The 60948-nt window shown below is 44.1% G+C and overlaps 3 protein-coding genes across 3 annotated transcripts in view; 2 read left to right on the top strand and 1 right to left on the bottom strand.

The window, feature by feature from the left end:
• The first annotated feature begins 2364 nt into the window (after positions 1-2364).
• On the top strand, positions 2365-27240 carry ephb4a (eph receptor B4a). Its single transcript, XM_068744473.1, has 17 exons — positions 2365-2443; positions 15700-15770; positions 17520-17801; positions 18196-18586; positions 20045-20197; positions 21512-21847; positions 21936-22060; positions 22692-22857; positions 23136-23235; positions 24371-24435; positions 24594-24707; positions 25039-25286; positions 25366-25581; positions 25716-25865; positions 26114-26307; positions 26760-26918; positions 27132-27240. The coding sequence occupies exons 1-17, from the start codon at positions 2365-2367 to the stop codon at positions 27238-27240; spliced, it is 2958 nt and encodes a 985-aa protein (XP_068600574.1).
• A 13281-nt stretch (positions 27241-40521) lies between these two features.
• On the top strand, positions 40522-53908 carry LOC137899988 (voltage-gated potassium channel subunit beta-3). Its single transcript, XM_068744025.1, has 14 exons — positions 40522-40799; positions 48038-48081; positions 48162-48199; positions 48429-48508; positions 48700-48744; positions 49106-49150; positions 49251-49294; positions 52246-52332; positions 52433-52518; positions 52598-52718; positions 52809-52903; positions 53038-53158; positions 53646-53734; positions 53819-53908. The coding sequence occupies exons 1-14, from the start codon at positions 40522-40524 to the stop codon at positions 53906-53908; spliced, it is 1263 nt and encodes a 420-aa protein (XP_068600126.1).
• Positions 53909-59628: 5720 nt separating this feature from the next.
• Positions 59629-60948, bottom strand: part of neu3.1 (sialidase 3 (membrane sialidase), tandem duplicate 1) — a 1345-nt gene continuing 25 nt past the window's right edge. Inside the window, exons 1-2 of the mRNA XM_068744629.1 lie at positions 60737-60948; positions 59629-60636 (exon numbers count right to left, since the gene is read on the bottom strand). The exon at positions 60737-60948 is cut by the window's right edge and continues 25 nt beyond it. Of these exons, the coding sequence (XP_068600730.1) occupies positions 59629-60636; positions 60737-60948 (1220 nt within the window). The remainder of the gene's footprint in view (positions 60637-60736) is intronic.

The raw sequence follows: 60948 nt of genomic DNA, 5'->3' as shown, positions 1-60948 counted from the left end.
TTGCATTCAAGTATTCAAGACAGAGTTTTCATAAAATACGCATGATGTCTAATTTCTAATGCTAGCCATGCAAGTTATGCAAAAATGCATATTTTCTCGTCAGATTGCAAGAAAGACTCTGATCTATTGAAAGGCAAACGCAGCAGGGGTTGCATCATAGTCAGGTAATGCACTAAGTGGTTTTATCTGCATTTTGCAGACTTCAGCTTCAGAATTGGAAACCAAATTCTATTTGCACTGAAATCCCCAGTGACAAAAGTTATCAGCGCTGCTCAGGTGTCCTTGAAGCTCCTTCAGTGGTGCTGCTGTGTGGCCTCATGAATGTGGAGGCATTGCATATTATATCAAACATATTTCAGTACATGTGTACTTGTTGTTGTTTTTGTTTTTTTTACAATATAATAAATGCACCTTTCCTCACCAACTTGGTGTGGATTGGCCCCATGTTTGGACAGGAAACATGCAGCACTGGGAGTGGTCTATTGATCCCATCAACTCAGGCAGGGTTTCTGTCAATGGCCAGTTTAATTGAAACAGCATGCCAGAACATGTCTATAAAGCAGACTTGATTGTTTTATTGGAGTCATCTGTTTAAATTGCACAGGAAGTTGTATGAAATTACATATCAAAATAAAAGCATGTAGCTTTTCTTTTCCAGCAGTGTTTCAACCTGAATTGTCCTCTATGTATAATTGGAACAGGACAACAGAAAAACACATGAATCTGAAGGGTAATACACAAGTGTATGTTGACTTAGTTTGGTGCAATGTTAAATTAAACATAATACCTTTCATTTTGTTAGTGTGCATTGTTTACATATAGTATTTCACCTCATCTTGATGATTTGATGATTTCTCTCTCTCTCTCTCTCTCACGCTGTGTGTGTGTATTTGTGTGTTTGTGTTTTTTTTTTTTTGTCTGTGACTGCATTACAACCCCATTTCTTTTGGTTTAATCAATATGTTCTGCCGATATTGATTTTCCCAGTTTTCACTGTTGTCATTATATTATGAACACTCTGTTTTTGGTTATGTTTGCTTTTCAGTTGACAGCATAAAGATGGAGGGAGGGAGTGGATTCAGTGAAGGGTGTGAAGGACAGTAGAGGTGGAGCAACCCCCCCGTCACGACGCTGGGTCAGCTGTTGAATGACCACAATCGCTGAGTGGACTCCACAATGACCAAATCTGTATTTTCAGAGTTATTACCAAATATATTTACAATTGTTTTCTTTGTGTAATGTTTCTCTGATTTTGAAATTGCAAGCTATTTTCATACTACAACCCAGAAAGCAAATTTGAAAATAAACAGTGGTGTTTTGTCAATCCCTTCAAGTGTACAAGACCTACAGAATTCTGTTTTAATTGTGCTTACTCTACTAAATCAACATTTTCAGACTGAAACAGTTGTCATCTCAAATCATTCGTTCGACTTGGTAGTCCCGTCTCAAAGTGTTGGCTTGTGTGGACTTTATTTTGAAGGCGCTCGCCGGAAACTCTTAACCCATCGCGTTCTCTGGCTTCCGCTGTTATGGGGGGGGGGGGGGGGGGGGGGGGGACCCGAGTGGGCGGAGCCAAGCTCGTGCCATTCCGAGTCTGTGTTTGATGCTGTGAAGAAGTCCTCGGTGACCGGTTTATTGTCGTCCAAGCAGCTGCTTCGACGCTCAACTTTAATTTTACCGCCGTTACGTCTTCTGACTTCTTCATTTCCTCTCCATCTCCAGTCCATTTTGTCAGACTGAGCGGAGCTCAGGCTCGACGCGTCGCGCAACATCCCCGCAGCAGCTTCTGAGGATTTATTTTTCCTTTTTTTTTTTCTTTTTCACCCGCATCTGAGTAGTCTGGGAGAGAAGAGTGGAACTAATAACTGCCGATGTGAGGACCGAGAGGTGACGGGGATAATCAATTAACAGCGAGGCAGCGAAGGTGAGCTGTGGTTGCGGGATCCATCGGGTTGGGGGGGGGGGGGCGGGGGGGTCTAAGTTTGGACCACGAGTCTCCTGCTGACAGGACTGAGGTGGGAGGACATTTGTGTCGCTATTTATTTATTTTTTTTATTAATTTTTTTTTACTTTTACCTTTTGCTGGATTTTCACTTCAACCTAAATTGGACAATTAAGTTTCCAGGCTTAAAAAAAAAAAAAAAAATCCTTCAGATCTATATCTATAATCACGTGATTGCCGTCTCTTATGCTAAAGTATGCTTTTCTGCTGCTGTGTTTTGACCACAGTGTTTTTTTAGCCTCTCAGAACTGAAGCCCCACTTTTGATGCCGACTGATCTGCGGTCAGCAAGTGCACATCCTTGCTGCCAGTGCCACTAGAAACCAGGACCGGCTTTGCTTATTACCGTTTACCAACAGCATTATGGAGCTGACATGCTGGCGCATTGTCCTGCTGGGGAGCATCTTCCTGGACCGGGTCCTTCTGGCTGCTGCAGAGGAAGGTACGTCTTGAGTTTTTCCCTATACAAACGCTGATTTCCCTGAGGTTTGCACTGCTGAGTAGTTTTTATATCCTGTTCCTGACCAAAAGGAAGGGCAGTAAAAACCACAGAGTAATCTTTAAAGCATATGCAGTCCTAAGATCACACACTAATATAACCTAAATCTAATTAAAAACATACCAGGTCGACTGTCCAGACCTAGCATTCATCAAAATTCATCATGAAATTCTGCTTTTTGTTCTTCGTCTGCTGTTTTTTTAAGATCGTATTGAAGGAGAAGTAATAATTGTCTTCCTGTCGTCTGCAAGAAAACAACGTCTAAGACCTGAACTAGCTGATATTACTTTTCACTTTTAAGTCAAGGAAAGCTTCCCAGGCTGCACCCCGGGACCCTTAAACCAACCCCCCCCCCCCCCCCCCCAATGATATTGTTTATATTGTTATTTCTTATATAACGCATGCCTGCATGGAGGCGAGTACGAGGCTGGTGTGATTTATTTAGGAGGGTGGGTATGTGTGAGGTGTTTTCCTTTCGTTTTAGTAAGACTGAGTGTTGATTCGTTTTTTAATCTCCGCGTGTGCCGTCAAAGGAGAAGTTTCAGTCCTGTAGAGAGAGAAAAAAAAACAATTTCAAAATGTTGCGTTTCTGTGAACCTTTTTGAAATGTTCCACAAAGTAATGGGTCTCGTGCTTTTCTGACAGCCAAACGACGACTGCCTGCTTTCTGTTTGAGCCTCGAGACGGCAGCGAAGGCCGCGTCGTGTTCCTGTGTCGATAATGTGCCGAAACCAGCCGTCGCCAAGTCATTTTCCCCCCTCACCTGTTGGAATCGGAATGAGCCGTGCAGCATGAAAAACAAGAGAGAGAGAGAGAGAGAGAGAGAGAGAGCATGCACTTTAACCTGAATCAGAGACACAGCAATCTGGCGAAGATAATGAAATAAGCTTTGAAAACATTTGTTCTCGCCAATCTTTAGCTAATGTAAATGGGAATACCGTGAAACGAGCGTGACCGAACTTCCTCTGCGGCAGGAATACGAATCTGTGGTCTGAGGCTGGGGGCCGCATCCGCCAGTGACGGATGCCCTTTCTCGCAGGAGCGTACTCACAGCGTGGCTCTTTCTGTATAAACACAGTATGTGGATGCGATTTAATGTTCTACTCATGCACAGGCGCTCACAGGATGCTCCGTGTCTGCAGCTCCTCATTTACTCTGCATTTCCACAGGAAGTTTGGGATTTTTTTTTTTTTACCCGACATTTGACATTTTTCTCAGCGTTTTCATGCAATTCAGGGATTGTGAGTTTGCCGCATGCTTGTTCTCCAGGGTGGGACCGATACCTGACTCGATCTCGCCTCACAGCTGTCTGTCTTTTTCCCTGGGAGGGCAGATGAAGCTCAGAGCTGCCAACGAGAGGATAAATGACTCGCTTGCACCCTCCACTTGCCTTCTGTCTCAAGGAAGAATAAAACACAAACCTCTTGATCAGATAATGACTCTGGCTGGATTTAATAGCACGCTTTGGGGTGGAAACTAGTAACGAGGATTTACGCACACGCACAGCAGAATCCGACGTTCCTTCTTGGCGTGTAAAAAGTGTGTCGTGCACAATAAAGTATGACCAAGGAGCGAGCGTTTTATCCAGTATTAATAATCCCTGCTAATGTAGCGCTACCATGGTTTTAAAATATGTTTGGTGATAAATGGTGCTTGCCCACCCAAGGACCATTTATCATAAGGAGCCAGTCTCCTGTTGCATCTGTTCATGCGTCTCCATCGCTAAGTCGGAACGGAGAAGTCGCTGCCGTCGCTGCATGATCGTCTCCCAAAGGTTGTTTGTTTTTTGCATGCGGCGCTTGTGCTTGACACTCGTCCTTTTTACAGCATTGTAAATCCCCACACATATTGCCAATGTGGACAATATTGTCTGCAGGAGGGGGTACATGGCTGCAACTGCTATTTTCAAATCATCTTTGCACATAGTGTGCAACAAGACGGCGCAGCTGTCGGTGTCGTTTGTTTATCTGAAGGTTTTCTAGCCCGTCCTGTGTTTGCAGATTTAACGCGCGTCACCCCAATGGAATCTTATCCGAAATGTTTACGTTCAAATCTATTCCTTTTTTTTTTTTACGTATTTGATGACACGGGTGTCTAAACAGCAACAAGTTGATGCATCAAGGCCCGATTTAGACCGATAACCCAAATGAAATCCACATTTCCATTAAGCCTACATTATTTAATATGTTTTCAGAAATAGCAAAAAGAAATCCCCATTCACGTTTTGATTTGGAAATAATCCGAAGCTGATACATCACCCAGCCTTAATGTGAGTGGGCTGACAATGATGCCGACGGCTTCCCGCCAGCTGAGGCTGTCTTGCAGCTGATTGGTGATGGTTGATGTATTTTCCACAAACGTTGCTCAGATCCACTCAACATAAGATCTTTCTACATCCTTCTTTGTATTGAATCCAACAAAAACATCGGTTGATGAACGGCTCTCGGGTGAGAGGCTAAATTAACATTCTTTCACATTTTTCACCAGTTCTGGTCATTCTTTCACCTCCTGGCATCTGAAACACAACCTGCGGGATGAATAGAATAATGCCTCGCAAATCTACACTACAATGCTCTTAAGTGTGTGAAATGCAGAGAAGATGTTTTTATCTCAGAGGGCTTGCTGGATCCCCCCCCCCCCCCCCCCAACCCCTTCTTTCTCAGACATGTAGCCCTTTCTTTTGCTACTCTTGCCACGTCCTCTGGCTCCTTGATGTTTGACTGGCGCTATGCCGTTTCCTCTTGCTGACTGTCTCCCCCCGCCGTGGCAATGCGGTTTGTTTCCAGAAATCCTTTTAAATGGAACCGATTTTTATAAGAAAGGGATTTGCATTTAAAGCAACCTCCCCCCCCCCCCCCCCCCCCCCCTCTGAGAGCCTGTAGCCCATCATCCTCACTACCTCAATCCGATGATTAGCTTCCTCAAGAGTTAAACAGGCATCCGAGTGTTCCGAGTGCTCTCAGTCCGTGTTTCTCTCCTGTTCCCTTTCCCCATCTTGCTGAGAAGGATGCATATGGCAGCAGGGATGATGGTTTAGCTCGCTGAGTGGGTACCCCCCCCCCCCCCCCTCAGCCTATGCATACATGTCAGGCATTCAGTTTGGAGAGCCGGTCTGTCCTCCACCCACACGCCTCTCACTGGGAGTGGGACACAATGGGGACAGGCTGCAGCAGAGAGGGAATGAGGCCACAGCCGATCAGCCATAAGCACCAAGGAGAATGGCACTTTTACAGGGACGGGGTTTCTCTTTGAAGCGAGTCAAGGAAAGATGGGGAGACCGGCCTAAGTCGACGAAATAAAGAGAGTTGCAGCGAGGGCAAGGAGGGTGCGAGTGTGAGCGCATCACACCACTTAACCGTCAAAGTAGATGTATTGCCTATTTGCATTCCATAATCAAACACACCTGGGGCTACGTGTGAAATATAGGTGAAGGGGTTTATAATAAAGGGATCACGAAGGTCTTCATTTAGAAGACAACAGCTGAGGGAGATATTTATCTCAGGTCCATCTCATTAATCTTTCACTCTAATGAGTCTAATAACAGCTGGCGTCTGTAGCATTGTGTGAGGAAAAATATTTGGTATTTCTACATGCCGTTGTCGTCTTTGTGTCTCACAGGTCTTTTTTTTTGTTTTGGTTTTTTACTGCATTCAAAAATAGAATAAAATCTTGCAGGAGGAAAAGGAAACGCGAGGCTGGCGAGTCACCCAAAAGTGGATGTACGAGAATTGGAAAAATAACAACCTTGATTCAAAAAGGGGAAAGTCCTGGGCTTGAAGCGCCATTGATTTGGTTTGAGCCTGGAAATTTTGCCCTCTCCGACATAGGTTGGCTTCGGTTTGATATGCCTGCTCCGAGTTGAGATGCAATTCGCTCAGTCCTGCATCCACCGGGAGAGCATGTGTGTAGGTTTGCTTCTGCCTTCACGCTTGTACGCGGCCTTGGTGCGTCTCCCAAGGCCTGCTTTCATGTAGCGCCATGAACCTAGCGGGCCGCTCTGCTTTATGCAGCATAACAGAGACATTCCTGTGCCGGACTCCTGCAGCTTGCACGCTGCTAAGAGCTTTAAGAAGGAGCCATGCTCCTTAAAGGAGTGGGTCAGCTCAGTTAAAGCAGTAAAGCAGCTTGAACATGTCTTTTTTTTTTTGTCAACTTGCCAACTTGCCATCTTATTTTTGGCGCGTTGTACTCAAAATATTTGTTCCCACATCTTCTGTCTCTGCTGAACCCCATCCAGCCATGGAGGGGAGGGTCTTTTGTTTAACGTCGGGCTACGGCGTAGTGTTGATATTCAGTTTGGAGACTACTGTTTCACCCCTGTCTAGAAGCATAATGAGGCTGCTCGCCCGAGGATGGAGACTCGTGCTTTTTGTACTCTAACGAATGACCTCTCGTGCAAAGAAGAGTTCACCCTCGTTCTAGATATTTCGGTCGCCGCCACGCAGGCGCCCCAGTTGCAGGCTTGTTTTCAGCAGTGCGTGCTCTGATGAAGAGAATTCTGTTGTCATTTGAATGTGAAAATATGTGGTGGAATAAAAAAAAAAAGAGAGAACATCCTTGGAGAAAGCTGGTTCTCTGGTATCTCAACTTAGACCTGTCAATCCTTATGGTTTATTTAGCTGGAGTGTGTTGGTTTCAAGCTGTCCACCTCCCACAGCAGATTAGTCACTGAACGCTGTGTGCATGCATTTTTTTCCCCCCTCAGCAGGAGGAATTGTAGATTCTGCTTTAGTCAAGGCTGTAATAAAAACCATTTGAAGTACAGCAATAGCCGCTTTTGGGATTCATTGAGGGGTCATTAGATGCGTTGCAGCAGCAGCAGATGACGCTGCGTGTGCTTTTCCATCAGACCAGTGTGTGAGGGAGGTCACCTGTCCAATATCTCTTCATAAAACGGAACATTTGCATGCTTTTTATGCTCCAACAACTGGGATTCGATTTTGCGGCTGTAACTCTATAACATAATACATCATTCCTGGCCTGTAGGCAGACAGACACATTACAACACATTGGAATGGATTCCAGTCGCTTTCTGTAATGGATCCCAGTCTTTCCTTTTCATGATACGAGACACGACATGACACTTACTCTTTAAGTCACCCTGCTGGTGAGCGATCTGGATTAATTATTGGAGGACACGCAAACACATGGTTGGAAAAGCTTTCCTGCCGGTTCGGAGGATCATGTTAAAGGCAGGGGCGCCGATAATGTGTGTGAGCCTGCCCTGAGGGATCCCTGTGAACAACAGAAGATGGGGGCAGTGGGTGTAAATTTCAAGGACTGACAAAGTGGACATACGCTGCACTTTCCCATGATGCCTCTGCTGCGATGACACACTGCTCAGCTTCCTGGCTTCGCTGATGATCAGCAGACTTCACGCATTCTATAAAGGAGATAGCAGCCTGAGGCTAGTTGGTGTCTAGTGGGGTTGTGACCTCAGAAAGATGATGTATAATAGCTCGCAGGTACGGAGCAGGGAGATGATTGCAAGAAGTTGTCAGACTGGAATTTGGTTCGTGAGGATCTTGATGGAGTGCTTAAAAAACAAACTGCCACTCGTCTGTCTTTACTTTGTGTCTTTTTCATTCCGAGATGATTGAGTACGTTTTCCACATGCCATTACACACTAATAATTTGTGGCATTTCTTAATTTGACCGTGGGATTTATACGACTTGTACCGACATGGGCTGCCTCGTCTATAAGAAAAGAATCATGTCCCCATGTAAAATGTCGATTTTCTGAGTAGCGCGGCTTTCTCCAGGTTACAATAGAATGATAAAGCCGTAAAAAAAACAAAAACGATCGCACACACGCACATCGTCTTCAACATTATTCCAATGCAGCACGGCTTTTAGAATTAATAAGTTGAAATGCACACCCACCCCAATATAATTTGCTTTAAAAAAAAAACTTTTTAATTTCGCCTTTACAATTCCCCTCACAGGTCTTTGAACCGCGAGCCACCAGGGACTCTGTTTAGCCTTGAACAGTCCTCCTAAGAAGCCTTTCAGTTTTTTCAAAGAGTTGAGTTAATTTGGCGAGGGCTCCAGAAAGAGGTCCTCGTAAATGGAAGCGGTGAAAGGGGAATTTACTCAGCGACGGATCAATATTCCTACAAAGCTGAAATATAGCAGCAGTAAAACCAGACGGTTTAATCTATCATACTCTACAAGAGACAACATGTTTCTAAGATATACTGTTTAAATTAACGTCTGTAGAATCAAATGACCATTTTAAGTTCATCTTTGCTAATACGAGCCACCTCTTCTTGTACACAAAAGTCCAAGAGCAAACACAGCCATTAATATCACTTTAACTACTGTCATGTGTGTCACAGTTGTTATCCTTTCGTGTCTTTTGGGAGACCATTGACTTTTACAGCTACATGAACTTTGCTTATCTGAAGGAAAGACGGCTGATACCGCCAAAGAAACTGTTCTGTTGAGTCATCAAATTCTCACGCCAAAGCTCTTTATTTGAACGAGGTGATGTAATAAGGCCTTGAACCGAGTCGATGCTTCACATCCTCTTAACCTTAACCTTAACCTATCATTCAGTGTACGGTGCCAGGCTTGTTATACCACCGTGATTAAAATACTCACTTTGAAATTTTATCACAATTATTTTAAAGGGAACGGAAATGAGGCTTAGAAGCATCTCTTTCGATCGTTTGTTTTGCGTCTTAGAGACACCATTTCTCGCATTCGGAATCTTTTACGTTTATGATACACGGATGAATTTACATTTAAGGCTGAGCATGGATTAGAAAAGATTAAAAAAGGTGTATTGCCCTGAGGATCAGGACAAATAAGAACTGGAAATCAAAATGTTTTCAGTGTTGCAGAGAATTTATCCTGGGAGAGAGAAACACATATAATGTGATTAATTTCTTTAGTCTGTCCTAGCATTTCAATGCTGACCGGAAAATAACAATTTTCAAACCGTTTGGCAGCTTCTGTGTCTTGCATTTTTTTGTACACGTCAAGATTCTCTTTTAGGAGAACAAAGCATGGAAATAAGAAACATTTATATTTCTTAATCTACACATTTCTATTTTTAGCAGGTTATGTCTTTTAAATTTGTATTCAAAGACTAAAAGAAACATTTTTATTTGTTTAGCCAGAAGCAGCAGCAGCTTCTAAGAAGAAGAAAATCCTCTGAAAAAAATGTCTCCAAATGGAGGAGACAGGATGTGAAGTCTGGATCCCCTTAAACCTCCCCCAAAAAAGATCAGAAGGGATTTACCTCACAGAGAAGGCAAATGATAGTAAGCACCAAATTAACACGGGAAAACAAGTGCTGCTTAACGCACATGCGTATCATCACACTTGACACCAACACTGTTGTGTCATGTATCACAAGTTTTTGCTTGCAGAATTCTGGCATTCAAAGCAGCATCGAGCAGCCATGGGCTTAAGTCTCCAGAAGGAAACATGTTTGCACAGCAAAGATTCTATCAGAAATCACTTCAGTTTTATTGACAGCAAAGGTTATTTGGGGGCCTGGAAACAAAAGATCAATGGCCACATCATTCCACCAAAGGTACAGTACAGTCTCTAGTTTTTTTTTGTGAAATTTGCCTTCTTGCAACTATTTAAAGTTGTTCTCAGTTTAGCGTTGTTGGACTGCGGTTTTGAAGGCCAGAAGTATCCGTATTGTGTTATATTTAATCCTCAGTGCTTTGGGTTGGTCGGTTTCGCTTGCAGTAATGCATCTTTGGTTTCCCTCCACTAACTGGGTTACATCCTGTCCTGGGAGGAGAGACCAACCCCAAAATGCATTGATATGCGTCCCAGCAGACGAGGAAGATAAAAGTGTCAAAGATTAACGCCTATTCCTCATTTTACCTTTGCCGTTTTTCATCTCACTTCGCCATAGAATACACTTAAAAGTACCTGAGCTCATCTCCGCGTGCCACAGGAGGCTTTTGTTATGCTGCAAGTAGTGCGTCTCGCTCATCTGGTGTGATTGTGAATCCCACCGGCTGTGAAGACAGGAAGTTGACAGGAATTTCAGGAGGAGTCGGGTCTAATCTCAGTGGATCTGACTCTGCCACACGCTGCCCTAACCTACACTAGCACACGCCACACTGGAAACCTGACCCTCATTTGCATTCTTCCCGTGCTCTGTTGTAGATGACCTGAGTGCCAAGGACATCCAAAATGAACAAAAAATATTACAGTTATGTAAAAAATAAGCAGGTGAATAGATGCTTTTTGTAGTATAGGTGCCAGAGGTCTTTTTAAACATGGCTGTGGAGCTTACCTCCCATTCTGAGATATCTAGACAGTATATCTTCCCCAGTTATAACTTGATTTTCCGTGGAAAGGGTTAAAAGTGTTTACAGGTATATCCCAGTTCATGTCCGAAAATTCATGACATGAACTGGGAAGCATTCTGAATTCAATATTTCTGGAAGGAATTATTCGAAGCCTAGTCCAGGTGTCACTGACGTCTTTAGCGGGAGCTGCAATCCATCAAGCTAGTGTTCATCCAATCACCTTATTGATTGAACTAATACGAGGCAGACATCTCATTGCCTTTTCTACGAACCATCTGCTAATGCTAATATGCCAGAATGATGAAGCTTTTCAGCAGTTACACAAGAGGTTAAGCAATAAGAGAATGACATTCTAATTTCTGCATGACTACGAAGCTGCTGCCAGCATAAAGTTAGCATAGCATAGCATAATGGCTAGACGAGTTTCACACTCAGACTCAGGCTAGCGTTGCTCTCCTGTCTGGTCTTTGTGCAAAGTTAAACAGCACAGATGTTAGAATGGCATCTTCTTGACTAGCTCTTAAAAAATAAAGTGGATTTCTGTATTTCCCTGCAGCTGCTTCCTTGCATTAAATATCAATAACGAGTGTATTGAGTCACCGGCGCATTTCATCGCTGATTTCATGGTAACGGCCTTACAGCATGCGTTCGAGCTATCCTCTGCAACGCATGGGGTTTGGGGTTATGCTCTTAGGACAATAACTCTCCTATCTAGAAATTACTTGTCTGGCTCCAAGAATCAGGGCAAACATTCATATGGAGCATGAACCCAAGGAGCCATGAGTCCCAAACCACCAAGCAAATATTATGCAGGCAGATGTTATTCCTTTGCTTAGCGATTCATGATCTATTGCATTTGTATATCTTGTATCTGTAGCGGTGGAAAAATACAGATAAATTCAAGTGGGTTTTAGACAGTTGATCATCGTGTGTAGACCCGGCCCCAACCCTGGCATTTCCTTCTTTGATTCTTCTGTTTCATTATCCCCGTTCAGCCGCTCTGCCTCCATTTCTCTAGGTGTGTGAGGGTAATTGGCACTGTTTCTTTAATTAAAATTAGGGCTAATTGTAGCGGAGCAGGGCAAATGTTCATCGGCCTATAATTTCCCCATCACACTCCAGAGCCTCAAAGAAAGGGGAAAATTGGGGGGGAACGAGCACACAAGAACGAAATGACCACAAAATGGAAGAATTGTGGACGCGATCAGCCGCAAATGTTTTCTGCTCTTGAATTTGAGGTCAGTTGTGTAAAGCCTGAAGGCGGCTGTATAGAAAATAAGGGTGGGATGTTTGCCGTACGACCCATTTGTGAAAGTACAGGATCGAGTTTTTCATTTCAAAAGGAACCCTTGTACAACACCCTCTATTGTTGCCTCCCTTAGACGGAAGACTTAACACCTTCCCGTTGCCCCCGTTTTCTGGCTCGGTCTTAAAATAAAAACTAACCCATCACTAATACTAATCTCAACCATCGTACTTTAGAAGTGCATGTCAGGGTAACAATGATTAATGATGTTTATTTATAATATCTCATTACATTTAATGTAATATTTTCCTTATTTTAAACAGAGTTTCTCCCACCTAGTATCTGTATAGTCTTCCCTAGTGTCTCCTAATCTGGACGATTCTACTGTAATTGCTGTACAATTGTTTATTTAGAGTGTTAAATGCAGCCAGATGACGAGTTCTCATTGTTGTTACACTTTTTTTTTTATCATGGGGGCAATTTCCCGGGCAGTGGGTGGCCTTTGCTGTAGGAAGAATGTAGAGGAAACGGCAGCTTCCTCTAACAGGGCCTAAGTCTGAGTCTACTTCAGCAACAGGCAAGGCCATGCATGCACGCAGTCGACACACTCGCACATCCTGTCTCGTAAACCTTAATGATAGAGCACGATAAACAGTGATTACCATGCTGGAGTGGGCTCGCTCCCTAAAGATCATCTCCATATGAAACAAGAGGCAGGTGTGCATATGAAAGAGTGAGACGGGGCAGTCTCCAAACTGAAGCCCGGGTGTTAGGAAGGTGTTTTTCTCAATTGTGCTGGAGTGAACTCGAGACAGACTAAATGCGGGGAAAGCACCTTCGTGAATTTTGTCATCCAATTATCCTTCTCATCCACCTCTCTCCTCTTTTTCCCTGCTCCCGGCAGACGGTCCTTTGTTCCTCTTCATCTTCTCCCATTGCTGTTATTAAGCCGGTGAGACTCTGCAGTTTTGAATTTGTGGAGGCTGAGATGTTGCCTGTACAGGGCTGAGGGGTCTCTAATTAGAAGTCTCTTTACTTCTTTACTTCTCTGTGGGCTGGCGCGGTGAACCTGCCGTGTGTGTGCAGCACGGACAGTTAGCCACGTCTAATCATTTCTTTCATTCGGACTGCATCTGACGGAATGCAAAATGACTGAGGTGGAATTCATTAAGATTTTGATGTATGGCATTGGTGTGTGTGTGCTGAGGAAATTAATTCAATTAGCAGGAGTATGATTGGGCGATCATTGAAATCGTTATGGGAAAATGAGATAAAGAATCAGATATGTATAGATGACAGCAGCTGTTTTAAGAGGCTTGTTCTATGGATTGTTCAATGTTTTGTATTAAAACGTGCAGCAGTTAATCATGTTTCTAATCTAGGGGGGGGGGGGGGGGGGGCAATGGGAACAGATATTTACACTTATCAAAGCATTTTCATGTTAATTCCTCCTCTTAATATTTCCTAGTAGAATGTGGGATGTTAATTTATTACAAATGAGGCAGAATTAAAACGTTTATATCTCCATCAGGCACAAGAGCAACACTGATAACATACACAATGTGCATAGTGTGGCCTAGCATCCATTTGTGTTCCATTTTAGGGGTCAAGTGCTGCGCAGAGCTATGTCAGAACTAAAGTCACGTTTGCTTGAGCTGACCCGACGGCACCGTATCCTGAGCAGTTAGACGGCCATTAGCGGCATCCGCCCGTTAAAGGCTGCAACTCCAGCTTGTCATCTCTGGAGGAAGCGCGAGGCAGAATGTGCCTTATATCGCACCGGTTTATATGTGCCTCGAGGTGTATTTCATTGGCGTGTGGGCTGGTGTTAAATATGATTGCCTCACACCTTATAGAGGATCACACAGATTAATAACTTTAGGTGTTGCATTTATTTCTCTGAAGTACTACCGGTGTTGGCGTCGCGCAAAATGTGTTCACAGAGCAAAAGGGGAGACCCCGACAGGTGTCGTATCGATACAATGTTTTGTGTATAGCTTTGTGTGCCGGGTACAGATGTGTGTGCGTGTGCGTGTGTCCCATGAAGAAAAGTTTAAACAACAATAGCAGAACTTCCCTTATAACTGCCAGCCAGCTCTTCAGAAGCCAAAGAAATTCCTCTTAGAACAATATAAGACAAAAGGGCATCAGGAAGATCTCACATATACTAAACTACAGTAACAGATGTTTAGAGGTTCCTTTTTAAAATGTCTAAAACCCACAACGCCGTTGCTATATGTTTTGTTTTATGTGTTTTGTATGTACTGGCGTTAGCTGTAGCATTAACTTAGCTGCTCAACAAACGTAAATGATTTCAAATTTAAAACCTTAAATCACATGTAAAAATCGGAAATCTGTTTAATTCTTGGGACAGAATTGTCCATAATCCCTCGCCATGAAGGCATTTCTTCTATTTATTTAGCATGAGTTTATTGAATCAAAATTAAGAACAGTCATTATGCATTTAACTTAAAGGGTTCTTGACGTTACGGATGTTAGGAGACATGCATGATATAGAGCATTTCTTTTTAATGTAAACATATAAAGCAAGTATTATTTCAAATTGACATTTAAGTTAAGGCAGAATCCTGCAAAAAAAGTTATTTTATATTTGAGACAGATTTAAAACCAGTTTGTCTCTTTTCAGATTTTCAGCAATGCCGTAGGCTTTAGCACATTTTGCTCTGTTTAAAATATTTCAAGAAATGTTTTAATGAATTCCAGACAGTTTTCACAAATAAATTTTAACAGAAAAACAAAAGCACGTAATAATCGTTAATTGTGAAAAAGAATTATACAGAGAAGGATGCAGTTTTATGCTTATGTGCTTGCTCGCAGTTTATATGAATAGGGTTATAGGATGCTGGTCTTTACTGTTGAGTCATATACCAGAAGCCTAATTCAACAAAACCTCTTAATAACCTTGGTGATAGACTCACACTGAAACTCCCATTTCCCCCAGAATCCATTTTCATGCAGGTGCTCTCCTTGATCATGGCACTCAGGAGAGCTGCATTAAATCCTGTTTATTGGTGAAACCAACCTGCCTTAGCCTTGAGATGAGCTTCTGCAGGAAGCAAATAGGGCTCAAGCCGATCTGTGACGGAAACCTCATCCCGTCAGTATAAACACTGGATCATCAGAGACAGCGGCGGGGGGGGGAAGACGTCCTCGCATGAAAAGAAGTCTCTTCACCCTGAGCTAACACTGGAGCAGGGGACATGCAGTTCAGGCCCCGCATCGTATTGAGACGCTGAATCGTAGCAGAGCAGCTCAGAGACGAGCTCTGGCAGCCTGCCTCTCCGAAGATTACAAAAAAATAAGAAATCAATTGTCTTGTAATCGCAGGCTTCACGTGGAGGATCTGAAGCGTTATGCATGCGCGTCAGAGTCAGGGTTTCTATGCAAGCCTGCCTTGTTCGGTCTGACCGCAGGCATGATGTGTCTCTGGGAACACGAGCGGCACGGTCGAGGGGATTAAAAACAAACTTGTAAGGAACAGTTTCAGGCTGGTGGGAACGTTTCTGCCGAGGTGCTGGCTGGCGAGCCCCGCCGTCTGCCCGGAGCCCAGCCTGATCCGTGGCTTATTCACGTCTGCGTTCTCTGGAGGTCTCAGACGTGTCATTTTCTGCTTTCAAGTGATTTCAGTGTCTTTTATATTTTCCTCACAGAGGTATTGATGAACACTAAGACAGAGACGGCTGATCTCAAATGGACTGTCTTCCCAAATACCATGCCTGAGGTGAGTAACCGCAGCTTCACACGTCATCTTTATTACAAACACGGACCCGGTGATGACTGGGGATCTTCGGCCTCCAGCTGTTCCTTTGTTACGTGGGATTTAAAGGAGCTTCCTTATACGGAAGGCAACTGACAGAATAATGGGAACTGCAGGGGGGATGTCGGATTCAAAATATATTGGAAGCAGATGCTTTGATGCATCCCATCAGCCTTGGAGCTGAAGTCACTGGCAGCCCACAAATACTGCTGCCAAAAAATGACATGTTTGTAATTTGATCGGCTGAGGGGTGGTTGCTAGGGTATTTTTGCAATTGACCAAACTACTCAACCTGCAAATGTCTCCGATGGAAGGTGGTTGCTGGGAAAGAGATCCTCCGAACTGGAGGGAAATATGCTTTGCTGTTCGGCCACCTGTCAGGAAGTTTGAGCAGTTTATCGAAAACAGCAGTTCAGAACAGTAATCTGGTTAACAGTTGTGTGCAGACGCAGGGAGAGCTTCCTGCATCAAAAAAAGACGCTTATAAAACGCTCCGCATGCAGCTATATATCTCCAGCATTAAAGGATTATGGCAGATATTTTCGGCAGCTTCCAAACCTGCCATTTTTAAATAGTGGCGTGTAATTTTCACACGCCGTTGCTCAGGGTTAGCTGTTGCAAGTTTTTAGAAGAAGACCAAATAAACCTCACTGTAGAGATAAATAATGTTATTATTTTGCTGCTGAGATTATTGTGTTTAAAGAGTCATGATTATGCCTCTTGTATGTTTTCACACACGTGGATTGTGAGTCTCACATTGTGTATGTGTGTGTTTGAATGTCATCAGTCTCATCTACGTCAGCAGACCTCTTGTTTGGTTTTACAGACAAACATATGTCAGACGCGGCAATAGACCTTTTCAGGAGGCAGCAATTTGGGCATGAAACAGTGGGAGTAACACGGCGATGCTAAAGATGCTAAGGCTCTGCTAACCTTAAGCACCGAACATTAATCCATTTAAAGCTGGATGCTTGCTATTTCATGTTATTTTTATAACAATTTTAAGAGATTAAATGTGTCCATGTAATTCAGACAAGTGTCCTCAACACATCATCATCATCAGCAGCTCCGTTTTAAAGATTTACACATTTACATAACTGAGTATGAGCGCCTTGACTTCAGTGAATCCCCCGAGTTCTCCTCTGAATATTAATTTGTCTGCTTCTTCTCGCTTTTGGGAACGCGGCGATGTGAACATGTGTGCTTTTCACTCAGAAGTCAAACACTTAGGTGTTTTTCTTTTACCATAGTCTCCTCTACAAATGTAGATTTTTTTTTTTCCAGATGTGTTCCACTATCATACATTTCTCCTATGTCCCCTCTGTATTCCCATATTTTTGTATAAAAGCATGCTTGAAGGTGAGCGCTGTGTCTGTCCCAGATGCTGCGTGAAGTAGCGTGCTCTGTTTGACGGCTGACTTGTATTCCCATGAGCTAGTTTGCAGCTCGGCAGGAAGAATGATTTATCAACCCAGATTCCAATTTGGGCTGGATAAAATCCACTGCAGGCCACATCTGTCCCAGGGGGGCCACGGAGAGGTGCACTACGGTGGAGGGCAAACAAAGACTCGTAACATTCTCATGATGAATGGGACTTTTAAGATGGGCCCCGGTAGCTTTTACAGTAGAATTCAATTCACTAAAGGATCACGAGAAAGTTCTTTTAGCTCAAATATCATTTTAACAATCGTCTGTCTCCTCTTCTGCTCTCAGTGGGAGGAAGTTAGCGGATTAGATGAGGAGAAGAACAGCGTAAGGATTTATCAAATCTGCCAGATCAACAGTTCAGCCAGCCATTGGCTGCGCAGCGGCTTCATCCTGCGACAAGGAGCATCGCAGGTTTACGTGGAATTGCGATTCACCATGATGGAGTGTTCATCCAGGAGCACCCAGCACCGCAACTGTAAGGAGACGTTCAACCTCTACTACTACCAGGCAGACTCCAACGAGGCTACGACCAGTTACCCGCCCTGGATGGAGAACCCGTACACAAAGGTACGTTCAGTAGGGTCCTGGTTTGCAGCACACGACATCCAGGAGGTAAAGTGCAAATGTCCATGCATCACATGTTACAGCGATCCATAAAACGTTTCGGTGCCGTTAAGTCTACTTCTATTAAAAATCGGACACATGGGTTTGTAAAGATTCCGAACTGCAGTTTAAAAAAAAAAAAAAAATTCCATTTGTATTATCTGTGCCTGGAGATTTGTCTTCTGAGAGCTGAAGCTTGGGAAAATGTTCAATAATGTAAAACACATGTAATGTGTGGTTGATGGGCTAAAATGCCTAAAGCATGCAAAGCCACAAGTCCAGAGCCTTTTTAGAGTCAATCCCATGTGTTGGAATGTGGCTACTACACGACAGGCTTTCTCTTTCGTCCTGCCCGTAGGTGGACACAGTTGCTGCCGACTTTCTCATGCAGAAGAACAGAGAAGGGAAGTTTAACGTGAAGACCCTGAGACTCGGCCCGCTCTCCAAGAGAGGCTTCTACTTGGCTTTTCAGGCTCAGAGCGCCTGCATGGCCTTGCTGTCCGTCAGGGTGTTCTTCAAGAAGTGCTCTCCACTGGTCAGCGCTCTTTCCTCCTTTCCTGAAACTGTTCCCCGTACACTGGTGCAAGAGGCCCAGGGTGAGTGTGTGGAGCACGCCGCCCGACAAGGGCCCCGACCCCGGCCGCCTAAGCTCTTCTGCGGGGAAGACGGCCAGTGGGTGGGCCAGCCAACGACCTCCTGCGCCTGCCTGCCTGGATTTGAGCCCACCGAGGGATACACAAGGTGTACAGGTAGGAAGGTGCCTCCAAGCTACTAGCATTTCTATAAACCACACCCACACGGACGACGGAGCAGGCAGACTAAACAAGAAAACAACGGTAAGACGAGGGCATGGTTCTGTGAGGGTGGAAGTGCTGGAGGGGAAGTGTAAGGCAGAGGAAGTTAACGAAGCAAGGGGACAGGGAGTGGTCAGGAAGAGCAGGGTCAAAAGGTCACTGCTGCAGCAAGCCAAGCGTCATCTAACATGGCAGGAGTATAGGACTGGGGGGGGGGGGGGGGGCGCTGGAGGTAAAGATCACATCACTAAAAACTTCAAAGCAAAGAAGACCAAAAAAAAACAAGATAGGAGCAGGATGATTCTCTCAGGAGCTTCGCAGCAGCTCTGCCTAATGAGTCCAATTAACGAGCCTCATGCATGAGCTCTCCCCGTGCACTCTCACTCTCACACACACACACACACCACACACACACACACACACAGCCCTACAAACAAAGAAGCACGAGAAATTATGCATTTTTCTCAAGAATATTTTTGGTCCCGTCAGTCTGAGCTCCGTGGGAGGTATAATGATTTCTCAAAACACAAATTCATTTCCGTTCCATTTCGCTCCTGGTGAGGTGAAGTTGACATTTCCAGTTTTCTGTCACTGTCGAGAGCGGTGAGGAAAGCGCATTCACCCGACCATAAAGGGGAATAGCCTTTATAGAAAGATTGAACTGTTAATTAGCTTGGAACGCCGGTCATTCCAGAAAATAAAATTGACATCTGGTTGAATGACTGTGGATGTTCCTTGATCTTTCTATAATATTTGTCAGCTATTCTTGTATTGCAGTTTTAGCTCTGTGTCCAATATCCTCGTTATACTTTCTTCGATATAATATATATATATATAATATTACATTTTAACATTGAAAACTCCATTTACGTATTCAAAAATCAGTTAAAAATACACATCAACACCGATTCACTTTTACTTTTCATGGTTGGTGTATAAAGAACAATTTAGAACCTTTTGATGATGATCCAGATCACCATGTCGACGGTGTAAATCCAATTAGGAGGGGAATGAGCTGCTCGGCGGAGGTCTGCGCTCAGTTAGTCAACCCATATAGAATCGGTTCACGGCTTTCTTACCTCCGGAGTGCCCCAGTATGTTTTTTTAAGAGCAATATTTGGATCAATAAGCAAAGTGGTCCCACATGCTTTCTACCGTTCTGGCCAATGATAAGCGGCGTGTCAATGACAGACAGGCTTCCTCCTCAAATTGGCTATTATCAAATTCATTACTGTGATCATCTTCACTTTATAGTCTTAATTACATGGTTATGTCTGTCAATCTGAAACCATCTGGCAACTAAGTACCCCCCCCCCCCCCCCCCCCCCCCAAAAAAAAAGTAAACCTATTTGTAAATTCAGTTGAACCCGTGCCTGGCTGGGATGTACTAGTCTGGTTTATTTGCCTCTTCAGCCTGTCCCGTGGGTCAATTCAAGTCGAGCACAGAGGGGCAGTGCACAGGCTGTCCAGGGTTCAGCCACGCTGCCGTCAGAGGGTCGTCGGTTTGTCTGTGTAATCCTGGATCCCTGCGTGCAGAAACGGATTCTCCAGACATCCCGTGCACAAGTAAGTACGCATGAATCCATGTGTGAAGTTGCACAATCATCTGCTCACTTGCTATTTGTTGCTGTTTCCATTTTACTCTAAGCCAATCTCCTCTCATCTGTGTGTCCATTATCCCACGTTGAGATGAGGGACTGTGACAGGTTGCTGGGGGGGGGGGGGGCTGAGCTCTCCCTCCAGGCATTGATGGTCTTAAATGACACTTAATTCCATTCAGGGCCATGTTGGTTGTGTGAATGCGTGAAACTCTTTGATTGGGCTTTACCTTTTGACACGCCGATAAAGAGGCTGTGAAACGTTCTGAACGGCTTTGGGCTGCTAGTAATGCGTGTTTTTGTACAGGTGTCCAACCAGCACCGGATAGGTTTGACCAGTCAATGAATTTTAATTGCAAACACTATCTTAATTATTAGTCATTGAATTTGGCCATTCCCATTACATTCTCCTTTAATTTACTTGATTGGTGGTGCAATTGTGGACGTCACTTGTATTTTCAATTTGTTTGCAAAATTACAAGCCGGCCTTGCCATTCGTAAAATCGTTGCGACCTTTACCCCTGAAAACGAGCGTTTCACGTTGCTATCGCGCTATTGGTCGGTGTAATTAAGTGGATTCTGAGTGATAACTCATTAAATGCGTTGCCTCTAAATATACCCATTCCAAAAAGTTGAATTCAGCAGCCATTTTGCGTGTGATGTCGCCCCACTTGGGTTACCAATGAGAACACTATTAGCTCTTAAGTTCGCTGCAGGCTCGGGGACAAAGCTTCATCTCCTTGGCGGGAACAGAAACTCATTCGCGGTGGCTGAGTGGGATCGCTGTTTAGTTATGCTTGGCTTGAGGCACTCGCTGTCTTCTTACAATCATTATCATCCAGTTTTTAGACAAATGCAGTCGCACCTTTTAAATTCTGCCGACACATATGCTGCTGCTGTGATGCAAAGCCTCTGCAAGAGCGTTGCTCTGCGTCGTGACTGAATAAAATGTCAAATATAAATGGGGTGTCTGGGCCATGGAACGCTAAAGCAGCAGTAAAGAAATTACACGGCAGACATTATGTGAGTCGATAGAGAAATATTGATCGCATCAATGGATGCCAACATATTGAATATGACATTTTGACCGAATAATGTGTCTATAACATAACTTCTGTCATTTAAATCCTCAGGTAATGCTTTTACGGGAAATCCGTTAGAATCACTTTGGCTTGTTCAGAAAATAGCCACACCTGACAGAAATGCTGCTTTTCAACATTTAAAGGGTAACACCGTATCAGTTTAACCATAGCCCTTTTTTTTTTTTTTTTTGCGCCTGTAGGACCTCCTTCAGCCCCTCGCCGCGTCGTCTCCCAGATCAACGGCACGGCGCTCGGCCTGGAGTGGAGCGAGCCCCTGGATAACGGCGGCAGGAAAGACCTGAGCTACTCAGTCCAGTGCTCCGTGTGCAGGTCACCTCAGGGCCCGTGCGCGTCCTGCGGAGATAGCGTCAGCTACCGGCCCGCGCAGCAAGGCCTGCTGGGTCGTAGGTTGGAGGTGTGGGGCATGCTGCCTCACACCACGTACATCTTCGCAATCCAGGCGCTCAACGGGGTGTCTCGGCTCAGTGGCAAGGAACCCGCCAGCGAAAGTGTCAACATTACCACCAGTCGTGACGGTAAGAGGCCGGGCCGGCGAGGGTAGACCGGTATGAATACTCCAGATATTATCCTATGGTATTTATAATTCTTCTGCCGTCTGTGCAGTGCCATCGCTGGTTTCCGTGATCCGGAAGAGTGACTCCACAGAGAGCAGCCTGACTCTGCATTGGTCAGTCGCAGATCAGCCACACTACACAATCACGCAGTACCAGATTCGCTACTGTGAGAAGGTGAGCGCTCCCTGATAACGTCCCTCAACTCTCTGCCATGAAGGTTCATATTTCACGATGATTCAGTATTATTAAACTCACAGTAAGACACGTAAACACCAGCAGCGCAGAGTAGTGCAGGTGAGACAAGCTGATGCCTGCAGGTTCCCACCCAACAATTATGCCTCACATGTTCCACAATATAAAAGGACTTGTAGCAGAATGTATTTTTAAGACGTGGCCTGCATCTGAGAACTTGTTCGGCAGCGTTGTATGTGACAACTGTCCGGGCGGCGTACACAGCACGCGGGTTTGCGCTCGACACTTCTGTGGTAAGGCGTGTGTTTTTGCTCCGAACAGAACACGCAGGTAAAACCTGACTTAAAGTCAACATAGACGCGAAACGCTTTCCTTTGAACAAAAAGAAATTTCAAAGCCGTATTAGTCATCTTATGTCTGAATCAGATTGCTCAACCGGTTTTAATGTAGCAGAATTTTATATGCAACCCTAAGTCTGAGATATTTGAAACCCTACGAATGTGCCTTTAGTGGCTTCACAGCCGTCACTTTGAGAGTGATCTTTGTCTCCGCCTGATATTTTCCTGTTTTACTTTCACTTCCAGTCCTGTTAACTCTTGCTTTCCTACGGCAGGAGCGGCGTGGCGAGGATCAGTGCTACTTCTCAGAGAGCAACAGAAAGCAGGCTGTGCTGACAGACCTCCGCAGGGCAACGCAGTACGAGGTGCAGGTCAGGGCGCGCACCAAAGCTGGTTATGGCAACTTCAGTCCTGCAGCTGTCTTCCGTACACTTCCTGATGGTAAGAGAAGGCCCCATGTATAGTCCGTTTGATCTCTATCTTGTTAGATGTACTTTTCTTTTTTTTACATTTCCATGTTTTTCACATCCTGGACAGCTTCTTGCCCTGAATTCATTTCCTGTGTCCTTGCGTTGAGACTATTTCATGTTTTTAATATAATGTTCCTGCTCATGCGTCTTCTTTTCTGTCCTATACCTTTAAGCACATTGATTTCTGTCCTTACTTTACTCTGTCTCGTTTGTCTTTCATCTTTTTTTTTTTTTGGTCGCCTCTCGCAGGACAAGACTCCGCCTCCCAGTTCTTGTTACCTGGCATCTTTATCGCTGTCGGGATGGTGCTGCTTGTCATTTTGGTCGTCGTGGCGGCCTACTGCATACGGTGAGAACAGGGGAAAGGGAAAGGAGGCAAGCGAACGAGACGTGGAGGGCAAGGAAGCTGACAGAATAACAGGAAATGGGAAAGAAAGCGGGAAATCGAAAACCAATAACAAATGTAACCCTAATTTTTACACTTTTGCACCACTTTGTTCTTCTGTTTATATAAATCATATCTTATCAACAGTGGGTTTGTACTCTGTTACTCACACTGGTTTTGTTTGTTTGAGGCAGTTAAGAAACAAAGCCATGCTCGCAAGGTTTTTTGCTTACACAGCTAAAAGTTATCCTGCTCATTAGAACGTTTTCCTGGAGCTTCATTGTTTGAGTAAATAGTGTATCATCAGAACAAGAAGGGCTTAGAGATGGGGGGAGAGAGAGAGAGAGAGATGATAGAGGGCAGGGAGAGACAGGATGCAGGCATCCCAACCCTGTTTCCACAGGACAGAAGAACAATAGCTGTGACACACACACACACACACACACACACACACCAGTGCCACTAAGCAAGGGTGGTGCATTACTGCTATTTTAGACTCATGAGGTGGGAAACGTAGAAAAGGAGAAGAAGGCAGGGACCAGTAGCTACGGGGTTGTAACAGTCTGGCTTCAGCAGAATTATACTGGAGCTGCTTGCGTCAAAGAGCACAGCCAAGGAGGCGTTCTCAGGCTCCCGCTATTATTACAACAAGCCATTGTGATTCCTGAGAGACTATTGCGGCTCAAAAAGTCTGAGGTTTTTTTTATTATTATTTTTTTATCTTTCTCTCCTTTGGCCTGTAGCTGAACTGACCTCTCGGTGCAGGGGGTCAACCAAAAACAGTCGAGAGCGCCCTAATAAATCCTCAACAAATAACGACCAAATTATTCCTGCTTTGATCGTAGCCGCGCAATGTGTGACTTTCAGCTAACTTAAGTTATTTTAGAGTTTATATTTTAGTCACAGGCGCCTTTGTTATTGTCCCGTTAATGCATCTGGACTGTCACTTTGTGAGACCATCGATTTGCATCACTTAAAGCTAATAAAGCATTCAGAGCACTTGCAGGGAAAAAACAAATCCAACATCCATTCTTGAGATAAGTACACTGCCATCCTAATCTCATTCTATTTATCCTGATCTCTTCCGCTCTGCCTGCAGCAAACAAAGCCGAATAAAGGATCCGGAATTGAGTGACAAAACCAGCCAGTACCTCGTTGGCCAAGGTAGCAGATCACAAACATTTGTGCTTAACCTCAGCTTTTATTTATATCTCATTCACTTCAAGAATGTTTTTTTTTTTTTTGACTGTGGGCAGACTCCTGGCGGTTGGCGGCACATTTCTGCGTTTCCTTTCCCATGACTCTTTATCGTTCTCCTTCAGGGGTCAAGGTTTACATCGACCCCTTCACCTATGAGGACCCTAACGAGGCAGTGAGAGAATTTGCCAAGGAAATTGATGTTTCCTTTGTCAAGATTGAGGAGGTTATCGGCGCTGGTAAGCCCATGTTTGTTTTTTCCCATCATTCCCAAATCCCCAAGAACCAACAGCTCTCAGATTGGATTTTTATTTACTGTTGTCTTTCAACATGACATAATTAAAAATGCTCAATACTAAGTTTAATTGATTCTGTGACATTTAAAGAAACTGCCCGTAATCAGAATTCATTATTGCTCTGTAAATTAAGCAATCAATTGATAAATAACTTATTTCCTGCACTAATTGAAACTAAATATCACCGATAGCTGCTAGCGAACTTTAGTTTCCGCGGAAAACAAGACATTTGACATCTCATCTCATTTGCGTTTGGCGTGACTGCGTACCGCAGGAGAGTTCGGAGAGGTGTGTCGAGGACGGCTGAAGGCTCCGGGGAAAAAAGAAAACTACGTAGCGATTAAAACGCTGAAGGGAGGCTACACTGATAAGCAGAGGCGTGACTTCCTGTCTGAAGCGTCCATCATGGGCCAGTTCCAGCACCCCAACATCATCCACCTGGAGGGGATCATCACAGCCAGCTGCCCAGTCATGATCCTCACAGAGTTCATGGAGAACGGCGCGCTGGATTCTTTCCTGCGGGTAAGCATCACGCGGACCAACGCCGAAATCCTCCGCCGCTCCTCTCGTTCTCCAACGGAACGATTTCCCTCCTCTGCAGCTGAATGACAGCCAGTTCACGCCCATCCAGCTGGTGGGTATGCTGCGTGGCATCGCCTCCGGCATGAAGTACCTGGCAGAGATGAGCTACGTCCACCGAGACCTGGCGGCTCGCAACATCCTGATCAACAGCAACCTCGTGTGCAAAGTGTCCGACTTCGGCTTGTCGCGGTTCCTGCAGGAGAATTCCTCGGACCCGACCTACACCAGCTCTCTGGTGAGACGCCGGTCCTCTTTAAAATCACTCGTTGCTGCGGTTATTGAGAAATCCTTCAAAGACCTCTTTGCGATACGTCGGGCTGTGTGTATGCGACGCTTTCGGAGAGCTCACTGATCTCTCTTCTGTTGCAGGGAGGCAAGATCCCAATCCGCTGGACGGCACCGGAGGCAATAGCCTTCAGAAAGTTTACCTCGGCCTCGGATGTGTGGAGCTACGGCATTGTCATGTGGGAAGTCATGTCTTTCGGAGACCGGCCGTACTGGGACATGAGCAACCAGGATGTAGGTTGAAAGGAAGAAAGAAAAAAACACATCAGTGTGCTGAGCAGAGTCTCTGTACAAAATACAATCTTTAAAATGTGCATTCTGTGAAAGGAACGGCTTCAACTTCTCAGGGAATCGATGATGTGTTTGAGCAGGAGCATTTAAGTTCAGGATGTCATGGCGCCTTCCTCTTCTATAATGTTCTCCTGTTTTTGTTCAAGCGCCTGTGAATGAATCTCGAGAATGATTTTTTTTCTTCCTGTCAGGTAATCAATGCCATTGAGCAGGACTACCGGCTGCCCCCGCCCCCTGACTGTCCCACCCACCTGCACCAGCTCATGCTGGACTGCTGGCAGAAGGACCGCTCGGCGCGACATCGCTTCGCGGAACTCGTCAGCGCTCTGGACAAACTGATCCGCAACCCTGCGTCATTGAAAATAGTGGCGCAAGCAGGAGCGGGGTGAGACGTTACGTTTGTTTGATTGATTGACGGGAGGCCTGCCCAATTGGGTCACAATGGTAGTGAATGTACAGTCTGAGAATGAAGAGGAATGAATGAGGCTTTTCTGTCTTGATAAATTCCTTTTCTCCACGGATTGTAACCTTTACAGCACAGGTATGACCTGTCTTATGTACCAACTTCACGTCCTGCTGTGACCTGTCGACCTCTTGCTGTTCCCATTTCCCTTCTTCCACATTGCGCCTGTCAGACGGTCACTCACAGGAGAGGATGCTCCGCCCCTGATTAGCGCCATTGTTTGTCCCTGTCAATCACTTTAGCCTCAGATTATACCTCAGCTGGTCGACTGGAATGTAGCTGCAGGACGTATGTTGAGTGGCCTTACTGGTTTTTTCACGACAGTGTATGTAAGTTATTCCTTTGTTTCTGCCCCCCCCCTCCCCTACCCCCAGGCTGTCCTACCCCCTGCTGGACCAGCGTGCACCTTTAGCCCTCTCCTTGTGTGCGTCGGTGGGGGAATGGCTGAGGGCTATCAAGATGGAGCGCTACGAGGACAGTTTCCTGCAAGCTGGACTCAACTCGGTGGACCAGTTGGCGCAGATCACCACACAGTCAGTTCCTGTATTCATTATTCTCGTCTGAAATGATCTTTATTTCTGGAGGAATACTTTCACTCGTCAGTTCACGACCCTCGGGAGGTGTACGGATTAATTAAAGTGCTCCACGATAGGCTTGAATCCCAAACATTCAGTAGCCATCATTTTAATTTCCCATTTCTCCTCTTCCTGTCTAATTAGTATTTTTTTTTTCTGTCCATATTTCAGGGATCTGCTACACATGGGAGTGACTCTCGCCGGGCATCAGAGGAAAATTCTTTCCAGCATTCAGACAATGAACTTTCGGAACAACGGCACTGCCACTGTGCCCTTCTAGCTCACCGGTCTCTTTGCCTACATTTGAACACCAGCTTATAGTTTCTGCCACCTCTCCTTGACCGACTTTGAGGATGGACGCCATGAGAGATTGACAATATTTCTTTATGTTCAGAAGAAAACGAGACAAAAAAAAAAAACTGGCTGAAGATGACTTTTTCATCAGGGAGAGAGACTCGTCCAGAGATTGGCATCCACTGACAGTGACCATGAGAAAGATTAGACGGTCTGATTTCGAGACATTTTGCGGTCAGCGTTTTTATATTCCGGTGTTAGGACCCTATAAATGGGCTAAATGAAGAGCAGAGACAGAGCCATCCGGGTTTACAACGTTTCTCTAGAAGCATATCATTTTCAAAACTGGCAGTTCACTGGTTTTGCTGTTGCAGTAAAAAATAAAAAAATAAAACCTCACCAAAGGAGACAAAAAAAAAAGCCAGTGCCAAGCCGAGGATTTCAGTTTTCATATCATTGCGTTATTATGAATGAGGACTGCTCTCATCCTGTGTCTCGCATTAAATCCATCCGGATTTCAGACACTTTTCAACATTTCAATTGCTGGATTTTTTTTTTTATTCATATTACCTCCTCTTTACTCAGGTGTGATGTGTAAATGCAGACTTTTGCGGGAGCTGCACGCAACCTAATCAGACTTCACATCTTCCTCACTCTGGCTCTCCTCTCACCAGTTCCAGTGAGGAGAAGGGAGACACCGCAGAGACTTGTCAGCACTTCGGTCATTTCAGAGTGAATTATAATCTTCAGTAGCTCCGTCTGTTCTTGTGCAGTGCGGTTAGTTACTTCTACTTCCTGTGTTTCTGCTGGCAGCTCAGTTTTGATGCTGTCAAACTAAACACGAACCAAGTCAGAGACCAGACAGCACTGTACGATTGGTTGTCTTGTAGAAAGTTTTGCAAAGACGCTATCTGGTCTTAAAATAGTTTTTCTTGACATAACTGATGCATTTAATTTATCTTTTTTTATTATTATTATTCTCTATCTACCAGTGTCATTCAGTTATTATTGTGGATTCAAATGGCAATTTTTTATAAAAGCTGTAATCTCCAGAGCAATTTTCATTTGAATGTACCTTAAAGGGTTACTTTGACATTTTGAAACGAATTGATTTTCTTCATCAGATGCTGCTTTTGTAGTCTTCAAATTGCTTTTGAATGAAAGCTGCTCAGAAATCTTCCCCCTGATATTACCAGTGAGAATTAAAAATGTTTATTGAAATGCATGTGTGGCTGCCAGCTATGCACGCAGGTTAGCGTTCCACTAGCGGTATATCCATTGGTTTTGCAATGGAATGCTAACAAGCTAACAACACTGTTGAGATGCCGTTGGAGTAGAAGAGCAGATCCCCTTCAATGTTCATGTTATGGCGGGGTTTTATTTCATCGGCTGCCGGCTATGCAGCCCCACCCCCCCCTGTGTTTTCTTCAACAAGCTATCAGGCCATCTTGTAGCCACTGCTATCCATTGTTTTCAGAGTAGAATATTAAAAATACTTTTGATTCTGCTTTTTTTTTTTTTTTTAACTAATATATTTCCCCCTCCATCTCGATTTTTTTTTTGCAGCCACACGACTTTGTTTAAAAAAAAATAAAACCTCCATCCACACCTAACCGCATACGTGCGTTGTTAAACACTTTCACAAACATGCCAAACCAATCGGCGGTCCCTAATTAGATCCCTAATTCCTATCCAATCAGAACGCTCCGTCTCTCGTCGTCCCTTTCACAAAGCATGAACGACGTCAGGCTCGTTCTTGTGGACCGGTAAGGAGGCAGAATTACTCCTAAACGTAGTTTTGGAATATAAAGTCAACATGTCAGCAATTAGTGGTAAGCTTTGAAGGCATCCGTGCTGATGATGTCACTGACACTGGTCCGTCGTGCTTTGATCAGCAGAGTACTCGCCACACATTATCACTCAGTGCTTGTGGAAGAGGAATAACAAATTGGGAGTTCAAAATGTCAAAGTATTGCTTAAAGACTTGAGCTTGAAGGATTATACTCAGCCTTTTTGACATATAGGTTGTGCATAATCTTACCTGGGTTGCCTGCGGACCTGCAATGAATCAGGTGAATGAAGCTTAAGCAGCTACTGTCACCGGCTCAAACCGCTAAGTTCAACACAAAGAGCATCGCAGTGTCTTTGTCTAAATGGAGCTGCCTCTATGAAAGAATTTCTTATTTGGCGTTCTTCTCGGTGGACCGGTCGGTTTTTCCCTGTCGTTTTCTACGGGTTGCAAAATGTTTAAATTGCAGTTTTATTGCATTCAAAATAATTTTACTTGTGATTAAGGCTAACACACAGTTCATCCGTGTCTGCTTTACGTGACTAAAGGTGGTGATTGTAGTTGTAAAGTGAGTTTCAGTGGTTGAGCTTTCACCTCAAGAGGTTGGAGGAGACCTTTAAGGTTTTCAGGCCTTAATCAACATTACTGGTTTTGTTGAGATTTGTTTTAAGGATTGTGTGAAACGTGGTCTTCATATTGAAGACCCCCCCCCCCCCCCCCCTCAAACAAAACAAAAAATTAATAAAAGTTTGAGATACTTAATAAATAAGTATGTTTTCATTCCTGTACTGTATGTAGGCTAATCTGTATTCAGTATTCATAATAAAGATGCACACCAGTGTTCACCATCAAGCACTCGTTCTTCAGCTCATTAACATAACGGTCTCATTAAAGTCATTCTCACTTTGAATGGAGTTTGAAAACTGCACTAAATGTATAGATATCGCTTTATGTGTGTCAAAGGAAAGCCCTATCTTTATATATATATATATATATATATATAATTCTTAATCCACTTCTGTCCAGAATTCTAAGCCAATCAGTGCTAAACAAAAGCTGCTCTTCCTGTCCTAAAACCGGTTGATGTGCTTCGGATGTTTAATTTCAATGTTTGCAGACGTGACGTAAATAAACTGTTCTTGGTTGTCTCTGCCTTCCCGTCTTCGGTTGGATAACACCCGCCTCAGCTTTCTGTGGTCATAACAGAAATATGCAGATGCAACGTCCACGGGGGTGTGTATTTGTGTCTCTGTTGCTCTTGTTGCAGACGTTCCCCTCAGCTATTCGTCACCCCCCACCCCCCCCCTTTTTTTTTCTTTTATAATGAGAGAAACGGGAGGACTGCGAGGGCCAGAATTAAATCCCGCTCCCCAAACGTTTCCCAGCTTTGCTTTTTAGCAGTCCTTTCCTCTCGCCGTCTGTTTCTCCGGAGCTTTTCACCCTCGAGGGCTCGGAGCTTGTCCTCTCCTACGGTTTCCCTTTCCTGGTCCTCAGCCCTTTTAATCGTGAAGAGATGTTCTTTTCTTCTCCTGTGCCTCGGGCTGAGAGCAGCTTATAGTGCAGCATAAGCTTAACTACTCTCTCACACACACACACACACACACAAGTTTTTTTTTTCTTTTCAAAGCTGCTCGGGCTTCAAGGAGTGTTTAGGTTCATTGATTAATGCACTTTGATTATCTTTGTGTTAGTGGCTCATTGCTCTTGTTCCACTGCTCTCACGTGTCCCATTAAGCACAAACTTGCACGAGTGCAGCTTCCGTGCAGCGACGATGAATAACGAGTGACTCGTGAACATCTTTTCTGCCCGGAATGAATCTGCATCTGAGCCGTGTCTGGAAGAGAGTCGGGCTTTCATCTCTGGTTTCTACTTCCGTCGGTGCTTTGGATGACCCTTGACCCCGCCGTATAGAACGCAACCAGCCCCGGCTTTATCTGTGCCTGAATGGCCATTCATTAGGGCTGCTGTCCGAGCGAGGCTGACAACCAGACCTCAGCATTTGGTGGATTGTGTCATTCCTCTCGCATTCCTTTGTGCATTCAAGTGTGTGCGTGGGTGGCTGGGGGTTAACTCCTGGGACAGGTACATGCATGTTTGCAAGTAGAGGGGGCAGGGAGGCCGAAACAGGGCAATGTGAAGTGGTTTCGTCCCGTCTGCAGACGGCACAAAAGCTAAATGTGATCAAATAAACTCATGCACGTAAACGCAAGCTGTTTGGTTTGCAACCAGGTGAGATGGATTGAAGCCTCACACATCATGAACTTTGTCTTGCAGTACGGCTAAGCGCTGCGCACGATCACCAACATGCAGGTCAGTCTCTTCCCTCGTCTTTCAAACGGCACAACTCCAGTTTGCAGCGTCGACTTTCTGTTGAACACTCAGTCGTGAGTTTCATCCGACTCAACAGACGGATCAATAACCCCCACGACATCGCTGCAGGGTTACGTTTGGACAAGCTGCCGCTGAAACTCCAGCTAAATCTGTCTGTGAAGTACTTTTCAGATGGTCAATCAGTACCTAACCCCCACCTCCCACACACACACACACACACACAATGTTCTGACTTCTCGGGCCTTTCGGGCCTGAATTTTCTTTTTTTTTTTCCAGTGATTGGCTTGTGTGTGTCAGAGTGGCGAGAGCAGAACTTCCCTCTCAAGCTGTGTTTCTTTATTTATTTTATTCTCTACATGAAATGAGTGCAACACTGAAAAGCCTCCACCGTTATCCCCATATTTAAATCATGTCCAGCCCTCGATCCTCTCGATGGCGCGTGGCCGTTCAGCCGTCATTCAACTGCGACCAACTTGCAAACATGCTGCTTCCTCCGCATCATCCAAACTAGTGTATTTTAAAATACTCACACTTTAATTCAAACTGATAGAATGGCCGTTTATCATGCCAAACTCTAGACTGCTCTATTTCACTTTCCATCACTTTTTTTTGTTTTTTGATCTGCGACAGTTGCGTTGATTCCTCAACAGCAGAGCCTTGCAGATGGAAAGTTAGAGTTTGATTGGGTGGAAAGGCAAGTCGCTCGGCAGAACGCCTCCGCTCTGTTTTTGTATTCGATCTGATCGCTGGAACGTTGCAGCTCCCCGCTGTTCTGCAGCATATCTGTTGACTTTGAGGGAACTCGTGCCAGGCCATCGCTCTGGATAAGAGTTTGTTCTCAGCTGACCCACCTGGTGAAATAAAAGTACGAATTTAATTATACGTCCAGACTGCAGTGAGGTTTGATATGGGATTATCTTTGTGCTTTTCATCATCGCTTAATCCAGTTAGTCAATATAAGCCTTTAGAGTTCTGCGTCTTCATTGTTATTATTGTTCGTTGTTGAACAAAGAACAATAGGCTGCCACCTTCAGAAATAATTCATGTTTTAATCTCAATTTATTTTGGGTTTCTGAATTGCTAATTAAAAATGCTCTTTTGTCCCATCCTGCTCAAACAAACTCCTCGTTCTTAAAGCCAAACAGTTTCAAACTGACTCCAAAACAACCGTCGCAGCTGGCGTCGTTTCTCCTTCACTGTTCACTCCTTCATGTTTTCCATGGAGGTGTCATTTGCACCTTCAGGACGGGCATCCAGCCCCTCCGAAGGTTCCCTGCAGGTTCCTGCCCAGGTCTCGGCTTTCAGTCTTCACACAGCAGCCGTCCGTCTCCCGCCGGTGACACCCTTTTGTCTTCTGTCGCACTAAGACGTGCTTACGTCTCCTCTGTGAGGACATAAAAGGAGTGTGACCTTCCCTGCTTTTTATCTTCTCAGTGTGATTCTCCCCATATTCTGAAACTCGATCCACAGGCATCGAGGACCACTGTGTGATGGGCTTCAATAGGAGGAGGTATCAACTCGCTCTAAAATCATGCCGCTTTAAAGATGTTTCCCATCAGCGTGATGAACGTTCTTCTTGAACCCAGATCGATCAGCTCACCCCTTGGTGGCTAAACCCCCCCACAAAGGCCTCGCCTTCAACGCAACCCAACTCCTCCACACCTCTGAACCCTGCAAGTATAAATCTGTACCCTCGGCGGGAAAAAAAAAACCCACCTAAAGCCGCCTCATCACAAACCCAGTTTTCATTTAATCAGCCTGTAAAGTCCATTTTAAAAACCGGAGGGTTGCTCCCATTGTGTTGTTTTGTTGTTGTTGTGTGTTTACAATTACCTTGAAGTTTGAAACCTTGTATATTTTCAAACACGTTTACAGAGCAAATGAACAGTAAATACTGAATATTCACAAAATCAATAATTACACGCTTGAGTTGCTGGATTGTGTGCGTTTGTTGGAAAATGTCAAATCTGATCCTATAGTTCAGTTTTGTGGACTCCATTTCTGCACCTCCTCCCCCACATTGATTCCCCCTCCCGCATGGCCCCCTCAAACCTTAATGGTCTTTGTAACCTGGTTTGGACGAACAGCAGCCGTCACAGCTGTTGATTATACTGTAAAAACATGACCGCTCACGTTTACGGCTGACCCCATGAACAAACCATGTTCCCTGGACTCGCACTGTGACAATAGGGCAGTCACGACTGTGTTGGTGTGTGTGTGTGTGTGTGGGGGGGGGGGTCCATCTAAGTCCTTGCACCTTTGTTCACTCTGTGTAGAACCCACTAGAAATCCGAGGAAGCAGCATATGGTTATAATTTAACCTGCATCTGGAGAGCAACGCAACTCGTTTTACACAAAGTGAGTACGTGTGCACCATTGAAAGTAATCAGATTACAAAATAAAGTAATAGTAACCAAACTGAGGCGCATTTTCTGATTTAAAACATTTTACTTGCAACAGCAGTGACCGCCATCCACAACAACGCCTTACCAGATGTTACCTTCAGGCAGCTTTTACCGTATCGCGAGCTCCCTCTAGTGGGCAGAAACCGAAGTGCACAAATGTAGCGTTTCTTCGCTATTCGTGCGGAAAAAAATAAAGTTAGTGGGCGCTGGCCTGACGAAATCCAACGGCGCAGAGAGAGCAGCTTTGTGTGAGAAGATGTTGGAGGTTTCCATCCGGCGTGCTGGTTTTGTGAATTGGGTCAAGTAGGCCACATTTTCGCTCCTCTATATTTTGGGGGTTTTGTTGTTGCGTTTAAAGGGCGGGCTGTTCCACAGCATTTTAAAAATGAAATCAAATTCTGTCTGCACGTCGCATCAGAAAAATGAACGCGCAGCTGGAGTCGAGTGTGTGGCTTTTAATGTTTCCAATCACCCGACGCTCCTTTGTCGCCCCCTAGCGGCGACAACCGGCTGACACACGCCGAACAAAGAAGTCGCGTTTGGTGTATTCCTCTTGAAATGAGGACATTCTTCAATATGTTGGAAATTAGTTATAAAAAAAATAGCCCACACCTTCTGTGGGTAAATGTATTATGTGGATTTATTTATGTAAATATTATTCTAACCTTGTCTTTGTTTTGTTTTATACAGTTTTGTGTTATACAACATTTTTCAGAATGTATTTTTTGACCAACCCTTCTCATGCATGAAATTAAAACCACACCAAGTCAATAATGATTTTTAATTATCATTTTTGTTGATTAAGTAGGGACTGGATGAATTTACTAGCCATTCCCACCTTCAATTTTATTCAGAATTATTTTCAAAATGTACCAAGTTGTTGGGCTATGTGAAAATTATTAATCCCATAGCATGTGGATTGTTGTTCTAAATTTGTTCTGCTACTCCAGGAAGAGTAGCTGTATTTGTTACAGCTAATGGGGATCAAAATAAATACAATTACTTTTCAGGCACAGGGTAGGACATTTTTCTTTTTCAAAAACACGCAAAAAAAAAAATGTTCAGCCAGTAATTTGACTATTCTCAGGAGATGAATGATATTTATTTTAGCGACTACCCCCAAAGCAACGTATGTTCATGTTCCAGTTATAAAATCCTTTCACAGCTGTCATAACTACGATAGAAGCGAAGGAGGAAATTGGGTAAATTTGTTATGGAGGTCCCAGAGGAGGAGGTCATGTGGAATGGATGGGTCAACAAAACATCATCAGACCTGACCGCAGGAGGCCATTGTTCATTTCCTGTTTCCTACTGGCAGCCAACGCTGTTATTTTACCCACGTTATTCACTAAAACTAACAGAGTGCTCAGCATTTTAACCGAGACTAATAAATGGAGAATGAGGCAGATTGACACGAAGGAGATTAAGCCCATCACCATCAGATACATTTCTAGATACACTAACAAAGAGGACTTTTTTTTTTTATCCTCTCGTCCCTGTACAAGGTGGTAAAAATAACCAGACTCCGTCATAGTTCTGTGCTCTAAATACCAACAGATGGACTGAATCAATGTTTGCACAGTTATGCAACATATGGCCAAAATCACTCTTTACTGTTCTGACACAGTTACACAAGGCGCAGTCCATACAAATTCCAATTTAGGGGACGTTTTTCCAGCTCTTTTCCTAATAATCCCATTCCTCCGAGAGGCGGAGACCGCCATGCACCACCTCTGTGGCCTGGAATCTCTCTTGGTTGAAATTTTACAATGAAGATCAAAACAGATGTTCTCCAGCTTTCTGTGTGGCTGTGGTCAATCGACTGAGAGATTATAGCGGCATAATCCCACACGATCTCTGTTTCCGAAAGCCACTGCATGCGGCAGAAAGTGCCCGGGTTACCCTTGCAGCTGGGAAGTGAAGGACGAGACAGACAGATGGATGAATGGAGTCTCAGACGCTCAATGAGCTCAGTCTCTTTGTGCTCGTGAGCTCTCATTCACCAGTGACGTCATTTGATGGATTTTAATCCCACGTATTTGACTGCTAGCCCACGTAATTTTCCACTGACTTCAACATGTGAATCAGATTGAAGTAATATCCAACAGTCGTTTCCGGTAAAGAGTGGCAACGTGATTTTCATGTGAGGTGTACATTGATCTATGTTCCCACACGTGCTCTTTAAAGCAGGACTAGAGGGCTCTCTGCATGTATGGGATTAGAAAGTAGATTTATTTTCATAATACAGTTGAGAAGATAAGTAATCCTCTCTATGCAGGCTGCACCATACCCTGCGTGGGTTGTTATTTTCTTCCTGTCCTTCTGATTCCATTTCACCTAGCAGATGCTAGGTCTCGTTCTTTGGACGTCAGATGAAAGCGAGATTATTTTTGCCCTCGAGTGGAAGCAGGTTCACACGTTCTGTGCCGCTTTGTTGTTTTTGTAGGAATCAGATGAGGAGGGTTTCGATGAAAACATTCAAACGAGATCCTGACACCAATCAGCGCTGACCTGGTGTCGGCGCCGGCCTTTGGGAGGATGCCACTCGGTCTCGCTCTGTCTGTTACTGATGACAACACCCCAGTAGATCATTTAATAATTGCACATGAAGGCGGCCAGTGGAGTAACACTGAGCATCTGAAGGGCAGGTCAGAGAGGGAGGTCACATCCTCCACCCAGTCAGATTATGGTGGCAGCCGCAGAAGTCCTTCATCCGGGTGCTCTCTTAATCTGAACAAATGTAAGCTGGTGAGGCTTCAGCACAAATCCCTCTTTTAAGAGATAAAGAGAGGAGGATGATGATTGCTTTTCCTATCCATTCTTACTCAAAGAAGCGCCGCACATCAGTCGAAGTCGTTGTTTCTGACTGGCGCTGCCGCTGACGGGTGGAGTCTGGCTTTGTTTTATTTTGGATTTGGACTCAACAAAGGAGCAATCGAGACTTTTTTTTTGTTTTTTTGATATTTTACAGGTGCTTAAAGGTCTTGTTTCCAGCAGTTTGATGGCTGACATCCTGCGTCTGGATGTTTCAAAGCTCGAACAAAATAGCACTGCCTTGTTGTTTTAAGTCGGAAGCAGCGAATGCCCAGAGCAGATGTAGCGGGCAAAACCGAGCACAGGAGGGGGGGGGGAAGCGATTTTCATCAGTCTGCAGCACTTGATTGCAGATAGTAATGTTTGCCAGCCGCGGTGGCACTGGAGGAGGTAAAGGTGGGAAGTACTCAGTGGAAGATCTCTATGGCATCAGTAAGAAGCCCAAGGCGTCGTCCTCCTCAGGGAGCATCGTGGCCAAAGCTGGAGCTCGGAGCAGCAAGGGCCCAGAGCAGAGGAACCAGTCAGAGGCCCTGGCCTCTCAGATCCTGGAGGCGGCGCACCGGCTGGTGGAGCGGCGCCGGCTGGAACTCTACCTGAGGGAATACGGCCTCTCCCTGGCCGAGTGCGAGGCTGAGCGCTCCGCCATGACATACAGGTAAGAGGGAAGGAAGCCGAGGAAAGAAGAATTCCTGCATCATTTTGATTTTTGAGAATAAAAATATGTGTCGACAAATTGTGCATTCGGCTTCATAAAAAAAATTCAAACCTCTTCTCTGCTACACATTATGATTTCAGTAAAGTAAACGATGGCAAATCGCATCAATAAATCCAGATCTAATAAGAAATGTGATTTAGAGAGTCATTGAGAGAATGTCCGGCTATCCTGAACACTCAAGACATCCTTTATATTTTTCGAGTCATTTCTCACTGGAGGAAAAATTACAAATAGGAACCATATTAGCAGTTAAAAAAAGAAAAAAAGACATGACCTATAAATTAATATTCCACGTCTGATGAAGTCTCAAAGCACAGCGGTGCAGAATATATGTGACCGAGCTGCAGAAACATTTGCTTGCCCAAGATGACGAGAGATAAATTCAGAGCCTTATAGTTCTGCTCCCGCAGCTTGACAGGGTCAGCAGCAGCGGGCCGCACGTTTGGAGGTTAATGATGCATGAGGGGACAGCAGGGGACAGCAGGGGACAGCAGGGGACAGGTCTCTTGTTATCTTATAGGATGAAAATGTTGGCATGAAACGATGCGGCACAGACAACAGGACAGCTGCAGCAGAGACACACGCGTTATTACACATGTAACCAGGAGGGATTCAATAATGAACTTCTTGTTGGATGATCTATTTTTAAAATACTTACACATGAGTCTCGACACATCACGTGTCTTATACACAAATCTCAGGTAAACTGGCCTCTAGGTGGCGGTGTCGTCCTGGAGTCGTGACCAGTCCCCACAATGACTGGATTCAGACAACAGGCACCTCCACCTGGGGGCTCGTTTGTGTGATGATGCGTCACAGTCGAACTCCTTTGTGTGTGAAAGTGATTACTTGTACTCAAAACAACAACTACAAACTATTCCGCTTGTCATCCTCTCTAAATGGCTGTTTTCTGTTGGAAGCAACACTTTCGCAGCTCGAGTGATCGAGCTAGTTCTGGTGCATTTATGTCTTGACAAGAAAAGATTCTGAGGGCGACGAGTCTTATTTTACCTTAGAATTAAGTAAACATATTAAAATAATCGCGATGGATTCTGTCAAATAGATGAGGGTAAGATCAATTCTATTAAAATTAAGGCACCAGTTGATGGAGTTTGTTAGTTATTTGACTTGATTTGTTGTTGCCAGCTTTTCTGCAATTTTTTACAGTATTTACAGATTACAGTAAAAACGAAAGCACTCAGAGAGCGCCGACCTCCGCCAAGCATCTCATTCCCCTCGTAATTTACACCATCCACATGGTGATCTGGATCATCACCAAAAGGTTCTAAATTGTTCTTGGTATCTTTATACACCAACCATGAAAAGTAAAAGTGAATCGGAGTTGATGGATATTTTTAACAGATTTTTATTCCGAATCGCTCTAAAAATTTGATGGATGTAAATTAGATGAAGACCTATTTTCAGATTTTTGACAAATCGCGACAGTATCCACAATCCGGATCCAATCCAGATGAAATTAGGAGGTAAAATAGAAGTCCCCACCCTACATGACTGTGTCAAATTCCATAAACATCAGTCAATAATCGAGATATTAAGGAACAAATATTTGAAGCTCCATATACTGCATTGTTAATGAAAATTTCAAATTTATCCATAATCCAGGATCTCTTCTGGATCATCACCAAAATGTAATAAGCTGTTCCTGGTAACCTTCCCAACATTTCCTGAACATTTCATCAAGATCCGTCTGTAACCTTTTGAGTTATTTTGCTAACAGACAGACAAACAAACCAAATGCAGATGTAATCACATGCAAATTAACACCAAAACATTGTAAGATAAAAAGCCCTAAAATTGTAAAAACACATCAAGATGCCTGAGATAGATAAGACCAATAAGATAAAGGGATAAGGTGTGTGCTACCAACGTGAAAATCAACAATAGAAGGCGGTGGGGAGGATTCTGATAAGGGCCCCAAATGAATGCCAAAGGAACAAGATGGAAATGTTTTTCTAGAAAGACGAGAAATTAAATTAATATATTATTCTGAATTACTATATTGCTATTCATGAACATGTAGATGTGTAAATAATTATTTCTAATATTCTTGTTTCAAAAACAGAACCAAAAAATACTGACATAACGTGACGAAGGTTTGAGATGGAAAATATAGAGATCACACGCACGCGGAGAGAGAGAGAGAGGGAGAGAGAGAGAGAGCGAGAGAGAGAGAGAATTTAGGAACCCCCACATTGCTCGCGTGTTGGAGGAAAGAAAAGAGAAGAAGGCTGATCTCAGAACAGCGATGGCGCGTCTTTCTGCCTGCAGCTGATTCTGGAGACAGAAAAGCGGCGTTCTTCTTCTTAAGATGACATTTTGTCGAATAACGGGAGACCTGCTCAGTGGCCGCTGCTGTGACTTGTGAAGGTAATCCAAGCCGGCTCGGGTTCGCTCTCATTGGCTTCTTTACCCCCCCCCCCCCCTCATCCCGCCCCCCTCCTTTCTCCTTTCCTCTTGCATCAATGTGATGCTGCGTGCAGAGCGACGACGCACCGGCGGGGCTTGACTGCGTGAATCCGCGTCCTGCATCAAGTCTGTTTACCCTGCTCGGAATCCTCAATGCAAATTCTATAGCCGAGACAGAAAGCAAAAGGGGGTGGGGTGGGGGGTGGGGGGGGGGGACAAGATGCCTCGTTCCCAGGCGAGGGGCGAGGATGCCTGTAGCTGTGAACGTGTGTTTGTTGCGGCTCGCTCCGGAGCGCCTCGGCTCGAGGAGGACTCGTCCAACCTCAGTTGAAGAGGAGGCAGCAGGCTATCAGCCAACGTAAGCCATAGGAGCCCGTGCATGTGTGTTGGGGGGGTGGGTGGGGTGGGGGGGTGGAGAAGCCTGACATCCCAAAGTGCACTGAGGTTTCCCTCACATCCCAGAACACGTCTGAGGACCGCTGTGAGCGTCCAAGCCCCCCCAGTGGTTGTTGGAGCGCAGCCCCGATGCACCGGGAGAGTGTGAAAACTCAAAGAGACAGAGACAGAGACAGGCGGTGTCTCCCCGTGTGTCACGTTAGAGGCTGGACTCTCACCTGTTCCCTCAGCCAAAAGAATCTGACCTGCCCTGTCTGAGGCCACCCCCACCGCCCCCACCGCCCCCCCACACACACCTGCGTGATCGTCACCGCCTATCCATAACAGAGGCAACAGTTTACAGACATTAGAGCTTGTCCAACAGGCGTCCCGGGGGGACCAGGGTCAGGATGCAGGTGTCGTTCGCCTGCACTGAGCACAATCTCAAGAGTCGCAGCGAGGACCGACTTTGTGGCCTTCGCACCGCCCCGCCTCCTGGAGGAAGCAGCGGAGGTGTAGGGGGAGGAGGAGGCGGAGGAGGAGGAGGAGGAGGAGGAGGAGGTGGTGGAGGAGGACAGGGGAGCAATGGCAACTACATCTCCCAAGGCTCCATCAAGACCCGTCAGGCCCCTCAGGGTCATGCCCACATGAAGGAGGCCATCGGGCGCCACACAAGCATGAAGTACAGGTGAGTATGGAGGTTCAAGAGGTGGCGGGCTAATTCCAAGGGGGGGGTGGTTCATACCTTTTACAGATTTGACCTCCAGATGATCTGATTATCAGAGTCTAAGACAAACGGCCTCCTCTCATCACGAAGCTCTGCGGCGCCGACTTTCTCTTAGTTCTGCCCGCCTTTCTGCTTTGTTGAGCTGAAGGTGAAATTAAGGTTATCTTTAAAATGCCACCAACATTCATTCAGCAGCACACTGCAGGCTGCCTCCGCCTCCATTAGCAGTAATGAAAGGCGCCACAGTGAGTGCACAGACAGCAGCGATTCTCCTGACATTATAAAGACGCTCCAAAGCGCTTATACTCTCCTGGATGTAAAAAAAAAAAAAAAAAGGCTTATATAATCCATAGCAAGCAGCCATAACGTTATCTCTGCACAGCTGGGCAGCGGGCAGGAAGGAGCATCTGCCATGGGGTTATGTTTTATGCTCCTCACCAAAGAGGAATAAAAAGCCTTCAATAACTGACCTAAAATCAACACAGGACATCGTTTTCATTGGGGCTATTAATGGCATCCATTTCCCATAATGCAATGGTGCAATAGTTTGATGGACGATAGCCCCATCAGCCCCACTTACAGAGGGGTCTTCATAGCATCAGGAAACACATGTATGCACATGAAACACACATGATCCACAATCCATGATCCGTAATCTCACACCTCCCGTTTCCCTCGTTTCGGCTACAAAACATAGCCTTTAAAATGCAATTGGAGCCCTTTGATGACCCGTTTTCAGCTCATCAGGCTGATTGTATTGCTGCCTATTTAGAGTTCATTTCATAGAGTGTTTAAAAAGGAAATGACTTTACGAGATGGAAACCTGCATATCTCCACGACTCCCCCCCCACCCCTGAGAATCGTCCCGGTTGCTCCGCCGCCTCAGGAAACGTGTCACTAATAAGGAGTGCAAGCAGCACAAATCCATTCAGCATATGGCCGGCTGTATTTGCCAGAGGACACACCCCAGGCTCTGCCTTTTACATCTTGGTTCCTAATCAGTGCATTTAGCAATTGAGCTAAAAGCCCCAGCAGCCGGCCGGCGGCCGCGGAGTCACAATCAGACCTCCAGGAAGAATCAGGGTTGTGCAAAACCTGACGGCATGAATGAGTCTGTGCAGCTAAGAAGAAGTGAAAAGTTGCACGTGAACAGGATCCCATTCGATTTCGATCATCCGTTTTTCGTCTGCATGCTTTATAATGCCTCCAGCCATCTTATTAACCCCCCCGGGCTCTCCCCCAGTCCCAACCCTCTCTCTGTTTATCTCCGTGCTACGATGAAAGCTTCTCATTCTCAACTTCCTGAAGGTCATTTTGTAGCTATAGCGATCTTCATCAGCGTGCAGTGCCTTCGTTCTGGATGTCTAAATAAACCGAACTATGCACAGGTGACAGCTATAGCTAAGAAAAAAAGGATTTGCAGTCATTTAAATTGATTTCACACACACACGAGAGAAAAGTAAAAAAAAAAAAAAAAATCCTAATCTTAAACGGATGGGAAACGCCTGATTCTAAATGCCAGGAGTCGGTGACATCATCGCAGTTTACTCTGTGACATCATCGTCATTTACTCTGTGACATCATCGTAGTTTACGCTATACCCGAGGATACAGCATTTGGCTGAAGGCAATGCAGGCTCTGAGCGCTCTTGGGGCGAGTCTTACAAGTCATGCAGGCAAGGCTATGTCACTCTGCAAATAGGCTGTTTCTATGGCAACTAGGCCATCTCTTTTCAACAACATCAGGTCAAGTGTAGAAGATTGTATTTCCAGCATTGAGCCGCCCCTGTTGGACATGTCTCATGGAGCTTTGTGATCACACATTGCAGGCAGCTGCATGCAACTATGAGAATGACTCTCAGTAGAACCCCCCAAACAGTCCCCACAAAAACCGAACCTCCCCTTTATCCTGGTCTCATAACAACAGCTCAAACGCGTCACTGCTACGCCGCTTCCTCCGTTGCTGTCGGAGAAGTTTGTCAGGCCGCTAATTTTGCAGAACGACTATTTCCAGTGTAATAACGTCCCGTCAGTCAGTAAACATTCAGGATTTAATGCTCCTGCTTCTCTCAGGCTGAGGTCCAATTAAATTTGGCTGCACTAAGACGTTTTTTTTTTCCACGATAGGGACGAATAAACCAAACCAGATAACAAAGGTAATTGCCCACTGAATGGCGATAAACCACAAGACGCTACAACTTATAATAAAGAGTAATAACCGGTATTCAGCTGCTTGTTAAGTTTGGGGATGAAGGCTTTCATGTGGCGCCTGCTAGGGTTTGAAGTATCCTCACATTTAACTGTTCTCCAACAGAGAACCTTCAGTCTGTGAGAACTGAAACTCAGCAGCTGTGTGTGTGTGTGTGTGTGTGTGTGTGTGTGTGTGTGTGATGATGGTGCTCATTTATCGCTTTGGTATAGCGATCCTGACCCAGTTATATTGCTCTTGCAGCATGCCCATTGTCACGGTTACCCCTTCATTCACGCTAAAGGAGCAATGACTCCATAGCCTCAGCTTGTAAATGTGATGCCAGATTATTTTCTTCATGAAAATGTTGCTGTAATCCCAGTAATCAGACTTTGACAAAACACACAGGATACCAAATGTATTTATTTACCTTGCAATGAATTCCCGAAACACCCATAAAATAGGAACTGGACTCACCGTGAATGAGTTTATAATTCGCCAATTTGGCCTTCACCTTTTCTCTCTTTGGATTTTTGAGTTTCCAGCCGACAGAACAAATAAGTAACCCCCCCCATTTATTTTCTGAACCGCCTTGTCCGTTTCCGGGTCGCGGGTGGGGGTGGGAGGCGGGGTACACCCTGGACAAGCCGCCAGTTCATCGCAGGGCCACACACACAGACGGATCATTCACACACACGCTCACACCTATGGACAACTAGTGTCACTTCAATTCACCTCATTTGCATGTTTTTGCCATTATGTCGTAAATCACACAACCTGATGGAAAAGAATCTTCACAAGTCCTGCAAAAAGTATGAAGCAGACAACTCACCCAAGGGGTTCACCATTTCAATACGAGCTGGTGCAGCCTCCCAACTGTGGCACTTCATTGCATGCAACTTCAGTTAACAGGAGAGTTAATGAAGTGTTAGCATGACCAGCACTGAAGAAGTGCGTCTGAGTGAGTCCGTCTTTGTGCTTCTCCCCCATTTGTTCTGCTCACAGCATGTGTGTTTTATAATCAGGACACCCCTGGTTTCCTAATATCTTAAAAATATCTGAAGACAAAAACACAAGAGTCTGTCGTTCAGCCCAATTCATGAATGAGAGCTGTAGTAGGAATTAAGAACGCTGTCAGTCACTGTGGACTCTCTTCTCTCTGAGTTGCAGGGTCACTGCTTACATAAAATGGTTTCTCATATATTCCTTAATTTTGCTACATCTTAGGTTTATATAAATATGTTGGTATTTGCCGCTAACACCCGGGAGTTAAATTCTTCATCTGCAGTAAGTCCAAACAAAGAAGCGGCAGCAGTGTTTCTCCTGATGAAAATCAGAAGAAGAGTGCGACCCATGTTGTTGTGGAATTGCAGTGGGACTCTTCAGGAGAATGCAAGGCAATAGCAGCAAAAAAAAATAATTTGGTTTAATCTGGATTAGGGTTATGGTTTATCCACATCAGCACAATTTCAGTTTTCCAGCAGTCAGTATCGTTGTCCTTGGAGTCAAATTTCCTAAACAGATTTTGTGAATGCTGTGATCGCCACAAACATAAACCCTCACCAAGCTATTGCGCTGAGCTATTGCATACACACACACACACACGCACACACACACACGCACAAGGACTGACGTGAGCGTTATTAATATCTAGGTGTGCTTCCCCCAGGAGAAAAGCCTGCTCAGCTTGTGTGTGGCATTTTCTGACAACTACAGGGAAAAGAAGCTCCATCATTTGCACCGAACCATCTGTATATAGTGTCTCCCTCCTGTCTCAGGTGAAAACTAACTGTAAAAGTCAGCATAGGTTAAACTGCTGACTACACCGTGACAGCGCACCTGCGAACCTTCCTCTCTGACCTCCATTAATAATGTCTGGAGCAGCCAGAACAAGCGCCATTGACTGCAATACCGAAAAGTTCAAAGTGATCCAGAATTCAGGGTCTCTTCTGGATCATCAACAAAACGTAATCATCTGTTCCTGAACTTCCTGGTAACGTTCCCAACATTTCATCCAGATCTGTCCATAACTTTTTTTTTTGTTATCTTGCTAACAGACAGACAAAACAAACCAACGCCGGCGATCACATAACCCCCCCGCCTCGGTGGAGGTAATTACCTGATTTTAGAGATGGTGGTTTCAAAAATAGCACTACTCATAAATGCTGCAGAGGGAGCATCTGTTTTTCCTGTGAGCTCACGAATGCGTTCATGCATGGCCATATGCAAATGTATGCTTTTGCGAGAATGTAAATCCCATCGAGTGAGACTGTGCACGTGAACGCACCAAACGGCCTCACTGATGTTTTGCACAATGTGTAGGCCTTGTCTACTTTTTTTTGCATATTTGGCAAATCACTGCAAATAAAATCTAGGCCGCGCGTCTGCGTTTGCGTGCGTGAGTGGAAGTGGGAGATAGTGTTACGAAGGAGTTAGTCAGAGGAAGGAGACAGCATGTGTTCCTCCGTACCCGCTGATTGTAATTTAGCAGACTGCAGCACTGCAGAGTGCTGGAGTTGAGCGCAGGGTGGGGGGCAGCCAGTCACACTGAGAAACTATATCACTCAGCACAACACAATATATTGTACTTTATCTGCCGCCAACGTGTTTCGGTTCTTCTTCTACGCTTATGCTCGACCACGGTGTTATCCGAACATGTCGGCCAGTGAGATACCGCCCTTATTAAAATAACATTGTGAAGACGTCGATACAGTAGGAGCGTGTTTGTGCAAGAGTTGTGGATGCTAATGGATGCTTGACATTCTCCTCGTGCTGACTCATGTTGAGTTGTTGCACTTTCATCCCCCCCCCCCCCGGCATTTAATGTGGGAGGATAGAGAGCTCGGCGTGTTCATCACTCCCCCTCTCATGTGGTGAAGAGGTACCTTCAAATGCTCTGGAAAGTTTAAGAGTCTTGTTGGTTTTTAATGTAAAAAATTGACTTTGTGCATATTATTACACGTTCTAGCATCAGCCTTGTCACATTTTAAAATTGGTTCTAACTGAATCAGCATTTGAACTTAATCTCAGGTGAAGGTGTTTCCAAAGGTTTGCTCACGAAGCGGCGCGCAATACGTTTCAGGGAAGCTTTATTATGGGCATATAGTATCTCAAAGGTACTGAAGAGGTGCCTCTTGATACTTTTTGATGTGATCTGTAATAAAACATTTCCTTATATGAGTTGGGGGGGGGGGGGGGGGGGCATATCTAATATTGATTATTGTAGGCTTTTATTACACAAGGTGGGCGATAAAATAATAAAAATGTTGGTCATAAAATAAAAAATAACCTCTCAAACCATCCAGGCTGCTAAATAGAGTGTTTTGTAAACTTATTATAAATAAATTATTAAATATTGTCACATAAAAATGTCACCTTGTCAATTCCATGCTCGGATACAGTATTTATTGTGCAGGTGATATTGAGATCTAAATGCTATTTTTGGAAGAGATTTTTTTTTGCTGTGAAGCTTTTTCAACCAGCAAGGAATATATTTGGGATTTTGTAATTGGTCCAAACTTGTCAAACAAAAAAAAATCCTTTAACGTCCTTCAATTGAAGTTGAGGAAGAGGATATTTTAATGTGACGACTGTCACAAAACATGCCAGTAAGAGAGAACAAAACAAATGAAAAAATAAAAAATAATTATTTGAAAAAAGCCTTCAAAAAATGTCTCTGAAGTATCTTTTCTCCCATGTGCCTCATTTCCATTTCTCATTTCTGCTCCCAGTGTTCAAAGTGGCGCCGGTACGTGAGGATAGGAGCTGTCGTTAGCTGACAAACAGCGAACCAGAGCCAGATTAACATACAAGGATTCATCAACATCAAATCCCACTGACAATTTCCCTCTCTGTGATGCATTCCTAACCTTCCGACTGTGTGTTTTTCTGAGCTAAAAGAAATGACACCAATAATAAGTGCCTCACACCCCCACACAAAGGTTCACACAGTTGTACAAGACACAAATGCTTACATATGCAGGAATCTAAAACTAGCTTTAGGGCAAGTATTAAAAATAGACAGGGGAAAAATAATAGCAAGACTTGCTCTGCTGAGTCTAAATGCTCTGACAGACTGTCTTTCTACATTTGGCTATTTGTGTCAGACGCAGGCGGGCAGAGAGGAGAGAGGCGCTGGAGATGGAGAGACGGCGAGCAGCGAGTTGCTCTGCAGTTCTGCTGCCTTCTCCAGCTGGCTCCCCGGCTAATTAGAACGCGGGAGATCGTGCACGGCGGAGGAGATCAAGCAGAAAGCTCACACCGTTTTCAGCTGCACGTGCTCCCATGATCAGAAACGCAGCTTTCTGCTTCTTAGTGCTCGCCCTCCAAAATTCCGCTGTCCAGATAATCAAATGTGGCATGTGGAGTAAATTGACTTCTGTTGAGCTTATGGACCCTTCGGGGCCATTTCTCCTGCAGAACAGAGTTTCCTCAGGATGCGTTGCTGACCCAGGACGCTGAACTGTTAGCACAGGAGAGCAGAATGTCCACTGCTCTGAAACAATTAGGCACCAGAGACTTTACCTCAGGTCACAACTTCATTATGGTGTGTTCACATCCAGGAACACTGTGGATTGGAAGACTATCGATTGATTGTTTTGTTTTTATCAACAAACCTGGTTGCTTCCAACCTGTATAGGTAAACGGCGTTAGGCTTTTCTCCACAGGCAGTCTGCAGAGGAAACACACAGGATGAGGATGAGAGAGGGGGAGGAGTCATCAAGGGGGTGGAGCCAATTACAACGACTTTACAAGCTGCTGGAGAGATTAATGATGCATCTTATTGGCTTATTTTGTCTATAAAACTTAACGTGCATTTGTCATTTGAGCTGTCATGTAAATGTGGTGGAGCAAGAACAATATTTGACTTTAATGAGGTGGAAAAATAGCATAAAAAAAAAAAATCTGTTTACTGTGATGTATGGTGAAATGTGTCCTCAGCACCCAAACATCACATCGTATTTCCTCATTTTTACCTCTGACTCACTGTTCTTCCTTAATATTCTCCACAGGAACCTCGGGAAGTCGGGTCTCCGCGTTTCCTGCCTCGGGTTGGGTGAGTCGGTGCAAAGACAGGGAAACGTTCACGTCTGATTCAACCACTCAGATAATTCATACGCCTCTCCTCTCATTCAGGCACCTGGGTGACGTTCGGATCACAGATCTCTGATGAGGTGAGGAATCCGCTGTCTCGCGCTCTTTGCATGAACATTTGATCCCTGGGAATGTTCATTTATATTTCTTCTGTGGGAAACAGCTCTCTTGTGTTTTCAGTGACAGACTATGGTAGAATAATGCCACATTAGATATTACTCTTACAACGTTATGCACTCGGTATAGTTCTTTTATAGATGACATGGGTAACTCGGTTTCAACGCTTGTGTCCCCCCCCCCCCCCCCCAGATGGCTGAGAACCTGATGGCCATAGCTTATGAGAATGGAGTTAACCTTTTTGACACGGCGGAGGTGTATGCCTCTGGAAGGTGAGATCACAGTTCTTCCTCCAAGCATGGCTTTTTCTGCTGTTGTCCTGCATGGGGAATGTTTTAAGTACTTCTTCATATCCTCAGTTTGTGTAATATGCAAAGCATCCGCATGTCTCCTATATGAATTATATTACTGTGCAGTGAAGCTTGCATTAACGCATCACAATAAATGATGTATTTCTCCACAGAGCGGAAATAACTCTCGGGAACATCATCAAGAAGAAAGGATGGAGGTGATGGAGTTTATATTTTGAAGTCAATGATGAGCCCTAATACGTCTTTGCTGTTTTGAACTCTTTCTCTATGTGTTTGATTAGTGTTGGAATAAGCACTCGATTTAATTATCTCAAGGGAAATGTATGCCTTTTTTTTTTCACTGATGAGGAACTCGAGCTTCAGAAAGTCTATAAAAGGAAAATATACACATAGATCAAAACCCACGGGGAAACTTTGTGAAGTTTTAATATAGTCAGACAAAAGAGAAGTATAACACTGGCATAAATGTTTAATGTCTGTTATACTTAAACACAATTCAAAACAGTGGAAGTAGAAATGAGAAGGTTTCTCCTCTTAACTCTTTCTTGCTTTTACCAGGCGTTCCAGTTTTGTCATCACTACAAAGATTTACTGGGGAGGCCAGTAAGTACAACACTAACTAGAGCATTTTCCCAGTTAGAGTGCTCGTGTTCATTTATCATTCAAAGGAGAATCAATAACGTATATTTCCGTCTCTCCGCAGAGCAGAGACAGAAAGAGGACTTTCTAGAAAGCACATCATTGAAGGTGGAGTATAACTTTTTTTTTTTTTTTTTTAAATACTTGAAATTAATTCATAAGGAATTACAGCCAAGCACAAGAAGCTTAAGGGTTGGCGAAACCTGCTGTTCAACTATGATCAAAAAGCTCAAAACAGTCATAAATTAGACTCTGAAATAACGTTTCTGTATTATTACTACCTTTCTTTATATGCCAGTTGATGAGCTACATTTAAGCATTATGCTAGGCAAACAGTAATAACCACATATTTGCAAATGGCAGCACATTTTGCTCTGAGGAAGCATCTGCTCCTGTGGACGTTATTGACCATTAAATGGTGGTTATAGCATGAAATCAGGCTATTTCATTAGCGATGCAAAATGTTTGAGACGATGCCAAGGAATGAGTTAAATAAAGCATCATGTTATTTCCTGCACTATGTATCTGTATCTGGTCTACATGTCCCATGAAGGCAATATAACATCATCAGCTGATGAAAAGCGGGAGGAATGTATTAGAAAAAGGAGACAACAAAGAGCTGCTGTAGATGATAAAGTAACCGACAAGAAATAAAGTTGCAAAGCTAGACAGAAATAACAAAAAGATATGCTATCAAAATAAAATTCAGGAGAGGAAGAATGATGGTAATAAACGTTGAATGGAGTAATGGGAAGCCCCCCCACCCCCCACCCGAGGGTAAACCTTCTGTCTTTGAGGATAATGACATTTTCTTAACAAAAGCAAATGACATTGTAAACCATTACAGTGATGATGATGTTGCAGACAAAGTGCATAAGATAAAGAAAGAGATGGGCTCCAGAAGTACAGATAGCATGTTGTCCCGAATAACAGCGAATCCCGTCATGATAAACCAACAGCGTGCTTTTAACTTTCGACCAATAGAAATTCAAAACAAAAAAATCTTACTGAGAAAAACAATGATCAACCAGCTGGCGTGAGCGTTTTGGATGGATGATTGGTTTCATTTGTTTCGAACATAATATTGTCGCCAATATGTTATGCCTTCATTTGAAGTTGGGGGGGGGGGGGGGATCCTGCTCAGGTTGAGCTCAGACAGCTCAGACAAATCAGTATTCATCAGGGTTGACAAAATGACTGGAGAAGTCGCGCTTGAACAGATATGATGCCGTTTTCTACTTAATGAACTCAATTCTGCCAGCGTACAGACGGATCGCTCCACATACACAGCTTTAATTATATCAATAATAAATGATGATTGGAACTTCTGTTTGGCTTTTCATACCTTAGAGTCGACCAATGTTTATTCAAGGATGACTGCGTATGAGTTTAGACGAACAGCGATCATCTCAGTTCTGTGTTTTTAGAGAGAGAGAGAGAGAGAGAGAGGTCCAGATATTAGGTTAACATGTTAACAAAGCAAAGCTGCTTGGTTTAATTTCAATGTGCAGCTGCCATGGGAGAAACATAATTATAATATCAGAAGAAACGTAGGGAAACTTCATGGGTTAGAGGGTGGTCCTCTTTCTCTCCCCTTCCTCAGGGTGCTACTGACACAGGAATGAGTTTGATCTCACCTTGATTATTGCACAGCAGTGTGGTTAGGTGGAACTAAAACAGACTGGCCTTAGTTCCAAGTTGATCAGAATAAAACTGAAATACCTTCAATCTGAAAGAGAACAATTTCAATCTGTCACGGCACAGAAAAGATGACAGGTTAGCAAGAAATCTGATGAGGTTCTTCATGAATATTTGTTACCGTGCAACGTCATCAGCTCAAATCTAAGACTTTGTCTTTTTTCTGTTTTCTGAAAAATCTTTTTAAAAAAATGTATGCATGCTAAAAAGTTTAAATTAAACACTTACTTTATCAAAAATCGATTAAACTACATGAGAAAAGCGAGTGAGAATCAAACTGCTTATGGTGAGATGGTGATCACGGTAAAATAAGCGGGTTTTGGAGTTTCGTTTTTTTATTGAGACTTGTCTATAATGTGTTATAGGTCTTATTTTGCATGTTTTATTGGGTGTGAACCCTGGGAAGAGCAGCTTCTGCCTTTTGCAGATAAGGGCGATCGAAAATAATAGCAAACAAATAAACATATGTTGAGCGATACATTTAGTTTAAATGACTTTTATTTTGCATGGATTTATTTATTTTTCTTCAAAAGAGTGCATTCCTCCAGCCTCAAAACAGAACACAGACTAATGATGAATAATCTGATGACCGTTTCATCTTGTCTGGCTCGATCAGGTCCCAGTAAATACATCAACATACCAAATGCAAATGAATGATTCTATTCTAAAACACATAGATCTTGTGTCTGGGACAGAGGGAGACAAAAGTAAAGGAGGGCAGATGAGGGAACAGAAAGAGGATTCAGCTTCATCATTTTTCCAGCTACTTGTTCAGCTCCTCCTAAAGAAGGTCTTCGACGCTAATGGTTTGTGTGTGGTCATTTTTTTTGTTTGCTTTGTAAGTAGTTCAGCCTTAAGATGCCCGCTTTGCAAAGGACCTGAATGGATGCTGATGACAGCGCAAGCCTTTGATATGAGGCTGTTGCGTAACGAGTGAGCTTTACGCAGGGACGGCGCTTAGATGTGGCTTTACGTGTCACTTTGTTTTGTTGGCCTCTGCGATTTGAATGCTAACACAGCCGAGGCTGGCGGGAGTTATTGACCGAAGAAGTTGAGTATATGCAAAATTTACAGCAAAGCAAATTTGAATAATTACTCATTCTAACGCAAGACCATCTATTTGCTCGTCTAGTTTCAATTATATTATCAGCAGTAATCTGTGTTTATTGCTACTAAAAATAGACTAACAATCTTATTTTATGCCAACCAAACACGCTCTCGTTATTTTTGGGAACATTTCAGCGTGAAGAAACAGCAGTTGGAGTTTTTATTTGGGGTAGTTTCTTTGTTTTTTTATCGGAAGCTACCAAGAATCGACAATCTGAAGGTGATGGTAATTGATTGTTGATCATTGTTAACAGGTTTAAGAGGATCCTTATCAAGATTACAACTAGATTATGTGGATATCGTCTTTGCCAACAGAAATGATGTCAACAGTCCAATGGAAGGTTTGTGGAAGATGTTCTCACATCACTGTGAAGCTATCACGCCATCGTATTCAGACACGAGTATCTGCATGAATATGCTTTTATTTGCTGTTACTCGCAGAGATCGTACGGGCCATGACGTTTGTAATAAACCAGGGCATGGCGATGTACTGGGGAACGTCACGCTGGAGCGCCATGGAAATCATGGTAAATACTGACTTTACAAATGCAATGCTGCTACTTCACGAAAAACCATTGGTAACCATGGCGTTTTGTTCGGCACTAGGAGGCCTACTCAGTGGCACGTCAGTTCAACCTCATACCGCCTGTGTGCGAGCAGGCAGAGTATCATTATTTCCAGAGGGATAAAGTCGAAGTGCAGCTTCCTGAGCTCTACCACAAGATCGGTCAGACATCCTCAGCCCTGCAGCCATGTGTGCATCTTCGGCTTTCTGTTTAGTGTAATCCCATTTCCTGTTCTCACTCCACCCTTTCAGGTGTCGGCGCGATGACATGGTCTCCACTTGCTTGTGGATTGATCACGGGGAAGTATAGCGATGGTGTGCCAGAGTGCTCCAGAGCTGCGATAAAGGTCAGTTTGATTTGAGTGGCCCTCCTCTAGGATTCCTCTCACGAAAAAAGAATCAGCCTCAAGTTCATTCCCGAAGCAATTTGTAAGGAGCAGCACTGAATCAATGCTTTTCTCCATTTTTGCTCCTGGCAAAGGGATACCAGTGGTTGAAGGAGCGAGTGAACAGCGAGGAGGGCCGCAGGCAGCTCGCTAAAATCAAGGAGCTCCATCTGCTGGCAGACAGACTGGGCTGCACCGCTGCACAGCTGGCCATCGGTACAGTCAAATAGCACGGCTGCACACACTGATGGGCGACTGCTGATTAGGATTGAACTGTCTTTGAATTGGACATTTCAATGAATTATTAATCATTAGCAAAAAAAAAATATGTTGATGCTTATTTCAGACATAAGATTCAAGCGGTTTGGTCAATCAAGCAAATCTGGGTGTAATCTAATGCTTAGTGCTTTATTGTGTAGGCAATCAATCCACTCCTGATCAGTGAAGTTATCAATTCAATCTTTCACTTTTGATGAATGTACTCTATTTCTAGTGTAAAAATAAGACATGAATATCTGTTGTAAAATATGCTGATTTGGGGCCAACTGGTTAACTGATCTTAGATGAGAATTACTGCTCGACTCTCATTGATGCATTTTGCTGCTCATTTTAAAACGGTGGCAGTGCTCTGATATAGGGACAACCCAAGACATCCAGTTTCCTGACTTGTCTTTGACTGCCACCTATTTTCTGTTTTTCCTAGCCTGGTGTCTGCGCAGTGAAGGAGTCAGCTCCGTCCTTCTGGGTGTTTCTACTGCCGACCAGCTGCTGGAGAACCTGGGTGCCCTTCGGGTACATTACATACATCATTTTGCCAGACATCCTGAGTCACAGTGACGTTTAAAACTAATTGTCATCTTTACTTCCTTTTTGTAGATTTTATCCCAGATGACTCCTCAAACCGTCACTGAGATTGACGCCCTGCTGGGAAACAAGCCTCACTCAAAGAAAGAGCTGCGTGCTTGAAGATGCAGATCTGAGTGACAGATGATGTTTCGAGAAGATGAAAATGACAAAGACTTTGGGAAACGTCGCTTTTTGCTCTGCTGTATCCTCGACAACCTGCATGTCCTCGGCAACATTACGCTTTCCAGTGTGTGCGCATATCCATGTTGCACAGTACATTGTGTCATGTATGATGAACTGATCAATCTCAATTGTGAAAAACAAAACAAAACAGGTGATACATTGCTCACTGCTGATTGTTCGCAGACTAATTATCTCTACAGTTGGGTTGTTAAAGCTGACTGGAGTGACGGGCTTCGGTCCAACACAGACAAAGACAGGCTGAATGATGCTCAGCTGCTGTCCGAGCAGATTTGACTCGAACCGAATGTGGCGGGGGTGAGGGGGGGGGGGGGACCCACCTCTGTCCTAACATCCAACTTGACTGTATGTATGGTGCTTTTACTGAACATCTGAGTCTCCTCCCGTCGCAGATTCCTGTTATTCCCTGTGATGTTTAGTACCCAGCAGCCAGAGAGACCAAAGGTCAGCAGTCATGTGTCGAGCATAACATCTCCCATAATGTGCATGTGACTGGTGTGCCATTCAATGCGTTACAGGTTGGGAACAATGGATTACTTGTGAACTTGTTAAAGTGAAAAAAAAAAAAAAGACATCCAGTCTGGTAGACCCTAAAAAAATAACAATGAACGCATGCTTTAAAAAAAAAAACATGAATTGATTCACTGACACATTTTTATGCATTACGATATAATGAATGATCTAAATTAAAATGAATGGATCATATAACTTTGTAAGATGGATTTTAAAATTAAAGTGCATTATGCTAGTTATGGCAAAAAAACAAAAAAAACAATCAATAATCAGGATGGCAATCAGTAGTAGATAAGATCTTGACATTTGCTTCCCAACCCGGCTTCTCTCTCAGCCTCTTCGCCTCCTCTGTTCGTAAACGGCGCATGTCCCTTTAAGAGAGAAAGCCCCAACAGGGTGTAGATGTGGCATGGCTTTTATAGTTTATGTAGATTTGTGCCCTTGTAAGCCATTTTTTACTCTAAAATGGTGTTGCAGTTTGTCCCAGGATCCACACTGGTGGCCGCTCCCGCTTTAAAGACTCTACGGGCTCTATGTCCACCTGACCTGCAACTGTAATGTCCTAAAATGAAATGTATGGAAAAGATGTTGGCATCGTGTTCCAAGATGCTGTTTTTTTGTGCCAAGGCAGTTGGACATTAAGGACATGTCGCCTAGTCGTACATCAGCGTAATATTACTCTTGCCACGGGTCACTTCGGTAATATTTAGCAAATGCTCGTTTATGTGGGAATATAATTTGTCCCCTTGCATCTTGCACAAATGTACAACTCATTTTATACTCTGCATTCCATCGCTATTCCCTTTAGGTTTTGTATTGATTTCAATACTTTGTAATGTGAAAAGGGGATTTGCTCCTTTTGTGATTTCCCATGAAAACAACACTATCTCCAGAGGGGGGGTCCGTTTTGATACATGAAGTAAGTTCTCTTAGCTGGTACAAGGTTACATTCTGCTGTAAATATGCTTAGTTGTCTGGCGGTGAGATAAAGAGATAAAAGGTTAAATGTTTGAATCATGAAAGAATTCCTGAAGCGGCGCTCTGTGATGACAAAGAGTTTAGCTTCCAGTGTACATAGATACTTCAATCAAACCTTGAAAATGTAACTTTGCCTGCATAACTTATATTTTACTGTCTTGCAACAAAGAGAAACCAAAAGAGACTATTCACAATGAATGTATCACGTCTGTTGCTGAAATCTATCGAACCTCGAGGTGACCAAGCACATGGCGTGTTTTAAATTGAGTTTCTTTTTGTGTCAAAAGCATAAAAAAATCTGCAGCGCTGCTGTGCAAACATTTACTTTGGGATTCAGATAAACACACCATAGACCTGAACTTGCAGGCGCCATGAGCTGTTATGCTGAATGTTAATGCTAGCAGACCTTTACGTGTTAATATTTCGAATGAAGTGTTTATTTGTGAATGCGTGCAGAGATGTTAATACAGCATGAGCTGTAAAACAATCAGCAGCAGTTCCCTGAAGTACAGTATTTGTCATTGTGGTTAAAACTGTCCAAAATGTATCTTTTAGCATATTACAGTAGGGAATAGTTTCAGGTTTGGTAGATCAACTCCTGATTTTTTGTATTATTATTTTTTTAATCATTTGACAGGTTATGTGCAATGGGGGAAAAAAATGGCTGCTTTACGAGGAATTAATAATAATTAAGACAAATAAAAAGGCAGCTTTGTTTGAAAATGTCAAGAGGTTGTAAAAAAATAAAAAATAGAGGACATTACCATGCGGTACATAGACCACAGACTAAGAGGACGCCTGTCATTGTCCCAAATGCCTGTCGGCTCATCCTGTGGGACCAGGACCATTTGAACGAATGGCACAGGAATGAGGTGACAGCCATGTGTCCAGCTGCCGGGACACAAACAGAAAAAAACATCTGTGATGCAAACCTGTTTCTCATTTGGACTCCCCAAATGGCATCAGAGAGAGAAATGAAACATTTGTGTGCATTTGTTACAGCCACTCCCTACAAAAATTGTCTTAAACGCTGGAAAGCATTTTGCGTGTCAGCGCAAACACCGTCAGAGATAATGATCAAATTAAATAAATAAATAAGAACAGGTTTGTCCACATGACGCATCCTCCTTGTGAAGAAGCTGGCAAAACAAGATGATCAAAAACAGAAACTAAGGCAGCAGCAGCTCGGAGGATTTGAGATTTACAAGCACCCACACGTAATAAAGTATATTAACACTTTGCCTTGTTGTTGCTTTTGTATCGGGTCATTGATTATATTACAGATCCCGGAGTCCAAAGTCGTGAGAAGCTGTTTCTCAGTGCCCGGGGGCACAGATGTAAACTGAGATCATATGGAACACCGTCCATGTCAGAATTCTTGTCTTGGCATCTTTATCCTGATAATTAAATCTATACTGAAGAATTTCCAACTCCTCCATTAAAGCTTCATCTCTGTCCATAAAGAATATTAATATATCAGCGAGGTACTTCATCTCATTGGGGGGGACATATTTTCCATTCACATAGACACGGCCACTGTAGTCCTGCTGCAAACACACACACACACACACACAGCTAATACCCATTCATTCAATCCATCCTGGCAGAACTGTGTTCCACAGCAACTACACTAACTGGCTATTTTAGAAATTCAAAAAGCCTTGTCCCTAATGTAACTGTGTACATGTATTTGCGAAACATCACCAGTAGCTTTCTGAGCAGAGGGAGACCGGATGGCAAACTGCTGCTGTGGTATTTTGCATCAGAGCTGAATAGCATTAGCCTTATCCTCTGAGCTTTCACCGAGGACGCAGCATTATCGCGCACGGCTCTGCTAAGTGCATGTAGTTGCCGGCGAACAGCCGGCAAGCTGCATTAGTGAATCATTTTTTATACAGTTACACTTTCATTTTGTCTGGGTACTCAGACTGCATGCAGACGACACAGCACGCGTTCATTTGTTTGTTGCAGTTGATCAAAAAAAATGACAACTCCACTAACAGGAGAGGCGTTGTTCTAGAAACCAGAAATATACAGAATCGCTGCACTCCATCCTGAACCAAAGGGTCCTTCTGTCCCTAATTCAGCTCTGCTGCCTGCACATCTGCTGAATCACACTCAAGTCCCCGCAGGTCCCTTAACAACAGCTTTTTACAACAATTTGCCCCATGCCCCCTTTAGCTGCCGAGGGAGTGAGTGATTCCCTGCAGCATTTTTAATAGCTATGTTTAAAAATGAACCTATGCCCTTTCTTTTATCTGTTAACCTTCATTGACACATTTACTGCTCGACCAGGCTTTTGTCTTTTTGTTCGTCACAACAGCGAATGAACAATAATCCCCACGAGTCAAGTGATCACAGGTTGCTTTTATTTTCTACTAAAAAGACATGTTTCATGCAGGATTTGTCACCTCACAACAGCCAACAAAAACACAATGGAACTAGTGTGGAACCACCAGCAGGTCAAGGTCGCTCAACGTTTCGTATCTACACATTTCGAGTGGCTTCACAGATGAGTCGTCGTCTGCTCTTACATGGCTAATGTATGATTTAATAACCACCACCTAACAAATCATACGTCAGCATGCTGCACCAAATGATATATTAAGTAATAAACAGTGTGCTATTGCTTTAGAAAGTAATAAAATATATATATATATATATCAATGTACAGTAAAACTATGAATCCGTTTTAAACCCATGGATGTCATGCTGTCGGGCTGGGTGGTTAATAAGATCATGGAGGAAGGTATAATGAAAACTTTATATCTTTCCTGCCCAGTTTTGTTGTCATCTTTGTTTGCGACCACGTCACCCACAGAAAAGGTTTGTGCGTTGGCCAGATGTGGTCCAGCTGAAGCTCAAACGGTGCAGAAGAAGGCATATGTGAATCAGAGTCAGATGAAGGAAGGACTGGGCATGGAGGAAGCACCCGACTTCACAAGGCCTGCTATGACCTTCGTACGGAAACTAACGGAGGTAGGCACATTGTATCTACTGCTCAGATAATACTAAGACAGTTCAATACGAGTAATAATGAGTGTAGAGTATCTGTCAAACATGCTACACACAAAGTCTGTTTTGTTTAATTAAAGATTACAGTCCAGCACAGCATGCTTGAAATCGGCCACCAACTCTTTTAAATATAGGGATGCATGATATTAATCAAACCAGCAATCATTTGCCTGAAAAAAGGAAAATCCATATAATAAATGGAATATATAACTGATCAGTATGGCCTCAATAAAAAAGCAGCCTTTGTTTATTTACACTTAAAAAAACCAACCATGAGGAAAATGAAAGAGAACTACGGGTAGAAGAGGCACCTGTTTAGGACAAAGATTAGCAAGGTCGAAGTTAGAAAGGCAATGAGGAGGAGGAAGAATGGGAAGGCGATTGGACCGGATGACATGTCACGACCTGTGGAGGTGTGGAAGTGTCTAGGAGAGGTGCCTGTAGAGTTTATAACGGGGTTGTTGAATACAATCCTAGAGGGGAAGAAGATGGGGGAGAAGTGTTCTGGTGCCTATTTTAAAGAAGAAGGGAGATGTACAGTGTGGAAACTACAGAGGGATAAAGCTAATGAGTCATACGATGAAGTTATGGGGAAAAAGTAGTTGAGGCTTGACTAAGGAAAGAAGTACCGGTAAGTATTTGTGAGCAGTAGTATGGCTTTATGCCACAGACGCCATGTTAGCGTTGAGGCTAGCAATGGAGAAGCACAGGGCAGGTCAGAGGGAGCTGCATTGTGTCTTTGTAGATCTAGAGAACGCCTATGACAGGGTGCCCAGAGAGGAACTGTGGTACTGCATGAGGAATTAGCGCTGAGCTTATCAATAGCCATGAGGAACATGAAATCATTGGTTATAAATATCAGTAAAATAAAATACATATCATGCCTCCCTACTTTAAAAAAATGGTTTCTTTCCCTTATAAAGCTGTTTGCATATTGGTACTAGTAAGACTTGAATTACTTTCTCATGTAAACAAGGAGACACCAAAACTCACGACTCATGCATGCATTATCATCTCCGGAATGAACAACAGTAAGCACAAACAAATGTTACTGCACATCGTATTTAGTGGCTTTATGCTGCAGGATAATGTTAGACAGCATTGATAACGCAGAAATAAAGCGCGGCCGCACTTTAGTGGATCTTCTTTTCTTTCTTATTGTCTGTCTGCATGACATCATTAAGAGTGAATGACATGAATGCGATCTGCTCCAGTTCGCTTTCCTTCCCACACTCCATCAAGCATGAGAACTGATCCTTGTCTCCGTTGTAAGCCAGGTCTGAGTAGCCGCTGGGTCCCTTGTGGATGATCCTGGGCTTGTCCCATCCCGACGAGTGCAGGGGGGACCGGTTCAAGTACACACCCATGTCCCTTCTACTGGACTTGTTAGTTGGGTGGATGAAGAGGAGCCACGTCTGCGTGTCTGGGGACAAGAGCGACGTGCCACAGGCTTTGCTCTCAGCGTCGTCATTCGGGACAAACTCAGGAGCCGGAAAACCGATGACGCTGCCTTGGCAGCCCGACGGTGGTTCGACAAGCTCTGGGGCAATGTGGGGTTTATCAAAACACACGCCGCTGTTCTCACTCAGGGCTTCACATCTGTGGCCTCCAGCGTTTCGAGCGTTGCAGTAGAGATGACTTCGACCCTCGTGATCTATGATCTCGGCCATTTCACATTCACATGACTTCTTTCGAAGCATCTTGCCGATACGCCACGTCTGGCCAAAGTCCTCACTATATATGGACAGAGCACGTGGGTAGACCGTACAAGGAATGGGGAAGGAGCAGCACCTGTATGGGACATAGTAGGTGTATGCCGGGATGACCAATCTGCCATTCTCCAGCTGCACGCCGTGGCCTGGACCCACAGCAAACGTGGCCCACTTATGGATCGATTCGCCAATTACGCTTTCGGTTAAGTCTTTGGCTTGACTCCAGGTTTGCCCGTCATCGGCGCTGCTGACGCAGCAGAGACGGGCCTTGTTCTTACCTGTGACGATCTGCCTGATCTCTGTGGTGTTTCTCCACACGCAGATAAAAAATAAGAAGAGTGTTTTGCTGTTTTTTTCATACACAGGGCAAGGATTCATAGTACGGTGGTCTGGTAGACATGCCGTCAAAAGCTCTTGACTGGATGCCCACTGGAAAAACACGACAGAGAACAGCACAGTTCATGTTGGAGGTCATAATTATTATTATTATTAGCAAAGGCTCATTTGCTAGTCGTGCAACAATAACAACCTGAACAGATCCATCATCTTTCAAAGTTCCTCTTCTCATCACAAGGATTTTGGCGTCCCGGTCTGCAGGTGAGAGTCTTTTCTCTGCGAAGGCGAGGAAGGTGTGGCTGTGCCTTAGATAAATTAAAGCAGGAATCCTGTAGGTGAGCCCACTCGGCTCTTGTTCAAACAAAGTTGTTTTCACCGGCTCCTCTCCACTGCCACTCTTTGATG

The sequence above is a fragment of the Brachionichthys hirsutus genome, chromosome 10 (assembly GCF_040956055.1).
Source record: "Brachionichthys hirsutus isolate HB-005 chromosome 10, CSIRO-AGI_Bhir_v1, whole genome shotgun sequence".
Lineage (NCBI taxonomy): Eukaryota > Metazoa > Chordata > Actinopteri > Lophiiformes > Brachionichthyidae > Brachionichthys > Brachionichthys hirsutus.
Note: the sequence above shows the minus strand (reverse complement) of the source record. Positions and strands in the feature narration are given on the sequence as shown.

Bases quoted from the DNA above. Each gene is read 5' to 3' on its own strand.
- ephb4a (XM_068744473.1), top strand. From the start codon at position 2,365: ATGGAGCTGACATGCTGGCGCATTGTCCTGCTGGGGAGCATCTTCCTG. The intron at 17,802-18,195 runs GTACGTTCAGTA...TCCTGCCCGTAG, and splicing joins TGGAGAACCCGTACACAAAG to GTGGACACAGTTGCTGCCGA. The intron at 25,866-26,113 runs GTAGGTTGAAAG...TCTTCCTGTCAG, and splicing joins GGGACATGAGCAACCAGGAT to GTAATCAATGCCATTGAGCA.
- LOC137899988 (XM_068744025.1), top strand. From the start codon at position 40,522: ATGCAGGTGTCGTTCGCCTGCACTGAGCACAATCTCAAGAGTCGCAGC. The intron at 40,800-48,037 runs GTGAGTATGGAG...TATTCTCCACAG, and splicing joins CACACAAGCATGAAGTACAG to GAACCTCGGGAAGTCGGGTC. The intron at 48,200-48,428 runs GTGAGGAATCCG...CCCCCCCCCCAG, and splicing joins GATCACAGATCTCTGATGAG to ATGGCTGAGAACCTGATGGC.